Genomic DNA, 72,089 nt, shown 5'->3' with positions numbered 1-72,089 from the left:
CTTTGATTTTTGAAATTTGTTTGGTTTAAAGCATGCATCAGTTTTCATATTTTCAATTTGCATTTTCAAATTATCATTTTCTGATTTTAAATTATCTAACATTAATTTTAAGTCAACAATTTCTTTTTCTAATTTTATTAAGTCTTTTGTAAGAATTTTGATAAAATGAAAAGACTGTTTAGGGGTTAGAGTACGTACCTTACTTACCTCTATTTCTGATGCTCCCCCTTCATCGTAGCTTTCTTCTGATGATTCTCCCTCTTCATCTTTGCTCATCTCTGAGCTGGGTTCTTCTTAAATTTGATGGTTGGCCAGGCTTCGACTATTCAGAGGATGATGATTCATCCCATGTAACCTTCAGACTCTTGCGTTTAGAGGACGTCGGTCTTTGAGACTTCTCTTGTCTCTTTTCTTTAATTTTGAACAGTCATCCTTGATGTGCCCTTTCTCGTTGCAGTTGTAGCATCGAACCATCCTTCTATTGCGTTGATAATTTCTCGACTGCGATCTAAATTTATTAGTCTTAATAAACTTATATAACTTTCTTACCAATAGTGTCGCTTCAGTTTCGTCGATTGACACTTCAGAGTTAGGATTGTCCATCTCGGCTTGTAAGACAGCATTAAGATTTGACTTCTCTATTTGTTTAGGTTATGCAATTCGAGATTTGTGAAGTTCGAAGGTAGAGAATAAATTTTCTAACGTACTTACCTCGAAGTTCTTAGAGATGTAGTATGCATCTACTAAGGGCACCCATTCTGGAGTTCTTGGGAAGACGTTGAGCACATACCGGATCGAGTCTCGGTTTGTTACCGATTCTCCGAGGTTGTTCAGTTAAGTTATTAGTTCCTTGATTCTTACTTGGAGTTGCGCTACCTTCTCGCCATTGTTCATCCGGAGATTTGTAAGCTGAGTCCGGAGAATGTCACGCCTTACTAACTTCTCTTCTGAGGTGCTTTCGTGGAGCTCCAGGAATTTTTCCCAGAGGTCTTTGGCGGAGTCGTAGCTTCTGATCCGACTTACCTCCTGGGGTGACAGAACGTTGAGCAGATGGAACTCGGCCTTTCCGTTGGCCACAAAATCAGCTTGTTCCTTTTTCGTCCAGTTGTATTCTTCCTTGTCTTTAGGGATTCCAAAACCATATTTCATAACTAAAAGAATATCAAATTCTATTTTGAAGAATACCTCCATTCGGCATTTCCATGTGGCGAAGTCTCTGTCGACTTTCGGGGGATGAATACTTGCACCAGCCATCGTCTTGATCTTCATGCTTCAATCGGCGATCAATCATTCTGACGCGATCTGACTCTGATACCACTTGTTGGTGCAGCGGGGCCGGCAAGAGGGGAGGGGTGAATTGCCTGCAATAAGAAAATGCCCTCCTCGATCTTTCAACTCTAAAATAGCAATAATAAAATAATAACAAATAAAATAAAAGAAATAGAAAGTAAGAGACTCAGTAATTTGACTTGGTTACAACCTAGATGGTTGTTAATCCAAGGCGGTTGAACAACGCACTAAGAATCTCCTTCTCTGAAGGTGGAGAAGCCTTTTACACACTTAGAGAGCTCAAGAGTTGCTAGGAAATTGAATACAGAGTTGAATGATTAATTCTTAGCTCCAGGGGCCTTTATATAGCTACTGAAAATCCTATCTCGAGTCTTGAGGGTGCCTCCAAAGGGGTTGAGGGCGCCTCCAAGGGGACGAATGGATAAAACTTTATCCACTCTTCAACGGACAAGTTGGCCAGGTCGAGGGCACCCTCAAAGGCATTGAGGGCGCCTCCAAGGCTGTTGAGGGTGCCCTCAATGCCATTGAGGGCGCCTTCAGCGTGCTGAAGTCGGAGGTGCCTCCAACGACTGTTGAGGGCGCCTCTAGCTGTTTTTCCAGCACTTCTTCCTCTCCTTTTCAGCTTTCGAAGTTTCATTTGATTGGGTGATTGCGGCCAACCGAAATAGGGCTCATCCGAACCCAATTTCTGGCCTTCTCCTCGAGCAGGCTTCCGTCCGGACTTTTCGTCCCTCGAATGTCGCACACTATCTTCTCGTCCACCGGTGTACTCTTCCGCAGCTCTTTTGTCCTTCGGACGCATCGAGCCCGTCGGCTCCCTTCCCGTGTCATCCTTCTCACTAGTTGCATCTTTCGCTCGACTTCCTGCGCTCCTAAGCTCCTGCACACTTAGACACAGGGATCAAAACCAAACAGGACCTAACCTAACTTGGTTGATCACATCAAAACAAAGACGGATATCAACATTTACTTGGTTACAATCTAGGTGGTTGTTAATCCAAGGCAGTTACAAATCTCACTATGAATCTCCTTCTCTGAAGGCGGAGAAGCCTTTTACATACAATGAAAGCTTAGAAAAGACTAGGAAAGTGATTACAGAAGTTGTTGTTTCATTTCCTAGCTCTAGGGGCCTTTTTATAGCTCCTGAAAATCCTATCTATAGCTTGAGGGTGCCTCCAAAGGGCTTGGAGGGCGCCTCCAGCGAGGTGTAGTGGAAAAAGATTTATCCACTGCCAACGGCTAACTTTCTGGTCAAAGGCGCCTTCCATACTCATGGAGGGTGCCTTCCATTCTCGTGGGAGGCGCCTTTCGCCTGAAGGTGGCAGTGGCACGCGTGCGCGCCTTGGAGGTGCCTTTAACTCCTATTGAGGGTGCCTTCAACAGTCTTCCTCATCTTTTGTTGTTGTTTTGCTACTCTGATCGCCTGGGTGATTGCGGCCAACTGAAATAGGGCTCACCTGAACTCAATTTGCGGTCTTCTCCTCGAGTAGGCTTCCGCTTCGGCTTCTCATCTCTCGAACGTCGTGTACATTCTTCTCGTCCATCGGTGTACTCTTCCGTAGCACCTCATCCCTCGAATGCACTGAGCCCGTCAGCTTCCTTCCTGTGTCATTCTTTTCGCTAGTCGCGTCTTCCGCTCGACTTCCTGAGCTCCTAAGATCCTGCACACTTAGACACAGGAATCAAAATAAAACAAGACCTAACTTAACTTGGTTGATCACACCAAAATAACCATGGGGTCCAACATGTACCTCCTGATCAGTTATTTAAATTTGTAAAAATGTTGTTGAAATTGCCTATAAATTAGAAATTAGAAATATAAAATATAAAATGGGAAATGATGAATTAAAACTAATCTTAGCAGCATCATGTCGATTAGAAGATTTTGAAAAAATAAAAATTGAAAATAAAAGGCTGAAAATATAATAGAAAATTTGAAAATTTTTACATACTCACATATTCAACTAGCTCGATATTATTCATGACTTAATTGATATTAAAATATCATAAGAATCAAATCAGAAAACTATTATCAAAACATATTCCAAAAATTTTTCTTATTAATCAGGTAGGAAGGAATCTATTTTGGATTCCAAAATCATGCTTGGATTGAATTTTTATGCATGTTTTACATTTGAATTGATTTAATTTGCTTAGAATTGGCTAAATAATTTTTCCCCTATAATTTCTATTTGAACTAATTTTAATTTTTCTGAGAAAGAAGAATTCAATACTCATATGTAGGAAAATTTTCAAAATTTTATGACTATTAAATTATTTTTTTATGAATTGTTTAACAAAAATCATTTTTTTTTATTTAAAATTATTTCAATGAGTTATTATTTCAAACTTTATTTTTCTGTGAAAATTATCATATTCTTTGTTCAAGATTTTTTTTCAAAATTTTTTACCATTGTTTTATTTTTCTATATATTTTTTAAAAATCATATTTTTTTAATTTAGAATTATTTTGCCGAATTAATTGTTTCAAAAAAAAAAATTTTTGTGATATCCCGTCATGCTATCAGTCCAAGAAATTTTTTAAAGAATTTTCTGACCTTTATTAAATTTTATATAAATTATTTATCTAAATAAGAATTTTTAATATTAAAAATTCTTAAAAATTTATTTTTTTTAAAAAATATTTGTTTTGCAAAGTTACATGCTCTATTACATTTTTAGAAAATATATCAAGATTTTTTTGAGATTAATAACTATTTTTAAGTTTTTTAGAAATATATGGTTTTATGTAGAAAATAGTTTATTTCTACTTAAAATAATATAAATTAAAAAATTAAAAATTCCAGATTATCGAAACTTAACTTCCCGATCTTTATTTTGTCAATTTTTTTTTAACCCTTAAACTCTATGTTACATTGATTTCAAAGTTATATTCTTGCTATAACCCCATTTTTAATGTGATCAAAGTGGGAAACTAGATGTTAAGTCTAGGGGGAGGGTACTTTTTTTTAAAATTTTTACACAATTTTTCTTATATGCAAAATATGTACTTGCCATGTTTATTACTATATGTTTTTTGGTTTACCCTAACTTAACTTGGTGTTGCTTACATCAAAAAAGGAGAGATTGTAAGTATCTCGTGGTAGTTTTGATGTGATCAAACCAAGTCAAGTTAGGTCCTGTTATGTTTTGATGCCCTGTGTTTAAGTGTACAGGAACTTAGGAATACAGAAAGTTGAGTGAAAGACATAGTTAGCAAAAAGGTCGGCATGGGAGAGAGTCGATGGGCTTGGTACGTCCGAGGGACGAGGTGCTGCTGAAGAGTACGTTGACGGACGAGAAGGAGGCATGTGGCATTTCTGAGGGACGAGTGCCGGAGCGGAAAGTTACTCGAGAATGCTGGAAATTGGGTTTGGGTGAGCCCTATTTCGAATGACCGAAATCACCCGGAGCAGAGTTAGAGCGGAAGACTCGGAGGAAAAGACCTAGTCTGGGCGCTCAGACCAGAAAACTTATCGAAATGGGCACTGTCACGATCCTGTGAGACAAGGATAAAATTTTATCTACGTCCAAACGGTTAGAACCCTTCCAGGCGTCCCGATCAGGGCTATAAATACAACTATGATCCCAGAAGCTAAACAACACTGAAAAATACAGAGAAGAACACTTATAAATATTCTACCTTGAGTTTAACTTTGTAATTATGAGCTTTGACTGCTGCAAGAGGTTTTCTACCTGAAGGAGATTTTAGTGGGCTTTCAACATCTTAGATTAGTAATCTTATGATTGCAAACCAAGTAAAATATCTATGCCTCTTTTTCTTTAATTGGTTTCTTAATTCCTTCTATGCAAGTATTTATTTTAATAAAGTTGTAAAAGTTTAAAAAAAGTATTTCTATTTTTTATTTCAGGCTATTCACCCCGTCTATTCGGCCGCAAGGGACCAACATAAGTTTGGACCATTTCTTTATGATAAGGTTGCAATTCTTTTAAAAGTAAAAGGAAACATTCATTAGTTCCATTGAAAATCAAGAGTTTAAGTTAGACGTTGACGATGATAATTTAGTGTGGCCAAAGTAACACCTAAGGATATATTTAGTTAGGGGTAATATAATCAAGTTTGTAATGCAATTGAGCTTGGAATATAATTGGATTACATGTTGTTGACTTTGTAATTCAAATTATAAAACTTTATTACCTTTTGTAATTCAGATTACATTATATTATAGTTTTAAAATTGTACCAAACAAAATAATCAATCTTATAATGTAATCTTAATTACATTACAAAACTGATTATCTCTCACCAAACAGCCTTAGTAGCTTGGAGGTCCATTGGAGATTGAAGAAAGTTGCATGCAAAATCAAGGATGGTAGGACTAGAAGCACTGAGGTGGAGAAATTCATGAAGCATGACTTGATGCGATCGAGTTGGTTAGCTTGGTGACTCAAAGTCGGCTAAAGATTAAAGAAGGTTTGTATGAAACATTGAGGCATGTTAATAAGCTAGAAAGAAGGCAAACTATGTGTTAGTGTGCAATCATACCCTAAGTATTCTTGTTCAATCAACATGTTCTAAAGTGTTTGGAAAAGGGTTTTAAGTTTTTACCTATATCACTAATGTGTGTGTGAAGTTTGGAGGGACTTGGTAACATGCAATGAGGTCGAGTATTGATGTTGACTTAGCATAACCAAGTTGGTTCAACTCAAGGCTCAAGAGACCTGCTAGATATATGACTATAAATAAACTTAACGTTCGTGAATAAATTTTATGTTTGACTTGGTAAGAGTTTATTTATGTTCATTTAATACACACAAGATCAATTAAATAAATAAGCTTGAACACATATGTGTATAATTTGTTAATGCTTATGAATAACATTAGTGAACAATGTTCATTAATAACATTAGTGAACAATGTTCATATACAATATTCGTAAATAACATTCGTGAACAATGTTCAACCATGTTCATTAATAAAATTCTTATCGACATATTAAATTAACAAAGAAACTTTCAAAATAAATAAAGAAACTTTTAAATGAACAAATAAATTTGAATTATCCAGTTCAATAACTAATTAAACAATTAAACAAACTTGAATTGAGAGTTTGATAATATCTAAATGAACCTAGCTCAAGCTCAGAGTTCATTTTAAATTTAGCTTGACTTAGCTCAATTATCTTATCAAATAAGCTTAAACACTATAAAGTTTGACTTAACTTAGTTTGTTTATAGCTCTAGTTGAATAAATAAGGATGGTATGGGACATGTAATGGAGGATGAGATTGAAGCTGATTTGACAACTTTGATAGGAGTTGCAAGAGGTGAACTTCTATGATGACTAAAAAATAGTGCACTATGAGAGACAATGTAACTTGTAATATCTAGGTTCATGATTGAGTTAGTCAATAAGTTTCTCGTTGTTGTCTAAGCATGAGCTAGGTCTCATAGAATTGGGAAGGCTTATAAGGTGTAAGTTGAGTAAAATCGAAGATCAAATTGACTAAGATTTATCTCAGTCGATCGATTAGAAAGCTTAGTTGATTGTCTGATTGATCAAAATTCAATCCTCGAGAAAGGGATGGGCCTACATTTGAGTTAAGTTGATTGAAAGGTAGGTTGAATCGCTTATTTGACCATTGGATAATATCAGCTTGTTGTATGGGCTAGCTATAATACATAACTCATCCACAATAAATATTCACTTTTTTATACTCCTTTTAAGGCATCTAGTCTTCATATCTGGTAATATCGTCCGTGTGCTTATTGCAGTCATTAGGATGTAACATAGATGATGGACACATAATATTTCTGACGTAATGATTAAGTGTCGATTCTCAGGAACTGATGACTTGAGATTTATCCTATCATGTATCTGACGTCTATGTACATATATGTACCTCCCTCCATATCCATAAAATCAATACTAAAAGAACCATTAATATAACGGATCTATATTTCTGTGTGCTTATTGCATATTTATATAAGCATACTTGAAAAAGAAATGTAACATTTCAATAAAGTTAATCCATTTGGTAGCACAAAATCATTGGATCGCACAAAGTATGTCTAATTCGTGGATAGATAAATGAGATATAATAATTCAAAGTTGTAAAGCTTCCAAATGAAAGATAGAGAATCAGTTACTCAAGTCTCTCCTTAATTTTGGCTACGTTCCCTAAGTGCACCAAGTTATTCCTCAATGTCGACTGTCTACTCCCTCAAGTACATTGCACCTTTTCAATCTAGCTCACCTACCCTTGAGTCTGATCCATTTGGACATGATTGAACCTACACATTTGATGCATCAACATCAAATACACACTTAGATTATGTTGTAGTTTTTTCATGCATCAATCGTTATTCGGGTTAATAATCATCTGTGATTTATTTTTTCTATATTAACTCTGGGATAATTAACAGGGGCGCTAGGATGAGCCAACTTAGGTTATGTTGTAGTACCAAACTATTAAATTAGTGTGGTTGTAAAGAATCTCCCCTTTTGATTTTGATGTTTAGTAATCCAGTCTAAATTAGGGGAAATAATAAGCGTACAAAATTTATTAAGGAAAATGATAACTTAAAAAAAGGTAGATCCGTTACCTTAGCGGCTCTCTTAGTGTCGGTCCTACGGATATGGAGGGAGGTTCATACAAGTACACAGGCCATAGGCGCATGGCGGGGTAAACCCCAGGTCGTCAGTTCCTGAGAATCGACCCCTAACCATTACATCAGAAATACCATGCGTTCATCATCTACGTTACGCCCTGAGAGCAGGAAAATGATAACTTAAAGCTCCCCCTCAACCTTACCTACCTCTCGAATCTTGCAAAACCTTGCGCCCTCACCCCTTTATTTTACAATTCTAGGAGATTTATTAATTTCAACCTTGATATTTCTCCCTTTTATCATACATAAACATACGAATATGATCATAATAATATTAATGAACATTAATGAACCTGAAAACGTAATGTACTTAATAAGTTTAATAATATTAATGAACATTAATGAATCTGAAAACGTAATGTACTTAATAAGTTAATAAGTTTAGTTAATTGTTCAAGCTTATTTATTTAATTAATTTTGTATATATCAAGCGAAAATTAACAAGTTCTTACGAAGCAAAACACTAAGAGAGGGTTTGATTTATGTTTTCCATGTTATTTTTTATTTTTATTTTTTGAGAAAATGAAAAATACATTTGATTTACATTTTTCATATTCGTTTTTTTTAGAAAAAGACAACATTTTTAAAAAATGAAAAAGACGGAAAAGTCATTTTCTTAAAAAATATGATTTTTTAAAAATGAAAATAAAGTTAAATATGTGTGAATGGAGAAGAGGTAGAAGAGGATAGAAGCTCCATTATGAATACGACTTTAGTTCCACATTGAGAGTTTCATGGCATGCTGGTTGATTTATATTGATTCACATGCATTGAGGATGTGAACAAATGCATGGGGAGAAGCTTTCTCTCACACATAGGTGCACAAGGGGAGGGGATGCAAATCCAGGGCCCGGATTGTACTGAACTATGTTGACTCGTGTGCGGGCATGACTTGTGCGTGCCGAATGTTGGACCAGTCGGAGCAAAATTTGCCTAAGTGGAATAACCAATATTTTGTCACGTAAACCTTTTGCTGTGGTGTAACGGATGCATTAAATTCGAGATTAGTGCAGAATCAAAACGGTCGAGTGATAATGAGTGAAACGGTGGGCGTTTCACTGCTCGGTGAGTAATGGTCATTAATTGACCATTAACGCTATTGTAGATCTGAGCTCCTTTATAAGGAGACTGCGATCACAAAAAGAGGACACACAACAACACAAACAGAAGCTCTCCACCTTCATTCCCTTCCTCCTTTATCATGCAACTCCTGCTTGGCAGAGTGCCCGTAATAGCAATCGGGTGCTACTAAGCTCGTCGTTACCACCAGTGTTAGGTGGGGTTCACGGTCAACCATTGTATCTTGGGAAATAGACGACCCAAATAAGCCTCAAAGCATAGATAGAGGTGGGCGAATTTATTTCAAGGAAACTACGTCAATCGCAGGCCTCGGTCAACTCACCCAGTCTCTTCATCCGCCCGGTCGGTCTGTCTGCTTCACTGGCTCGGCCTGTTTGCTTCGCCCGACCGGCCTCTCACTCGGCCTATCTGCTTCACTCGCTCGGCCTGTCTGTTTCGCCCGATCGGCCTCTTGCTCGGTCTATCTTCTTTACTCGCTTGGCCTGTATGCTTCGCCCGACCGACCGCTTGCTCGGTCTGTTTGCTTCACTCGCTTGGCCTATTTGCTTCACCCGACCGACCTCTCGCTCAGTATGTCTACTTCACTCGCTCAGCTTGTCTTCTTTGCTCGACCGACCTCTCACTCGGCATGTCTGCTTCACTCGCTTGGCCTATCTGCTCGCCTGACCAACCTCTTGCTCAGCTTGTCTGCTTCACTTGCCCAGACTGTCTGCTCGCCCGACCGGCATCTCGCTCGGCCTGTCTTCTCGCTTGACCGACCTCTCGCCCAATCTGCTCTTTGTCTGGCCGAACTTGCTTGGCCTTACTGCTCAGTCGGCCAATCCATTGATTGCCCGCCCCACCATTAAGTCTGTTCGGACTTTGTTGCTCAGACTCGAAGTTCGGTCTATACTCAGCAATTAGCAGAAACCAACCTCTGCTAGCAACTTGAGATTATCCACTCATGTCATCTCGACTGTAAGTTGAATTTAATTTAGTGTAGTTTAAATTCAGCTAATAACACATAAATCTCTGGCAACAGATTGTTTGTTCCAACAATCTTGAAACAGATTCGGTTCTGTTGAGATGACCACAGAATAGAATGTTGAGGCGCAACAAACTCAACACCTAAAGGCTCCCTCCATCCTGATTGGAACTATCCCAATCAATCATGGGGAAAAGTCAGAGAAGTTCAGTGGACTGAACTTCAAGAGGTGGCAGCAAAAGATGCTCTTCTACTTGACCACACTCAACCTATCTTGGTTCTTGACCGAGGACCCTCCCAAGCATGCTGAGGATGCTAATGCGCAAACCATCAGTGCAGTCGAGGCATGGACTCATTCTGAGTTCCTTTGTCAAAACTACATTCTCAACTACCTTGCCGACTCACTATACGTTGTGTATAGCATGAAGAGAATGGTTAAGGAGCTATGGGAGTCCCTGGACAACAAGTACAATATAGAGGATGCAGGGGCCAAGAAGTTCATAGTGGGATAATTCTTGGACTACAAGATGGTTGACTCCAAGACGGTGATTAGCCAAGTCCAGGAGCTTCATGTGATCTTGCACGAGATCCACTCAGAAGGGATGATTTTGAGTGAAACCTTCCAGGTGGTTGGTATTATTGAGAAGCTGCTCCCCGGCTGGAAGGACTTCAATAACTACCTGAAGCACAAGCGAAAGGAAATGAATGTGGAGGAACTCATTGTTCGACTTCACATTAAAGAAGACAACAAGAGTTCAGAGAGAAAGCTGTTCTCTCAGCTTACTGTGAAAGCCAACGTGGTCGAGCATGACCAAAGCTCAAATGGAAGAACCCCAAGTCTTCCAAGATGGGACCTAGAGGAGGCATTAATAAGAAGAAGTTCTCTAAGAAGTGCTTCAACTATGATAAAGTAGGTCACAAATCTTCGGAGTACAGGAAGCTGAAGAAGAAGCAGGAGGCCAACCTGAACGAGGGACCAGAAATGGATGACCTCTGCGTAGTGGTCTCAGAACTGAACCAGGTCGGTTCAAAACCGCAGCAATGGAGGATCGATACTAGATTCACCACACATGTGTGCTGCAACAAGGAACTACTCCACAACTTTGAAGAAGTCACTAGAGATAAACTGTTCATAGGGAATTCAATAACCTCGGACATCATGGGCTAAGGAAAGGTGGTGTTGAAGATGACCTCGGGCAAGGACCTTACTCTGAACAATGTGCTTGCTGTATGTTCCGGAGATTTGGAAGAATCTAGTGTCTGGATCACTGTTAAGCAAGCATGACTTTCACATTATTTTTGAGTTGCACAGAGTTGTATTGTCCAAGAATGGAATGTTTGTAGGAAGGGGCTATGTATATTATGGGCTATTCAAGCTCTGGATCAGACACGAAACAACAGCTCCTTATACTCCTCAGCAAAATGGAGTTGCTGAGTGAAAGAATATAACTCTAAAGGAGATGATGAATGCTCTTCTATTGAGCTCTGGATTACTAGAGTCCATGTGGGGGGAAACTGTGTTAAGAATAAGACAACCGTCCTACTAATATTTAAGAATGTGGGGGTGTCTTGCCAAAGTGTTGGTGCCTTATCTGAAAAGGATTAAGATAAGATCAAAGGCTGTTGATTGCATATTTATTGGATATGCACATAACAGTACTACGTATCGATTCTGTTTGTATGAGTCACACATACCGGAGATACACAAGAACCCGATAGTAGAATCGAGAAATACCTCGTTCTTCAAGCATGTGTTTTCGTATAAATCCCGTGAGGATGCTATCTCCTCAAAATGGGCAAATGAAACGCAAGGAGAAGAGGATGATGATGAACCAGTCGAAGTTGAGCTTAGACGTAGTAAAAGAGCTCGGGTAGAAAAATTCTACGGATCAGATTTTATCACTTTTATGTTAGAAAGTGAGCCCCGAAACTACTCAGAAGCAATAAGCTCTTTTGATGGATCTCATTGGAGAGATGCAATTGCATCTGAGATAGACTATCTTACAAAATCACACTTGGGAACTTGTGGATCTTCCTCCTGGAAGTAAACCACTAGGTTGCAAGTGGATCTTCAAGAAGAAAATAAAGCGAGATGGTATAATTGATAAGTATAAGGCCAACTTGGTAATCAAAGGATATCGACAACTAGAAGGCCTCGATTAATTTGATACGTATTCTCCGGTGTCGAGAATAACTTCCATTATAATATTATTGGTAATTGTTGCTCTATGGAATCTCGAAATACATCAGATGGATGTAAAAACTGCCTTTCTAAACGGAGATTTAGAAGAGGAAATGTACATGAAGCAATCTGAGGGGTTTTCTGTGCTAGGATAGAAAAACAAGGTATGTAGATTGGTGAAGTCATTATATGGATTGAAACAAGTACCAAAGAAATGACATGAGAAATATGATAATGCCATGAAGGAATATGGATTCAAGATTAATGAATGTGATAAATGTGCCTACATAAAAATCATAGAGAATGACTATGTCATCTTATGCCTATATGTAGATGACATACTTATCATTAGGAGTAATGATAAGATAATCAAATCCACTAAAGATATGTTGAACTCAAGATTTGACATGAAAGACATGGACCTTGTTGGAGTGTATACTTAAAAGTTTAGCTTTTGTACACATTTATTTTGAAATAAAGAATCACATTGGTCAAATGTTTACATTTATTTGTTAAATGTAATTGTTCAATTAATTTATATAGTAGATAACATGGAATGTGGAGTCACACTTAGAAGATCATGTTGTCGGTTCTCTATAAATTATAAACAGTTGCTCACGACTAAGATGGAAAGGAACAAACCATCAGAATAGACATAGTGTAATTAAGTATTAGTTTATCTTGACTAATAAATTACACTGATATACTTTAAGTGTATTGAGTAGGATCATTTAGGTAAGTTCTTTTTGTACTGACTTAGTAAAAGAACTAGACCTTAGTTATTATGGAAGTGTGTGCTCTTAATCCTAATATAATAACAAGCATGTATATTTAATATTTATTTCTTTGACTTATCAAAGGGTGAGGTTTAGCTCGATAAATCAATATGTCCGATAAGTTGGGAAATGATATTACTTATAGTATGTGTTGTTGATTATAGAAGGAATCTGTGTCCTAGTTATCTAGGTTGAGAATGTCCCCAAGAGGAGCTCATAAGGATTGCCATGTTAAACCCTGCAGGTGGACCTAGTCCAACATGACAATGAAGTTAAGTGGTACTACTCTTGGAGCTAGATATTAATTAAATGAGTTGTCAGTAACTCATTTAATTAGTGGACATTCGTAATCTTAAACACAAGGAGACTAACACACTCATGATAAGAAGGAGCCCATAATGTAATTTGGGATTGGTGCGATAGTGCGGTAATAACTCTCTAGTGGAATGAATTATTATCGATGAACTTGAGTTGTGTGTTCGGGGCGAGCACTGGATACTCAAGCTCATCGGAAGGCCAAAACCAATTTCTCCTCTAGGTCCCTGTTGTAGCCTCAATAAAGCCTCAAGTCCATCCAAAGAAAAGTCTATCTTAATGTCCAAGAAGGGGCCAGTTCATTGCTTGGTGACCAAGCAATGGCCGGCCACATATTCTCTAGAAATGGCCGGCCCTTGCCTTGGGCAAGGGGGCCGACCGCAATATTTAAGTTAGGAAAGTTGTTTTTGAATTTTTAAATTTTCTCAGATATTTACAATTTGTAAAAAGAGAGATTTTAAAAATTTATAAAATTTTCCTAATTTAAATTAGGCCACAAGGTTTTAAAAGAGAGTTGTAAAATTTATAAAACTTTCTTTTAAAAAGAAATATTATTAGAGATGTTTTAAATTTTAAAACTTGGTTTTAAATTTTAAAACTTTCCTTTTAATATCCACATTAGAAAAAAAAAAGAGAGTTTGTAAAATTTTATTAGAAGTTTTCTTCTTTTAAAATTTTATAAAAAAAATTTCTTTCTTTCCCTTTTAATAAGTGGCCTGCCACCTTGCTTGGTGCCCAAGCAAGGGGCCGATCAAATAATTAAACATCAACAAATAGTTGTTTAATTAATAAATCAATCTAGGATTGATTAATTAAAAGGAAAGAAAAAGAAAAAAAAGGGAAATAGGAATAAGTCTAATTTTTTATAAAACTCTTTCCATAATTTTCCGTTGGGAAACTAATACAAAAAGGGGGGAAGGGGAGGCCTTGAAAAACATAACAATTGATATTGTGTTGTTGGAGATCATCAAGTGGCCGACCCCTCTCCCTCTCTTCCCTTTGCTCTCTTTTGCTCCTTTGTGGTGGTGGTGGCCGAATTCTAGAGAAGGAGGAGAAGCTTTCCGGGTGGTGTTCATCTTGGAGGATCGTCGCCCACACGACGTCCAAGAGGAGGCGAGGGATACGACAGAAGATCTCGAGGTTTTTAGCATACAAGGAAGAGGTATAACTAGTATTTAATTTCCACATCATACTAGTTAATTTTTCTTTGTATAAATACCAAATACAAGAGGTATTCGATTCTTGTTTTTCGAATTTAATTTCGATGTTGTGTTCTTTTTCTTTTTTTCCTTGTGATTTGATTGTTCCTTTTGGTTAACCTAGATTTATATAAGGAAATTAAATATTAACTTTCCTTAAAAGGCTTTGTCTAGTCGGTGGTGGTTGCTCCCATATCCAAGAAGGCCAAGTGCCTCGCCATGCAGTACTGGAAGCTAATTTTGGAAACTAATATTTAATTGAATTTATAACCTAGGTGATTTGGATCAAACGTGTTAAGTTTTGCAGGAGATCCAAATCTAAACCTAAAAGAACATATAAGTTAAACTTGGAATCAAACGTGTTAAGTTCCGCAGGAGATACAAGTTTAACTTAAAAGAACACATGGTAGCTATGGAAGGTTCAGATCACGTGCAAAATTTTTGTACAGTGGAGCCATTGGGTTTTCCGAGTAGCGGCCAACAAGTGGTATCAGAGCGAGGTTTTGCCTCTGTGTATTTGGTATTAGTTTAATTATGCACATGTCATACATAATTTAGGAAGGTTAATAGTAGGATGTGCTAACTTTGTGGATGCAGGATCAAACTATTATGACTTATAGTTATTATGTGTGTGATCGGACCCTTGGACATGTCAAGGGCATTTATTATGTGTGCATGATTGTATTATAAAATACAGCAGGAGCTGTATTTAGTTTTATTAGGATTTTATATTTTGATCTAGTTACATGTACATTCTGTTTATGGAATATAGGATCGATGGATGTAAATTTTTATTTTATGTTCGATCTAGTTCACATGTACATTCCTTCGAGGAATATAGGATCGAAAAATGTAAAATTCTGTTTATGTCGCGGATCAAATCTTGCAAGGCGTGGAACCTTTTTGAGGACCAGAGATGCATCGGAACAAGGGGCAAGATGGATGCGACAACTAGACCCGGTGGCAGTGGTGAAAGATGGCAGCAGCTAGGGTTGGCGACACACGGAGGACAACAATAGATAAAAGTCATAATAGTTGAAAATTAGTTTTTCTATTTATTGCTTTTTATGCTGTGACTGTGTGTGCTTGTTAGTATGCATGTTTAGTAGGCTAGCATAGTCAAAATTTCTCACTTTAAATAACTAAGTGGGAGAGGGATTTATTTTTAAATAAATTCCACGGTCTCCATTACTGGTTTATAAGTGATGCAACAAGCTTGCGAGTTGGCTTTGCGTGCCTTCCTCCATATCGGATGAGCTTGTTTGCGGATCACTAGATTAAACTTCCATTCTTAGGATGACTATAGGAAGTTAATTAAGAGCGTGTGATCTTCCCTATCGGAAGGGGCACAATCTTATTAATGGACTTAGTGTCAAGTAATGGTACACACTTAGGCACGTTTAATAGTATCCTCCCCATCGGAGTCACTGCTATTATTCGTGTGACCAAAGTAAACCAACTATTAATTTTATTTGTCAAAAAGTTAGGTTGACAAGATAATAAAATTAATGGGTAAAACCCTCCTTTTACAAATGTTGAATTTGTATACGTCCACACTATCGTGACATACAAAATTCACGGTGTTTTGAGGTGTTGGTTAATTTAAAATAGTATTGTTTGAGGAATCAATATTATTCTAAATTTAGAGTTCTGACCAAAAGTTATTTGTGATTCTTAGGATGACTTTCAACCCACTGGCCATCATACTAAAAGAGAACAGACTTACTGGTCCTAACTACATAGATTGAAAAGGAACCTGGACATTGTTCTTACTGCTGAGAGCTATAAGTTTGTACTGTCAGAGGAATGCCCAGAAATACCTAGCAATGATTCTACCCCAGAGGAGATTCATTATCATAGTAAATGGGTAAAAGCTGATGAGATGACGCGATGTTACATCTTGGCTTCGATGTCAAATGTATTGCAACATCAACATCAGGACTTACCAACAACCTATGATATAATGAACAATCTCAAGGAACTCTTCAGACATCAGAATCGGGCTGCTAGGCAAGAGGCAATGAGAAAACTGATGACAACCACCATGACTGAGAGGACTCCCGTGAGGGATCATATTCTCAAGATGATGGCTTACTTAAACGGAATATAAGTTCTTGGAGGGGAAATTGATGGGGAAACCCAGGTCGATATCATCCTCCAAACGCTGCCCAGAAGTTTTGAGCATTTTTGCCTGAACTATAATATGAATAAAAGGATGTATTCATTGGCGGAACTTCTGACAGAACTTCAGGCAGCCAAGGGGTTGTTTCGTCAACATTCTCAAATTCACTATGCTAAAAATGGTTCTACTTCTAAGCCGAAAGGCAAGAAGAAGAAGAAACAAAATGGCTCAGCAAAGAAGGTGAATAAACCTCAAGGTGCAGGACAAAAAGCTGGAATAAAGAATCCGAAGGGCAAGTGCTTTATTTGCAAGCAGACTGGACATTGGAAGGCGGACTGTCCTCGTAGGAAACAGAACAATAAAGGTATATCTCATACTCTAGTTGTTGAAACATGTTTAGCGGTGTTATCTACCAGCACCTGGTGTGTAGATACGGGAGCCACTGATCATGTCTACAATTTCTTGCAGGGGTTCCAGGAAACCTGACGACTATCTGAAGGAGAGATTACCATCTACATGGGTAATGCTACTAAGGTGGCGGCTGTTGCAGTGGGAGATGTCTACTTATCTTTTAACAGGAATAGAAATTTGGTTTTAAGAAATTGTCTTTATGTACCCAATTTTAGAAAGAATTTAATTTCAGTTTCTAAACTGTTTTTGGATGGATATTCAGTTTCCTTTAGTAACGATGTAGTTATTAAGAGAAATAAAGTGATTGTCTGTTCTGGTGCATTAGTTGGCAATTTGTATACTTTAAATCCAATTTCTCCCACAAAGCATAATATGAAAATTAATAATACATCTTCTAACTCAAATAAGAGAAAAGAACCTTCGGAAATGAACCAAGCATATCTTTAGCATCTAAGGCTTGGTCATATTAACTTAAGTAGGATTCAGAGGCTTATAGCCGATGGACTCTTGGGTTCATTAGAGTTGGAAAATTTTCCAACTTGAGAATCTTGCTTGAAAGGTAAAATGACAAGAGGCCTTTTAAGGCCAAGGGGTATAGAGCCAAAGAAGTGTTAGAATTGGTTCATTCTGATTTGTGTGGTCCTATGTCTGTCAAGGCAAGAGGTGGTTTTGAATATTTTGTCTCTTTTATAGACGATTATTCAAGATATGGATACATTTACCTAATGCGCCGCAAGTCTGAGTGCTTTGATAAGTTCAAAGAGTACAAGGCTGATGTGGAGAAATGTCTAGGTAAAAGTATCAAGACACTACGGTCTGATCGTGGTGGCGAATACCTCTTAGGAGAGTTTAGGAATTACTTATCAGAGGTCGGGATTCAATCCCAATTATCCGCACCTGGTACACCCCAACAGAATGGTGTGGCAGAATGAAGGAATAGGACTCTTATGGAGATGGTTAGATCAATGATGAGTTATTCAGAATTACCAAATTCATTTTGGGGATACGCTCTGGAAACGGCAGTGTACATTCTGAACTTAATACCTTCTAAATTAGTTTCTTCTACTCCCACAGAATTGTGGAATGGGCGAAAGCCCAGTCTAAGACATTTTCGAATTTGGGGTAGTCCAGCACATGTGCTGAAACCAGATGCTGATAAGTTAGAATCTTGTACAGAAGTTCGCGTGTTTGTGGGGTATCCCAGAGGAACAAAAGGTGGTTTATTTTATAGTCCTAAAGACCAGAAGGTCATTGTTAGCACCAATGCCCAGTTTTTAGAAGAAGACTATATAATGGATCACAAGCCCAGTAGTAAAATTGTTCTAGAAGAACTTAGAGAGGACACATCTACTTCAGTACCAACAGTACAAGATGAAGTACCACAAGAGACTGCAACACGTGTTACACATGATACACAACCACAGACAGTACTCGTCGTAGTGGGAGGGTTGTAAGGCAGCCTGATAGATTCATGTTTTTGGGAGAGTCTTCGGACTTGATCCCGGGTAAACATGAACCTGATCCCTGAATATATGACGAAGCACTCCAAGATATAGATGCAGCATCTTGGCAAAAGGCAATGAATTCTGAAATAGAGTCTATGTACTCTAATAAGGTCTGGGAGCTTGTAGAACCACCCGATGGTGTAAAAGCCGTTGGATGCAAGTGGATCTACAAAAGAAAAAGAGGGACAGACGGGAAGGTAGAAACCTTCAAAGCTAGGCTTGTTGCGAAAGGGTACACTCAGAAAGAGGGAATCGATTATGAGAAGACCTTTTCACCGGTAGCCATGCTAAAGTCTATCCGGATACTCTTATCCATTGCTGCTCATATGGATTATGAGATTTGGCAAATGGATGTCAAAACAGCTTTCCTTAATGGAAGTCTTGAAGAGAACATCCATATGAAGCAACCAGAATGGTTCATTGAAAAAGGCAAAGAGCATCTAGTGTGCAAGCTCAATCGGTCCATTTATGGACTAAAGCAAGCTTCAAGGTCTTGGAACATCCGGTTTAATGAAGTAATCCAGTCATATGGATTTATTCAGTGTCCGGATGAGTCTTGCGTATACAAGAAGTGTAACGGAAACGTGGTGGTATTTCTTGTACTATATGTAGATGATATTTTGTTAATTGGCAACAATGTCAAGGTGTTATCGGACGTAAGGGTATGGTTGTCCAAATAATTTGATGTGAAGGACTTAGGAGAATGTGCACACATCCTTGGGATCAAAGTTATAAGAGATGACAAGAAAAGAATGTTGTGTCTGTCCCAAGCTTTATATATAGATACAATTCTTGCTCGTTTTAGCATGCAGGATTCCAAGAAAGGTTTCTTACCTTTTAGGCATGGAGTAGCTCTATCTAAAGAGATGTCTCTGAAGACATCAAAGGAGATAGAGGACATGAAAGCAGTTCCTTATGCTTCGGTTGTAGGAAGCCTAATGTATGCAATGCTATGTACGAGATCTGATATCTGTTTTGCTATGGGCATGGTTAGCAGATATCAGAGTAACCCTGGACAAGGACATTGGACTGCGGTAAAGCATATATTAAAGTACCTGAGAAGGACTAGAGATTATATGCTAGTTTACCAAGCAGATGATTTGCTCCCTGTGGGTTACACGGATTCAGATTTCCAATCAGATAGGGACAGCAGTAAGTCTACATCAGGCTATGTGTTTGCTTTAGGAGGTGGAGCCATTGCATGGAGGAGTGTTAAGCAGAAATGCGTTTCGGACTCAACCATGGAAGCTGAGTATGTAGCAGCCTCTGAGGCGGCTAAAGAAGCAGTATGGCTCAGGAACTTTCTAATGGACTTAGATGTGATTCCTGATTTTCCCAAAATCATCACAATTTATTGTGATAATAGCGGTGCAGTTGCAAACTCGAAGGAACCACGAGCCCATAAGGCAAGTAAACATATAGATCGCAAGTACCACCTGATACTAGACATCGTCAAGCGAGGAGAAGTTGTCGTCACCAAGATAGCTTTAGCAGATAACCTGGCAGATCCTTTCACTAAGGTCCTTCCGGTGAAAGCTTTTGATCGGCATGTGGAGGGGATGAGAATCAGATGTATGGCAACAGATATGGCAGCTTAGACTTTTAGTATAAGTGGGAGATTGTTGGAGTGTATACTTAAAAATTTAGCTTTTGTACACATTTATTTTGAAATAAAGAATCACATTGGTCAAATGTTTACATTTATTTGTTAAATGTAATTGTTCAATTAATTTATATAGTAGATAACATGGAGTGTGGAGTCACACTTAGAAGATCATGTTGTTGGTTCTCTATAAATTATAAACAGTTGCTCATGACTAAGATGGAAAGGAACAAACCATCAGAATAGACGTAGTGTAATTAAGTATTAGTTTATCTTGACTAATAAATTACACTGATACACTTTAAGTGTATTGAGTAGGATCATTTAGGTAAGTTCTTTTTGTACTGACTTAGTAAAAGAACTAGACCTTAGTTATTATGGAAGTGTGTGCTCTTAATCCTAATATAATAACAAACATGTATATTTAATATTTATTTCTTTGACTTATCAAAGGGTGATGTTTAGCTCGATAAATCAATATGCCCGATAAGTTGGAAAATGATATTACTTATAGTATGTGTTGTTGATTATAGAAGGAATCTGTGTCCTAGTTATCTAGGTTGAGAATGTCCCCAAGAGGAGCTCATAAGGATTGTCATGTTAAACCCTGCAGGTGGACCTAGTCCAACATGACAATGAAGTTAAGTGGTACTACTCTTGGAGCTAGATATTAATTAAATGAGTTGTCAGTAACTCACTTAATTAGTCGACATTCGTAATCTTAAACACAGGGAGACTAACACACTCATGATAAGAAGGAGCCCATAATGTAATTTGGGATTGGTGCGGTAGTGCGGTAATAACTCTCTAGTGGAATGAGTTATTATCGATGAACTTGGGTTGTGTGTTCGGGGCGAGCACGGGATACTCAAGCTCATCGGAAGGCCAAAACCAATTTCTCCTCTAGGTCCCTATTGTAGCCTCAATAAAGCCTCAAGTCCATCCAAAGAAAAGTCTATCTTGGTGTCCAAGAAGGGGCCGGTTCATTGCTTGGTGACCAAGCAATGGCCGGCCACATATTCTCTAGAAATGGCCGGCCCTTGCCTTGGGCAAGGGGGTCGGCCGCAATATTTAAATTAGGAAGGTTGTTTTTGAATTTTTAAATTTCCTCAGATATTTACAATTTGTAAAAAGAGAGATTTTAAAAATTTATAAATTTTCCTAATTTAAATTAGGCCACAAGGTTTTAAAAGAGAGTTGTAAAATTTATAAAACTTTCTTTTAAAAAGAAATATTATTAGAGATGTTTTAAATTTTAAAACTTGGTTTTGAATTTTAAACCTTTCCTTTTAATATCCACATTAGGAAAAAAAGAGAGTTTGTAAAATTTTATTAGAAGTTTTCTTCTTTTAAAATTTTATAAATTTTTTTTCTTTTTTTCCTTTTTAATAAGTGGCCGGCCACCTTGCTTGGTGCCCAAGCAAGGGGCCGGTCAAATAATTAAACATCAACAAATAGTTGTTTAATTAATAAATCAATCTAGGATTGATTAATTAAAAGGAAAGAAAAAGAAAAAAAAAGGGAAATTGGAATGAGTCTAATTTTTTATAAAACTCTTTCCATAATTTTTCGTTGGGAAACTAATATAAAAAGGGGGGAAGGGGAGGCCTTGAAAAACATAACAATTGATATTGTGTTGTTGGAGATCATCAAGTGGCCGGCCCCTCTCCCTCTCTTCCCTTTGCTCTCTTTTGCTCCTTTGTGGTGGTGGTGGCTGAATTCTAGAGAAGGAGGAGAAGCTTTCCGGGTGGTGTTCGTCTTGGAGGATCGTCGCCCACACGACGTCCAAGAGGAGGCCGAGGGATACGACAGAAGATCTCGAGGTTTTTAGCATACAAGGAAGAGGTATAACTAGTATTTAATTTCCGCATCATACTAGTTAATTTTTCTTTGTATAAATACCAAATGCAAGAGGCATTCGATTCTTGTTTTTCGAATTTAATTTCGATGTTGTGTTCTTTTTCTTTTTTCCTTGTGATTTGATTGTTCCTTTTGGTTAACCTAGAGTTATATAAGGAAATTAAATATTAAATTTCCTTAAAAGGCTTTGTCTAGTCGGTGGTGGTTGCTCCCCTATCCAAGAAGGCCAAGTGCCTCGCCATGCAGTACTGGAAGCTAATTTTGGAAACTAATATTTAATTGAATTTATAACCTAGGTGATTTGGATCAAACGTGTTAAGTTCCGCAGGAGATCCAAATCTAAACCTAAAAGAACATATAAGTTAAACTTGGAATCAAACGTGTTAAGTTCCGCAAGAGATACAAGTTTAACTTAAAAGAACACATGGTAGCTAGGGAAGGTTCAGATCACGTACAAAATTTTTGTACAGTGGAGCCATTGGGTTTTCTGAGTAGCGACCAACAGACCTAGCTAATGTGATTCTAGGAATCAAAATTCTTAGAACAATAGAATGACTTGTTCTTAGTCAGTCTCATTACGTGGACAAGATTCTTGAGAAATTCACCAAGGGCGATATTGCGTTGGCATGAACGTCGATAGATACGAGTCAACATCTATTAAAAAATTGAGGTGAAAGTATCTCTCATATAGAGTACTCTCGATTGATTAGAAGTCTGATGTACTTGATGAGTTGTACACGACCAGATTTAGCCTACGCAGTAAGTAAACTGAGTATATACACTTGTAATCCCTGTGTTGAGAATTGGAAAGGAATAACAAGAGTATTGAGGTACTTGAGATATATTCGTGAATATGAACTACACTATACAAGATATCCTGCTGTGATCGAAAGATAAAACGATGCAAGTTGGATATTTGATATAAAAAACTCCAAGTCTACGAGTGGATATGTATTCACTCTTGGCGGTGCACCCATTTCTTGGAAATCTTCTAAGCAAACCGTAATAACCAAATCCACGATGGAATCTGAGTTTATAGCTCTTGACAAATGTGATGAAGATACTGTATAGTTACGTTAATTCTTAGAAGATATTCCATGATGGCCAAACCTGTGCCGGTAATTTACATATATTGCGATAGTCAATCAACAATTGGTCAGGCACAAAGCCATTTGTATAATGGTAAGTCTAGACATATACGTCGTAGACATAATACCATTAGACAACTACTCTCAATGGGAGTTATCACTGTTGACTATGTGAAGTCAAAGGATAACCTAGCGGATTCGCTAACCAAAAGGTTAAATCGAGAGTTAGTTGCAAACTCATCACGATGAATGAGCTTGATGTCGTTGTCAATGATCAGTACAGAGGACACCCAACTTATGCTGACTGGAGATCCCAAGAACTAGGTTCAAAGGGACAACTAATCTACACTGACTAGACACACTGTGGGGGATAACCCAATGAGATAGTGACTAGATCAGGGTAAGCTGATGAACTTTTAATGATCAAGAAGAGTAGATGACAACTCTTGAGGGATCACCTATATGAGAAAGAAGTGATAGATCTATTTAAGCGATAGAGGGGGGGGGGTGAATATCGCGCGTTTAAAAACTATTCTTTTGATCTTTTGAAACCAAAGTTGTGCAGCGGAAATAAGAAAAGAGACAAGGTTTTTTACTTCGTTCGGAGCCTAGCTCGATTCCTACTAGAAGACCTACGGTCCTTGACCGCACCAATGGGAAAAACACTATAATCCTTCTTTCCGAACTCCTTGGAAAGAAGTGAATCATACAAGTACAGATATATATAAGATAGTAACAATCATACAAGTACAGATATATATAAGATAGTAACACTTCTACTATCTTATAGAATTAAAGTACAGTTCAAAAAGTAAAGCTATAACGACAAAAGTAGTAAATCGTAGCTCGGTCGGCAATCGTATGAAGTTGCTTGCAAAGTTGATGATGACTTGTCGCGTGAGCAGCTTGCAGAAGTACACAGGAGTCAATCAGAAAAGTTCTTATTGCCTCTTACTTCGAGCCTTAATTTATAGGAGTATGAAGGTTCGGTCGATCGATCCTTCTTTTCGGTTGACCGAACCAGCTTTGATCCCCTCCAGCTGGAATCTGATGCTGGCTCGAATCTCTGGCATTAATTTGTCTTTAAATATTCGATCGACCGATCATGCCTTTCAGTCGAACGAACAACTTCCTTCCCTGTTCGTCGTGATTCTGCCGAGATCATCCTTTAATGCTGAATAAATGTGATTGGATCGGTCGACCGATCCCCAGGTTCGGTCGACCGATCAGCTTATTTCCTTTGCTGCTGATCGATGCTGATGATCTGTCCTGTGCTGAGTCACTAAGGTTCGGTCGACTGATCAGTCTTTGATTGGACTCTGATCTGATCTATTCTGAGATGTTAGCTGCTTTGTATTGATCTTGTTCGGTCGACCGATCCAGTCGGTCCTACAACAGAAAGTTAAGCAAAAACTATTTCCTGTAAAATAGATATTAGAACAGTAGTAATATAATGCAAGATTAATAATATGAAAGACAGTATAACTGTCTTGATCTCAACTTGGAAACCTTCCCGGTTTCTTCAGTTGGATCAGCGACTTAAGATTGTTCCTTCGGGAACCCGACCTCACTGTTGCTCCTCCAATTGTTTACCTCAATCTACCTGCCAAACTTAGATCCTCCAGATCTAGTTTGGACTTTTCACTTAGCTTTGATCGGCTCGCCAGGACTTTTCCCTTGATCTTAGGTCCTCCAGACCTCTCGATCATACTGCCAAGCTTCAGGTCCTCTCGACCTCCTTGGACTTGCACCTGGGTTCCACGATCTGCTAAGATTTCTCCTGCCTAGCCTCCAACTAGGTCTTTCCCGGTTGAGTAAACATCCTGCACACTCAGTCAACTTGTTAGATCACAACAAGACTTAACTTGAACCTTTGACAACATCAAAACTCATGTTTGATTCTGGTGCAGCTTGCACCAACAAGAAGTGGGGCTGATTCGAAGAGAATTAGAGGCACAATTCTTAGAGTTTCTCACAGAACCAGGTGTGTTTATGGCCAAGAATGAACACACTCATGAGAATTGAGTTATATCAGGGAGAGTCTTGGGTGAGATTTATCACTGCTTACATAGACAGCAATATAGTTCAAGGACATCGTGCCTACTATCAACCAGGAAGCAAACAGATCTTCACAAGGGAAGGTTCGAAGGGTAAAACTTACTTATCCTATACTTGACTCAATTGATGAATGCTATCACATACACTATCTCCATTCATGTAGGGGATTGTTGAATATGTGTGAATGGAGAAGAGGTGGAAGACGATAGAAGCTCCATTGTGAATGAGACTTTATTCTCACATTGGGAGTTTCATGACATGTTGGTTGGTTTATATTAATTCACATGCTTTGAGGATGTGAATAAATGCATGGGGAGAAGCTTTCTCTCACACATGAGTGCACGCGGGGGCAGGGGGGGTTGCAAATTTAGGGCCCGAATTGCATTGAACCATGTTGACTCGTGTGTGGGCATGACCTGCACGCGCCGAATGTCGGACCAGTCGGGGAAAAATTTATCCAAGTGGAACAACTAGTATTTTGCTATGTAAATCTTTTGCTGCTATATAATGGATGCATTAAATTCGAAATTAATATAAAATCAAAACAGTTGAGTGATAATGAGTGAAACGGTGGGCATTTATCTGAGCTCCTTTATAAGGAGGCTACGATCACAGACAGATGACACATAATAACACAAACAGAAGCTCAACACCTTCATTCCCCTCCTCTGTCGTGCAACTCTTGCTCGGCAGAGTTCCCGTGATAGTAATCGGGCGCCACTCAGTTCGTCCTGACCACCAGTGTTGGGTGGGGATCACAGTCAACCGTTGTATCCTGGGAAACAGACGACCCATGTAAACCTCGAAACACAACTGGAGGTGGGTGAATATGTTTCAAAGAAACTACGTCAATTGTAAGCCTCGGTCAGCTTGCCCAATCTCTTAGTCCGCCCGATCGGCCTCTCGCATGGCCTGTCAGCTTCACTCGCTCAGCTTGTATGCTTCGCTCGACCAGCCTCTCCCTTGGCTTATCTGCTTAACTCACTCGGCCTATCTGCTTCGCCCGACCAACCTCTCATTCGGCATGTCTACTTCGCCCGATCGGTCTCTCGCTCAGCCTATCTGTTTCACTCGCTCGGCCTGTCTGCTTCACTCACTCGACCTGTCTGCTCGCCCGATCGGCCTCTCACTCGGCCTATCTTCTCACCTGACCGACCTCTCACCTAGTCTGCTCTCTGTCTAGCCGAACTTGCTCGGCCTTACTGCCCAGTCAGCCAATCCATTGATTGCCCACCCAACCATTAAGTCCATTCAGAATTTACTGCTCGAACTCAAAGTTTGGTCCCGAATTACATTGAACCATGTTGACTCGTGTGTGGGCACGACCTGCACGCGCTGAATGCCGGACCAGTCAGGGAAAATTTATCCAAGTGGAACAACTTATATTTTTCCATGTAAATCTTTTGCTTCTATGTAACAGATGCATTAAATTCGAAATTAATAAAGAATCAAAACAGTTGAGTGATAATGAGTTAAACGGTGGGCGTTTATCTGAGCTCCTTTATAAGGAGGCTACGATCACAGACAGACGACACACAATAACACAAACAGAAGCTCAACAACTTCATTCCCCTCCTCTGTCGTGCAACTCTTACTCGGCAGAGTGCCCGTGATAGCAATCGGGCGCCACTCAGTTCGTCCTGACCACCAGTGTTGGGTGGGGATCACAGTCAACCGTTGTATCCTGGGAAACAGACGACCCATGTAAACCTCGAAACACAACTGGAGGTGGGCGAATCTGTTTCAAGGAAACTGTGTCAATTACAGGCCTCGGTCAGCTTGCCCAGTCTCTTAGTCCGCCCGATCGACCTCTCGCATGGCCTGTTAGCTTCACTCGCTCGGCCTGTATGCTTCGCCCGACCAGCCTCTCCCTTGGCTTGTCTGCTTCACTCAATCGGCCTATCTGCTTCGCCCGGCCAGCCTCTCATTCGGCATGTCTGCTTCACCCGATCGGTCTTTCGCTCGGCCTATCTGTTTCACTCGCTCGGCCTGTCTGCTTCACTCGCTCGACCTGTCTGCTCGCCCGATCGGCCTCTCTCTCGGCCTATCTTCTCGCCTGACCGACCTCTCGCCCAGTCTGCTCTCTGTCTAGCCGAACTTACTCGGCCTTACTGCCCAGTCGACCAATCCATTGATTGCCCACCCGACCATTAAGTCCGTTTGGACTTTGCTGCTCGGACTCGAAGTTTGGTCCACACTCATGAATTAGCAGAAACCAGTCCCTACTGGCAATTTGAGATTATCCGCTCAGGTTATCTCGATTGTAAGTTGAATTTAATTCAGTTAGTTTAAATTCAGCTAATAACCCATAAATCTCCTACAACAGATTATTTGTTCCAACAATGTTGAAACAGATTCGGTTCTATTGAGATGGTCACAGAACAGAATGTTGTGGTGCAATAGACTCAACACCTGAAGGCTCCCTCCGCCTTGATTGGAACTGTGCCAATTAATCATGGGGAAAAGCCAAAGAAGTTCAGTAGACTAAACTTCAAGAGGTGGCAACAGAAGATGCTCTTCTACTTGACCACACTCAACTTGGCTTAGTTCTCGACCGAGGACCCTCCCAAGCATGCTGAGGAAGCTGATGCACAAACTATCAGTGCAACCAAGGCATGAACTCATTCTGAGTTCTTTTGCCGAAACTACATCTTCAACTGCCTTGTCGATTCATTGTACACTGTGTATAGCATGAAGAGAATGGCTAAGGAGCTGTGGGAGTCCTTGGATAAGAAGTACAAGATGGAGGATGCATGGGCCAAGAAGTTCATAGTGGGTCGATTCCTGGACTACAAGATGGTTGACACCAAGACGGTGATTAGCCAAGTTCAAGAGCTTCAGGTGATCTTACACGAGATCCACTCCGAAGGGATGATTTTGAGTGAAACCTTCTAGGTGGCTACTATTATTGAGAAACTGCCCCCCGGCTGGAAGGACTTCAAGAACTACTTGAAGCACAAGCGGAAGGAGATGAATGTGGAGGAACTCATTGTTCGACTTCGCATTGAAGAAGACAACAAGAGTTTAGAGAGAAAGTTATTCTCTCATGCTACTTTAAAAGCCAACATGGTAGAGCATGGTCAAAACTCAAAACAGAAGAACCCCAAGTCTTCTAAGTATTAGAGTGTATACTAAAAGCCTAGCTTTTTGTAAATATTTATTTTGAAATAAAGAATCACATTGGTCAAATGTCTACATTTATATGCTAAGTGTAGTTGTTCAATTAATTTATATTGTAGATAACATGGTGTGTGGTGTCACACACAGAAGATCATGTTATCAGTTCCTTATAAGTTATAAATAGTAGCTCACGACTAAGATGGATAGGAATAAACCATTGGAATAGTCGTAGTGTAATTTGATATTAGTTTATCTTGACTATAAAATTATACTAGTACACTCTGAGTCTATTGAGCAGGACCATTTGAGGTAGTTTCCTTTTATACTAACTATATAAAAGAACAATACCTCTGTTATTATGGAAGTGTGTACTCTTAATCATATAAAATAACAAGCACATATACTTAATACTTATTTCTTTAATTTATCAAAGGGTGCGATTTAACTCGTTAAATCAATAGGCACGATAAGTTGGGAAATGATATTATTTATATGGTGTGTTGTTGATTATAGAATGAAACTGTGCCCTAGTAATTTAGGTTGATGATGCCCCCTTGAGGAGCTCATTGTTAGAGTGTATACTGAAAGCCTAAGCTTTTGTAAACATTTATTTTGAATAAAGAATCACATTTGGTCAAAATATCTACATTTTTTTGTAGTTGTTCAATTAATTTATATTGTAGATAACATAGTATGTGGTGTCACATACAGAAGATGATGTTATCAGTACCTTATAAATTATAAACAGCAGCTCACGACCAAAATGGAAAGGAACAAACCATTGGAAAGTCGTAGTGTAATTAGGAATTAGTTTATCTTAACTATATAATTACACTAGTACACTTAGAGTGTATTGAGTAGGACCATTTGAGGTTGTTTCTTTTATACTGATTTTATAAAGAAACAAATATCTCAGTTATTATGGAAGTGTGTGCTCTTAATCTTAATATAATAACAAGCACATATATTTGATATTTATTTCTTTAATTTATCAATGGGTGAGATTTAGTTCGATAAATCAATAAGCCCAATAAGTTGGGAAATGATATCACTTATAGTGTGTATTGTTGATTATAGAAGGAAACTGTGTCCTAGTAATCTAGGTTGATAATGTCCCCAAGATGAGCTCATAAGGATTGTCATGTTAAACCCTGCAGGTGGACTTAGTCCGACATGACGATAAGGTTGAGTGGTACTATTCTTGGATTAAGATATTAATTAAATGAGTTGTCAGTAATTCACTTAATTAGTGGACATTCGACATCTTAAACACAAGGAGACTAACACACTCATAATAAGAAGGAGCCCAAAAATGTAATTTGGGATTGGTGCGGTAGTTCAATAATAGTTCTCTAATGGAATGAATTATTATTGATAAAATTAAGTTGTGTGTTCGGGGCGAACACGGGATGCTTAATTTTATCGGGAGACCAAAACCAATTCCTCCTCTCGGTCCCTATCGTAGCCTCTTATTTATAGAGTACTATACCCACCTTCGTACCCATGATGTAGGGGCCGACCAAGCTATCTTATGGTTCAAGCTAGGGCCGACCAAGCCTTGGTTCATGGGTGGCCGACCCTAGCTTGAACCCAAGCTTAGGTGGCCGGCCCCCATTAAATTAAAAGGAATTTTAATTTTAAATATTTCTTATGTGAAAGATATAATTTGTTGGAGAGATTAAAAATTAAAATATCTCTTTTAAAAGGATATACAAAAGATTAAAGAAAGAGATTAGATCTTTTTCCTTATTTGTAGATTGGAAAGATATTTTATTTTTATTCTTTATAAATTATTCACATGTAGAAAAATTAAAATTATAGAAATTTCTTTTTATCAACCATGAAGGGATTTTAAAGGGAAATTTTATTTTTTAAAATTTCCGAAGACAAATAAGGAATTTTAATTGTTGATTGAAATTGCCTTGTTTACTCCTATTGTGGTGGCCGGCCATGATGAAATTGATTAGGAAATTTTATTTAATTTTTCTTAATTAATTGTTGTCAAGGAAAGTTAAGGAAATTTTATTGTAATTAAATTTCCTTATTTACCAAAGCTAAGGAATATAAAAGAGGGGGTTGGGGTGCCTTCATGAGACACAACTTCTATTATTCTCTCCCTCTTTTTCCTTGGTGTTGTGGCTGACCATCCTCTCTCCCTCTCTTCCTCTTTGTGGTGGCTGAAACTCTTCCATTGCTTGGAGCTTTTGTGGTGGTCGGATACTACTTGGAGAAGAAGAAGAAGAAGGAGAGAAAGCTTGCATCCCTTGGAGCTTAGTTGGTGGAAAAAGTTCTTCATCCTTGGATTTTGGTGCTTGGCCGAAACTTGAAGGAAGAAGAAGAAGGTGCTAGGTGGTCATCATCTTGGAAGATCGTTGCCCACACAACGTCCGAGGTTAGAAGAGGAATACGGTAGAAGATCAAGAGGTTTTTCTAAAAAGGTATAACTAGTATTTTTTCTTTCCGCATCATACTAGTTATTTTTGAAAATAATACCAAATACAAGAGGCATGCGATTCTAGTATTTTGAATTTATTTTTGATGTTGTGTTTTTTTGTTTTTCTTTATCCTTGTGATTTGATTGTTCTTTTCGGTTGACCTAAAGTTATTTAAGGAAATTAAATATTAGTTTTCCTTAAAAGGCTTTGTCTAGTCGGTGGTGGTTGTTCCCATATCCAAGAAGGCCATGTGCCTCGCCACGTCAGTACTGGAAGCCAATTTTGGAAACTAATATTTAATGAAATTAATAACCTAGGTGATTTGGATCGAACGTGTTAAGTTTCGCAAGAGATCCAAGTCTAAACCTAAAAGAACAAATAGATTAAACTTTGGATCAAACGTGTTAAGTTCCGCAGGCGATCCAAGTTTAATTTAAAAGAACACATGGTAGCTAGGAAAAGGTTCAGACCTTTGTACAAAATTTTTGTACAGTAGAACCATTAGGTTTTTCGAGTAGCAACCAACACTCATAAGGATTGTCATATAAACCCTGCAGGTAGACTTAGTCTGACATGACGATAAGGTTGAGTGGTACTATTCTTGGAGTTAGATATTAATTAAGTGAGTTGTCAGTAACTCATTTAATTAGTGGGCATTCAATATCTTAAACACAGGGAGACTAACACACTCATGATAAGAAGGAGCCCATATAGTAATATGGGATTGGTGCGGTAGTGCAATAATAACTCTTTAGTGGAATGAGATATTATTGATAAACTCGAGTTGGGTGTTCGAGACAAACATGGGAAGCTCAAGTTCATCGGGAGACCAAAACCAATTCCGCCTCTTGGTCCCTGTCGTAGCCTCTTATTTATAAAGTCTTATATCCACCTAAACCCAACTTTTTACCCACCTTAAGATGGCCGGCCAAGCCTAGCTTGGAGCCCAAGCTAGGGCCGGCCAAACCAAGGTTACATGGGATCAAGTGGTGGTCGGCCCTAGCTTGGAACCCAAGCTTAGGTGGTCGGCCACAATAAAAATAAAAGGGAGTTTATTTTAAAATCTTTCCTTATATGGAAGTCATGATTTTAAAAGAGAGTTTTAAATTAAATCTTTCCTTTTATAGTTTCTACAAAGGATTAAAAGAAAGGTTTGATATCTTTCCTTATTTGTAGTTAAAAGGAAGATTTTAATTTTTGAGAAAACTTTCCTTTTTGTAATCATCCACATGTTTTAAAAAAGAGATTTTAATCTATAAAAGTTTCCTTTTATAACCAACCATGAAGAGAATTTTAAAAGAGAAATTTTTATTTTTAAAATTTTCGGAAACAAAGTAGGAAGTTATAATTTTGTGTTTAAAACTTTCCTTATTTGGAGGACTTGTAGGGGTCGGGTCAGCCACAAGATGGGTTAAGAGAAAATTTTAATTAAATTTTCCATATTAACCATTGTCAAGGAAAATAAGGAAGTTTTAATTATGTTTAAAACTTTCCTTATTTGCCAAGACCAAGGAATATAAAAGAGAGGGTAGAGGTGCCCCACCTAACAACACATCTATTATTTCCTCTCCTCTCTTCCTTGGTGTGGCCGACCCTCTTCCATTGCTCTTCCTCTTCTCTTCTTCTTTGGTGGCCGACGACATCTAGTCTCTAGGAGATTTTTGGTGGCCATATTTTGCTTGGAGAAGAAGGAGAGATAGGAGGCATTGTTTCTTAGCGACCCTTGGAGCTTGGTTGGTGGCCAAAGTTCTTCATCTCTAGGAGATTGTTGGTGGCCAAAACTTGCAAGGAGAAGGAGGCTTGGGTGGATTCTCATCTCGGTAGATCATCACCCACATGACGTCCGAAATAAGAAGAGGAATACGACAGAAGATCATGAGGTCTATAATCTACAAAAGGTATAATTAGTTTTGTTTCCACATCATAACTAGTTCATCTTTTGTATGGTTTTTGAAATACCAAATACAAGAGGCTAATGATTCTAGGTTTCAGATTTATGATTCGATCTTATGTTTCTTTTGTTTTTCGATCTTGTGATTCAATTGTTCTTAGTGGTTAAACCTAGGGTTACTATAAGGAGATTAAATATTGAATTTCATTGAAAGACTTTGTCTAGAAAGTGGTGGATGATCCCATACCCAAGAAGGCCTAGTGTCTCGCCATGTTTAACCTGGAAGACGATCTCTAAACTAAATATTTAATCAAATTTGTAACATGGGTGAATTTGGATTAATAATGTTAAGCATCGTTTACGATCCAAGTCTAAACCTCTAAGAACAGATAAGTTGAATTTGGAATCAATAATGTTAAGTTCTGTTTGCGATTCCAAATTTAATTTCTAAAGAACACAATAGGTTGTTAGGAATGTTTCGGGACTTGTACAAAATTTTTGTACAGGGGAACCAGTACGATATTCCGAGTAGCAACCAACAATTGGTATCAGAGCTAGGGTTTGCCTCTGTGTGTTTGGTTTTTAGTTTAAATTATGCGCATGTCATACATATTTTAGGTAGGATAATAGTAGGATGTGCAAATAGATTTAACTCTGTAGTTGCAGGCATCCTAGATCCAACTATTATGGCCCTAATGTGATTGTGTGTGATTGGACCCTCGGACATGTCGAGGGCATTTTTGTGTGTGCATGATTGTATGTATTAAATACAGCAGGAGCTGTATTAGTTTTAGGATTTTACATTATTGTTCGATCTAGACGCTATGTACATTCCTTTGTGGAATATAGGATCGATATATGTAAAATTCTATTTTTGTCGTGGATCGTATCCTTGCAAGGCGTGGTAGTATTTGTGGACCATAGGTGCAGCGGAAAAAGAAGCAAGATAGATACGGTGATTAGACCCGATTACAGTGGCTAAAGATAGCAGCAGCTAGGGTTGGCAGCACACGGAGGATAGTGATGGAAGAGGCCATAATAGTTGGAAAATTGGTTTTCCATATTTATTGCTTTTATTTGCTGTGATGTGTGTATGTGCATGACAAAATTCTCATCTTAAATAACTAAGTGGGAGAGGGATTAGTAAATAAATTCCACGGTCTCCATTACTAGTTTGAAAGTGATGCAAATAAACTTGCGTGTTGACTATGAGTGCCTTTCTCCACAATGGATGAGTTTGTTTGCAGATCGTTAGATCAAACTTCCTTTATGGATGGTTATAGGAAATTATTTAGGAGCATGTGATCTTCTCCAACTGAAGGGGCACAATCCTATTTAATGGACTAAGTATCAAGTAATGGTATACACTTAGGCGCATTTAATAGTATCCTCCCCAACAGAGTCACTGCTATTATTTGTGTGACCAAAGAAAAACCAACTATTAATTTTATTTGTCATAAAGTTAGGATGACAAGATAATAAAATTAATGGGTAAAACCTCCTCTTACAAATGTTTGAATTTGTATACGTCCACACTAACGTGGCATGCAAAATTCACGGTGTTTTGAGGTGTTGGTAAATTTAAATAATATTGTTTGAGGAATCAATATTATTCTAAATTTAGAGTCTTAACCAAAACTTATTTTGTGATTCTTAGGATGACTTTCAACCCACTGGCTATTATTCTGAAAGAGAACAAACTTACTGGTCCCAACTACATAGATTGGAAAAGAAACCTGGACATTGTCCTAACTGTTGAAGGCTATATGTTTGTACTGTTAGAGGTCTGCCCTAATGTGCCTAATAGTGATTCTAGTGAAGAGAAGATTGAGTATCAAAAGAAATGGGTAAAGGCAGATGAGATGGCGCGATGTTACATTTTGGCTTCAATGTCAAATGTGCTACAACATCAGCATCAGGACATGTCAACTGCCTATGACATGATGAGCAATCTCAAGGATCTCTTCAGACACCAAAATCGGCCTACTAGGCAAGAGGCAATGAGAAAATTAATGACAGCTACCATGTCAGAGGGGACACCCGTAAGGGATCATATCCTAAAGATGATGGCTTACTTGAACGAGATACAAATCCTTGGAGCTGAAATCGATGGGGAAACCCAAGTCGATATTATTTTCCAAATGCTACCCAAAAGTTTTGAGCAGTTCCGCCTAAACTACAATATGAATAAAAGGATTTATTCATTGGCAGAACTACTGACAGAACTTCAGACAGCAGAAGGGCTATTTCGTCATAATTCTCAAATTCACTTTGCTGAAAATATTTCTACTTCTAAGTCGAAAGGCAAGAAGAAGAAGAAACAGGTTGGCTCAACAAAGAAGGTGAATAGATCTCTAGGTACTAGACCTAAAACTGGAGTGAAGAAGCCAAATGACAAGTGCTTCATCTGCAAGCAGTCTGGACATTAGAAGGCGGACTGTCCTCGTAAGAGAGAGAACAATAAAGGTATATCATATTCTCTAGTAGTTGAAACATGTTTAGTGGTATTATCTACCAGCACCTGGTGTGTAGATACAAGAGCCACTGATCATGTCTGTAATACATTGCAGGGGTTCCAGGAAACACGATGACTATATGAGGGAGAGATAACCGTCTACATGAGCAATGCTACGAAAATGGCGGTTGTTGCAGTGGGAGACGTCTACTTATCATTCGATAGGAATAGAACTTTGGTTTTGAGAAATTGTCTTTATGTACCAACTTTTAGAAAGAATTTAATTTCAGTTTCTAAACTGTTTATGGATGGATATAGTGTTTCTTTTGATGACAAAGTGGTTGTCAAGAAAAATAGGGTAATTATCTATTCTTGTACATTAGTTGGAAATTTGTATACTCTAAATCCAAGAACTCCCATAAAGTAACAAATGAAAATTAATAACACATCTTCTAATTCTAATAAGAGAAAGGAACATTCGAAAATGAATCAAACATATCTTTGGCATCTAAGGCTTGATCATATTAACTTGAGTAGGATTCAAAGGCTAATAGTCGATGGACTCTTGGGTTCATTAGTGTTGGAAAACTTTCCAACTTGTGAATCTTGCTTGGAAGGTAAAATGACCAAGAGACCTTTTAATGTCAAGGGGTATAAAGCCAAAGATGTGTTGGAACTGGTTCATTCTGATTTGTGTGGTCCAATGTCTATCCAGACAAGAGGTGGTTTTGAATATTTGATCTCTTTTATAGATGACTATTCGAGATATGGGTACATTTACTTGATGCACCGCAAGTCTGAATGCTTTGATAGGTTCAAAGAGTACAAGGCTGATGTGGAGAAATGTCATGGTAAAAGTATCAAGACACTACAGTCTGATCGTGGTGGCGAATACCTCTTTGGAGAGTTTAGGAATTACTTATCAGAGGCCAGGATTCAATCCCAATTGTCTACACCTGGTACACCCCAACAGAATGGTGTGGCAGAACGAAGAAATAAGACTCTTATGGAAATGTTTAGATCGATGATGAGTTATTTAGAATTACCAAATACGTTTTAGGGATATGCTCTGGAAACAGCAGTGTACATTCTGAATATGGTACCTTCTAAATCAGTATCCTTTGCTCCCATAGAATTGTGGAATGGACATAAACCTAGTCTGAAACACATTCGGATATGGGGTAGTCTAACACATGTGCTGAAGGGAGACACTGACAAGTTGGAATCACATACAGAAGTTTGTCTATTTGTGGGATATCCTAAAGGAACAAAAGGTGGTTTTTTTAATAATCCTAAAAATCAGAAGATCATTGTTAGCACCAATGCTCGATTTTTAGAGAAAGATTATGTAATGAACCATAAGCCCATGAGTGAAATTGTTCTATAAGAAATGAGAGAGGGCATGCCTACTTTAGTACCAACAGTGCAAGATGAAATATCATAAGAAACTGTAACATGTATCACAAATGATACACAACAATAGACAGTACCTCATCGTAGTGGGAGGGTTGTTAGGCAACCTGAAACATTCATATTTTTGGGAGAGTTGTCGGACTTGATCCTAGGTAAACATGAACCTGATCCCTGAACATATGACGAAGCACTCCAAGATAAAGATGTAACATCTTGGCAAAGAGCAATGAATTCAGAAATAGAATCTATGTATTCTAACAAAGTCTGGGAGCTAGTAGAACCATCAAATAGTGTAAAATCTATTAGATGTAAATGAATCTACAAAAGGAAAAGAGGGACAGACGGGAAGGTGGAAACCTTCAAAGTAAGGCTTATTGCGAAAGGGTATACTCAGAAAGAAGGAATCGATTATGAGGAAACCTTTTCGCCAGTAGCTATGCTTAAGTCTATCCGGATACTCTTATCTATTGCTGCTCATATGGATTATGAGGTGTGGAAAATGGATGTCAAGACAGCTTTCCTTAATGGAAGTCTTGAAGAAAATATCCATATGAAGCAACCAGAGGGGTTTATTGCAAAGGGCAAAGAGCATCTAGTATGTAAGCTCAATTAGTCTATTTATGGACCGAAGCAAGCTTCAAGGTCTTGGAACATCCGGTTTAATGAAGTAATCTAGTCGTATGGATTTATTCAGTGTCCGGATGAGTCTTGCGTATACAAGAAGTGTGATGGAAACGTGGTGGTATTTCTTGTAGTATACGTAGATGACATTTTGTTAGTTGGAAACAATATCAAAGTATTATCGGAAGTAAGGGTATGATTATCCAAGCAATTCGATATGAAGGACTTGGGAGAATGTGCACATATTTTCAGGATCAAAGTAATAAGGAATCGCAAGAAAAGAATGTTGTGCTTATCCCAAGCTTCATATATTGATACAATCCTAGCTCGTTTTAGCATGCAAGACTCCAAGAAAGGTTTTCTACCCTTCAGGCATGGAGTATCTTTATCTAAAGAAATATCTCCGAAGACATCAAAAGAGATAGAAGAGATGAAGGCAGTTCTTTATGCTTCAGCTGTAGGAAGCATAATGTATGCTATGTTGTGCACGAGACCGGATATCTGTTTTGCCGTGGGCATGGTTAGCAGATATCAAAGTAATCTAGGGCAGGGACATTGGTCTGCCGTAAAGCATATATTAAAGTACCTGAGAAGGACTAGAGATTATATGCTGGTATACCAAGCAGATGATCTGCTCCCTGTGGGTTACACGGATTCTGACTTCCAATCATATAGGGACAATAGTAAGTCTACATCAGGCTATGTGTTTACTTTAGGAGGTGGAGCTATAGCATGGAGGAGTGTTAAGCAGAAATGCGTTTCAGACTCAACCATGGAAACTGAGTATGTGGCAGCCTCTGAGGCAGCCAAAGAAGATGTATGGCTTAGGAACTTCCTAATGGACTTAGATGTGATTCCTGGTTTGCCCAAAATCATCACAATTTATTGTGATAATAGCGGTACAGTAGCAAACTCGAAGGAACCATGAACCCATAAGGCGAGTAAACACATAGAGCGCAAGTACCACCTGATACGAGACATCGTATAGCGAGGAGAAGTTGTTGTCGCCAAGATTGCATCAACAGATAACTTGGCAGATCCTTTCACTAAGGTCCTTCCGGCGAAAGCTTTTGATTGGCATGTTGAAGGAATGAGAATTAGATGTATGGCAGTGTTTATGACAGCATAGTCTTTTAGTATAAGTGGGAGATTGTTAGAGTGTATACTAAAAGTCTAGCTTTTTATAAGCATTTATTTTGAAATAAAGAATCACATTGGTCAAATGTCTACATTTATATGCTAAGTATAGTTGTTCAATTAATTTATAATGTAGATAACATAGTGTGTGGTTTCACACACAGAAGATCATGTTATGAGTTCCTTATAAGTTATAAATAGTAGCTCACAACTAAGATGGATAGGAACAAACCATTGAAATAGTCATAGTGTAATTTGGTATTAGTTTATCTTGACTATAAAATTACACTAGTACACTCTGAGTCTATTGAGCAGGACCATTTGAGGTAGCTTCTTTTTATACTAACTATATAAAAGAATAATACCTCTGTTATTATGGAAGTGTGTACTCTTAATCATGATTTAATAACAAGCACATATACTTAATACTTATTTCTTTAATTTATCAAAGGGTGCGATTTAGCTCGTTAAATCAATAGGCCCGATAAGTTGGGAAATGATATTATTTATATGGTGAGTTGTTGATTATAGAATGAAACTGTGTCCTAGTAATCTAGGTTGATGATGCCCCCTTGAGGAGCTCATAAGGATTGTCATATAAATCCTGTAGGTGAACTTAGTCCGACATGACAATAAGGTTGAGTGGTACTACTCTTGGAGCTAGATATTAATTAATTGAGTTGTCAGTAACTCATTTAATTAGTGAGCATTCAATATCTTAAACACAGAGAGACTAACACACTCATGATAAGAATGGACCCATATAGTAATATGGGATTGGTGCGGTAGTGCAATAATAACTTTTTAGTGGAATGAGATATTATTGATGAACTCGAGTTGGGTGTTCGGGGCGAACACGGGAAGCTCAAGTTCAATGGGAGACCAAAACAAATTCCTCCTCTCGGGCCTTGTCGTAGCCTCTTATTTATAAAGTCTTATATCCACCTAAACCCAACTTCTTATCCACCTTAAGGTGGCCGGCCAAGCCTAGCTTGAAGCCCAAGCTAGGGTCAGCCAAACCAAGGTTAGATGGGATCAAGTGGTGGCCGGCCCTAGCTTGGAACCCAAGCTTAGGTGGCCGGCCACAATAAAAATAAAAGGGGTTATTTTAAAATCTTTCCTTATGTGTAAGCCATGATTTTAAAAAGAGAGTTTTAAATTAAATCTTTCCTTTTTTAGTTTCTACAAAGGATTAAGAGAAAGGTTAGATATCTTTCCTTATTTGTAGTTAAAAGGAAGATTTTAATTTTTGAGAAAACTTTCCTTTTTGTAATCATCCACATGTTTTAAAAAAGATATTTTAATTTATAAAAGTTTCTTTTTATAACCAACCATGAAGGGAATTTTAAAAGAGAAGTTTTTATTTTAAAAATTTTCGGAAACAAATTAGAAAATTTTAATTTTGTGTTTAAAACTTTCCTTATTTGGAGGACTTGTAGGGGCCGGCCACAAGATGGGTTAAGAGGAAATTTTAATTAAATTTTCCTTATTAGCCATTGTCAAGGAAAATAAGGAAGTTTTAATTATGTTTAAAATTTTCCTTATTTGCCAAGACCAAGGAATATAAAAGAGAGGGTAGAGGTGCCTCACCTAACAGCACATCTATTATTTCCTCTCCTCTCTTCCTTGCTGTGGCCGACCCTCTTCCATTGCTCTTCCTCTTCTCTTCTTCTTTGGTGGCCGGTGACATCTAGTCTCTAGGAGATTTTTGGTGGCCGGATTTTGCTTGGAGAAGAAGGAGAGATAGGAGGCATTGTTTCTTAGTGTCCCTTGGAGCTTGGTTGGTGGCCGAAGTTCTTCATCTCTAGGAGATTGTTGGTGGCCGAAATTTTCAAGGAGTAGAAGGAGGCTTGGGTGTATTCTAATCTCGGTAGATCGTCGCCCACATGACATCCAAGATAAGAAGAGGAATACGACAGAATATCGTGAAGTCTATAAGCTACAAAAGGTATAACTAGTTTTGTTTCCATATCATAACTAGTTCATCTTTTGTATGGATTTTGAAATACCAAACACAAGAGGCTAATGATTCTAGGTTTCTGATTTATGATTCGATTTTGTGTTTCTTTTGTTTTTCGATCTTGTGATTCGATTGTTCTTAGTGGTTAAACCTAGGTTTACTATAAGGAGATTAAATATTGAATTTCATTGAATGGCTTTGTCTAGGAAGTGGTGGATGATCTCATACCCAAGAAGGCCTAGTGCCTCGCCATGTTTAACCTGGAAGCCGATCTCTGAAATAAATATTTAATCAAATTTGTAACAAGGGTGGATTTGGATTAATAATGTTAAGCATCGTTTGCGATTCAAGTCTAAACCTCTAAGAACAGATAAGTTGAATTTGGAATCAATAATGTTAAGTTCTGTTTGCGATTCCAAATTTAATTTCTAAATAATACAATAGGTTGTTAGGAATGGTTCGGGACTTGTAAAAAAAATTTATACAGGGGAGCCAGTACGATATTTCGAGTAGCAACCAACACTAAGATGAGACCCAGAAGAGGCATCTGCAAGAAGAAGTTCTCTGGGAAGTGTTTCAACTATGACAAAGTAGGTCACAAATCTTCGAAGTGCAGGAAGCTGAAGAAGAAGCAGGAGGCCAACCTGAACGAGGGACTAGAAATAGACGACCTCTATGTAGTGGTCTCAGAACTACACCTGGTCGGTTCAAACTCGCGGCAATGGTGGATCGATATTAGAGCCACTATACATGTGTGCTGCAATAAGGAGCTACTTCACAACTTTGAAGAAGTCATTGGAGATATACTGTTCATTGAGAATTCAACAACCTCGAACATCATGGGCCATGGAAAGGTGGTGTTGAAGATGACCTCGGCCAAGGACCTTACTCTGAACAATGTGTTATATGTTCCAGAGATTCGAAAGAATCTATTGTCCAGATCACTGTTAAGCAAGAATGACTTTTGTATTATTTTTGAGTTGCACAGAGTTGTATTGTCCAAGAATGGAATGTTTGTAGGAATAGGCTATGTATCTGATGGGATATTCAAGCTCAATGTAATGACCATTAGGCCCAAGATAAATAAAATTGAAAGCTCTTCCACTTATATGCTTTAGTCTTCGTGTTTGTGGCATGGTAGACTAGGACATGTTAACTATGATGTGTTGCATAGATTAATAAATATGCAAAGCATACCTACATTCCACCTTGACCCAAACACAAGTGTTAGATTTGTGTTGAAGCAAAAATGACAAGGTCATCCTTTCAACATATTGAAAGAAGTAACAAACCACCTGACCTAATCCTCACTGACGTGTGCGACCTAAAAGGTAAGCCAACACGTGGTGGTAATAAATACTTCATTACTTTTGTAGATGATAACACAAAATACTGTTATATGTATCTTCTCAAAAGTAAGGATGAAGCTATAGAGAAATTTGCTCTATATAAGAATGAGGTTGAAAACCAGCTTAATAGAAAGATTAAGGTGGTTCGAAGTGACCGAGACGGTGAATATGTATCACCGTTTGCTGAGTTATGTGTTGAACATGGGATCAGACACGAAACAACAGCTCCTTATACTCTTAAGCAAAATGGAGTTGCTGAGCGAAAGAATCTAACTCTAAAGGAGATGAAGAATGCTCTTCTATTGAGCTCTAGATTACCAGAGTCCATGTGGTGGGAAGCTGTGTTAACAGCTAATTACCTTTTAAATAATGTGCCCCGGAAGAAAATAGATAAGAGCCTTTATGAGTTGTAGAATGGAAGACAACCGTCCTACTAATATTTATGAATGCGGGGATGATTTGCCAAAGTGTTGGTGCATTATCCGAAAAGGATTAATATAGGACCAAAGATTGTTGATTGCATATTTATTAGATATGCACATAACAGTACTGTGTATCGATTCTGTGTGTATGAGTCACACATACCGGAGATACACAAGAACTCGATAATAGAATCGAGAAATGCCTCGTTCTTCAAGCATTTGTTTTCGTATAAGATCCGTGAGGATGCTAGCTCCTCAAAACGGGCAAATAAAACACAAGGCGAAGAAGATAATGATGAACCAGTTGAGGTTGAGCTTAGACGTAGTAAAAGAGATTGGGTAGAAAAATCCTACGGATCAGATTTTATAACTTTTATGTTGGAAAGTGAGCCCCGAACACTACAAGAAAAACCCTCATAGACATCGGTGGAACAACATCGGTTTTAAGCAAAAACCGATGTCTTTGAGTATTTTATACCGGTTTTTCTAAAAACCGGTGTCTATAAGCACAGATTTTCGCTCATAGACATCGGTTTTTTAAGCTGATGTATATGAGCGCCTTTTTTTTGTTAATAGACACCGATTTTAACAGCGGTTTTTAAAACCCGGTGTCTATGATAAAATAAAATAATTTAATTTTCCCACCAATACTTAAGCCAAATTTGTAACACTTCAATATTTCCTCCAAACCTAAACCTATATCGCGCCGTCCACCATCTCTCTCAGCCTCATCTCCCTCTTCCCCTTCCTAGATCGACGCACAATGCCCTTGCTTCTTCAGCCAACCACACCGCATCTCCTCCATCTCCTCCTTTGGGTAAGAAGAGGCTGCCTGTGTGGATTGGAGTCATTGCCGAGTCGCTAGAAGTGGCCCTCCTCCACTCTTACTCGATCCCATATCTGGTAGCCTCGATTCCTCATCTCCTTCTTTGATTTGATCCCTCCTTGTCGATCCTCATGTGGCCAGGACTGATCGAAGCTCCTTGCTCGTTGATTTTGTTGCTCATGGTAGGATTCGGTGCTGCCTCCGGGTGTGTTATCGACTAATCGGTCGACATGGTAAGGCGGAAGACGCAGATGAGGAGGATAGAGAAACTGGCCAGCCGGCAGATGACCTTTTCTGAGCACCGGAGAGGCCTTCTGAAGAAGGCCTTTGAGCTCTCCATGCTAGATTAAAAAGGGGTGTTGTGTCCTGGGAACCCTAAAGATGCTCCCGCTATGGGTTTAGGAAATGCATGATAAATATACCCAATTATTTACCCGGTCTTCCAACTTCCAATCCCGAAGCCATGGCTTCCTCCTCCAAAGCCCTAGGCGAGCTCCTCCGCTCGCCGAAGCGTCTCCGCCCGATCTCCCTCTCCCCGGAATCCATGACCCTCAAATCCCCCCTCTCCACCCTCCACGCCCCTCCTCTCGCCGCCGGTGAACACCCCTCCGCACTCACGTCGGAGCAGGCGAAGAGGGCGAAGAGGGTCTACGCCGGCCGATCCCTTTCCCGATGGAAGCGGAACCTCAGTATCTGTTCCGAAAGGATCGCGACAAGGAAAGGTACTCATTCCGATCCCTATGTGAAGCTGGGAGAGCTCTTGGTCGAGGAGACATGGCTGGAGGCTCTCCCCGGCCAGCTTCAGAAACCCTACGCGCAGAACCTGTGCAGGTTTGTGGAGATCGAGATGCGCGGCAGTGTCCCTATCTACCCTCCGCCCCACCTAAGAGCTTATGCTGCTTGTTCGGTTTGGCGGTGTTCAGGATGATTGCTTATGCTGCTTGTTTAGAAGGGTCTGATCCAGTTCGGCTCTTTGACAAGAGAGTGAACACGAAAAGAGGTATAACTTGCACAGTAGTTTACATCGTTGAAATCGGACAAAGATTGATTTATTTGTTGGGGTTGCTTATCGCTGGCTATTAATTGCTTTATAGATTGATTATGTATATATATTTTTTTGGTTTTGCACACTCAGAGCCTGGTTATGTTTTCGACAAGGTCGTCCTGCTGCAATACAATCACATGAGCTTTGGCGGGGCTCCTGTTGAGGTAGAGACAGAAGAAGAGGCAGAAGAGTTGATGCTACAAAATGATAAGGATTCTGCAAACGGTAATCAGCTCAATAGGTTTTAGAATATATAAACATTTTTGGTTGGCGTCTGTTTAAGCTAATAAAACCATTTGGTTGTTGCATACTTGCATTGATGCTTGAATTGTAGGTCGTGGTCATCATTTTCATAGTTATTTCACTAGGTTGATCATTGTGAAAACACTATGGCTTGTGATCTACGCCTTCGGTAAGTTGAAGATAAAATGTAAATGTGAGTTTGTTACTAGAGATGAGAGATTTTTTGTGTCTCCAATTCCACCTGATGACTATGACATTCACATGGTGCTGATATGTGGATGATAGAAATTCTTCTCAATAGTGGGTTACTGTAAGAAAATTATCAGTTATTTTCATTTGTTGACATCATGCTGCCAGGAAATTGTTCATGTTCCCTAGCCAAAACTTGAATGTAATTTATATACTCAAACTTCGGGACTACTGATCTGCCTTGTGAAGCTTTTGGTTCTACCTTATATATGGTACCAAGGTTAATCTCTTCTAATCAATATTGCTAGAAAAAAATAGCCATTTCTTCTCTTTCCTGAAATGCACTATTTTTTACTTTTAAGAATAGAACTGACATGGAAAAGTGTGTTTCTGCATCTATTATAACATGGGTTGAGATAGAAGCATACTGAAACTTCTGTAAGGGTGCAAGCATGTGTAATCACTACACACAGAGTTGGGAGAAATAATGATTATGTTTTTCCACATCATTTATTGTCCATCTTTTTGACTGTTTATTGTGCAGTTATGTAAGTTAATGCCTGTTAAGGTCTTAGGTGAAAGTTATCAAAGTTCATGCTATCTTTTCCAGCTCTTCATTTGACTTCCTTTGATGAAGTCAAGGCAGTCATTATTGGACAGGTAGACTCCTTAACCTGAATCATTTTGTTATGCCTCATTGTATGTCCTGTTCTTTGAGTTTCTTGTTTCTTACGCATGCTACAACTTTGACATTTTGTGCCTCCTGATTCCCATTTATTAACTAGATGAATATCAAGTTTATTCATATTGTCATAGTGTATTGATCTAGTAGCAGTGGCTTGTAGAATGATGTTGGTCATTTTATCTGAGGCCTCCATTATTTGGTTCCATGTAGAAAATCGAAAAGAACATGATTTAAATTTTGGTTTCTATGTCTTGCTTTGGTTTGATGAGTTTGATAGTTTAATTATATTTGGTTCTTGTTTTTTTTTTGAAAAAAAATTTTAACCAAAAATGCCAAAATATAATTTGTAATATATTTTCAAGTAAATCCTCAAAGCCTTTTTCCAACCATAATAATCTTGTCAAATTTTATGATGCATGTGAGGATGCACTTAACATCTACGTAGTCATGGAGTATGTCTTAATTAACTCTAGTTAACTTAACAATGAGTAACAACGTTTCTACATATGATATTTGTTCCATGTCACAAGATAGAGTTGATATATCCAAAACTTTTTGCATGTTGTATCCTACTAATATGCCTCTTTGCTTTCCACTTTGTATCCTGCACTAAGGAAAAATGATAATACTTTTCCATACAAATTTTAAAATGAACACTTCTAAGATGATGGGCAGCAATTTTTTTTAAAAAAAATTATGTAGTACTTCTGTTAATTTGGAACTCAACAATATGTTTTTCTCTTTTCCAGATTATGTGAAGGTGGAGAATTATTAGAAAGAATTTTATCCAGGTAAAAAAGTGATTTTATTGGCCATAATTTATATCTATTTGATTATTTGAATTTGAAAATTAATAACTTTTGATTGTTTTTTTTCCCTTGTGTTCTCAAGAGGTGGAAGGTACTCAGAGGAGGATGCAAAAGCTATAGTTATTCAAATACTGAGTGTAATCGCCTTTTTTCATCTTCAAGGTGTTGTGCATCGTGATTTAAAGCCAGAGGTTTGTATCATAGAGAACTTTGATTCAATTTATGCAGACATGATATTACTTTAGATCTCTTATTTTACAGGAGCAACTTAGGGTATTCTACTGTTCATTTCTTTTTCAACATATATTTTTCAGCGCTGTTAATATTTCTTCCTTGTATTTAACAACAGAATTTTCTTTTCACCACTAGAGATGAAAATGCTCAGATGAAGTTGATTGATTTTGGCCTTTCCGATTTTGTTAAACCAGGTGAGCATTGTTTAGTGGCATGGTCTAGTTGATTGCTTTTTTGGTGATGTTAAACATGAAAACGTTATCCTATTTTGTTATGGATTCCTTTTGTTGTTTTCTCTGGTACCATTTGTTGTGAGTTTCCTTTGCCACTGAAGTATTTGAATTTGGGATCGTTTCCAAGGTTTTTCTGAAGTAAAATTATTGCTTAGGATCTCAGCGTCCTATCATAATCGATGTTTTTGAGTTTTGTGACCTTGTGCCCTATGATTACAGTAATTGACTAGTTTGCATCAAGAAAATTCCCTGCTCTTGATAAGAAAGAAGACCATTAAATAGCTTCCTGATTGTGAATACTTCATTACTTGTAAATTAACCAGATATACACTTTTCAGTTGATCTGTTACAGTAAAAGCCATTAATAGAAACTACTTAACCAGATATACACTTTTAGATCCCCATCTTCATGCACATGGCTAATTGTAACCCGCGAGGTCTTCTGACTTTGTGTTTTTCAGTTCAGGGTCTACTAGTTTACTTATCTCTTCTGGGTTTTGAAGATACTTTGTGGCCTGTATAACATAGAAGAACAATGAGCCGTGGATATATAGCATGAATCTACTAATATGAACCCAAAGGGCAAACAATGTTATGTCTTTTCCAACTAATGAATCTCCAAAGGGAAGATAATGTTGAAAGAAACTTGTGATTTGCAGCGAGGCTATGGTTTCCTCAGTTGGGATGTGATAAGGTAGCTAAATAGAGGTAATACAACCTTTAACTTACCCTGACTATTGTATGAACTGATTAGAGGGCTCGTTGAGAATTAAGCTTCTAAACTACATGGAACAAATGATTATCGGAAGTTTGTAGGAAATAAGAACAAATTTGGGTTTATGCCCTCAGTATCTGTTACAAGAAGCTGATGCTGTTTTTGAGTATCAAATATTTTCAAATATGCATCTTACCCAATTTATCAGACACCCTCTTTCCTTGCAATATGGAGGTCTTCCACTGATTATTTCCAGTAAAACTACTCCAAAAGCAAAGATGTTAGCTTGAATTTCCATTTCTTGTTGCTCTCGAGGAACATTATATTCTGGAAGAGAGACTCTGCTGAAGTAACCAGCACTTTTCTTAGATTCTGAGAAAATAATTTTCCAGCTCTCAAAATCAACCAACTGCAAAAGAAATGTAAGAGGGTTTTATAATCTTAATCCATTCCGCTAATACAAAGATGTGAAAAAACAGAAACCAAGTTAGCAGCAAAAATCACTGAAGGAATTATCTGGGAAAGATGAAAGCCGTAAAAAAAGCTCAGACTTGAGTCATGATTTGCTGCAATTCCACTTAATTAACACTTTCACTGCATATCAACCCACCTTGTGTTTGCCTGCTTCATTGATTGCGTGGTGATGGTGAATTTTATAGCTTTTGCTCCTTATTGTATTATGTCTATTAGCCATGTGTATACAAAGGGCACAGTTGCATTCTTGCTTATGAGATTTGGAAGATGGCATCAGAGGTAGTACAATAAATAGTATATCTCTTCATTTGCTTGTTAACTATGAACATTTTCTTTGTTCTTCTATGTTTCCTTCACTGTTATATTCGTTATCTTCCACAGCAGCCTTTAAAAACTCAGTATTTTATTTTATTTGATACATGCACACATTTGTTTTAGTTATTTGACATATGGTGGATTTATGTGTTTTTACAGTTTACAAATCTCAAGTACTCCAGAGTTGAAATTGATGAAGTGCGGTTCGAGTGGGTTGAATGCATGCTAGATTACATTTGAGACAGTTGTACCTTGATGTGTTAACAGAATGTTATACTTTGATTTTGATATCTATTAGCTAGCTTTTGATGTAAAAAGAATGTTTGGGTATTTTATGGATATTGTTGTAAGAAGATTATTTATATAATTTGTAAATATTTGTGTATTTTATGGATATTATTGAATGAAGAATATTTGTACAATTTGTGAATATTTGTGTATTTTTTTTTGTTATTGTCGGTTTTAAATTCAAATCTGTGCTGTTAAAAAAATATACATATTACATCGGTTTTCCACCGATGTAAAACCGATGTTATAAAGTAAAATTACATCGGTCATTTACCGCTGCCAAAACTGGTGTTATTAACATACAATATTACATCGGTTTTACACTGTTGATGAAACGGTGTCGTTAAGTGATACTACACCGGTTAATAACCGATTCGAAGATCGGTGTCGTTAAGTGATACTACACCGGTTTTAACCCGATGTCTAAAATGGCAGACTTTTAACATCGGCTTCATAGACATCGGTCGAAAATCAAATAGACACCGGTGGAAAACCGATGTCTATGAAGGTTTTTGTTGTAGTGGAAGCTACTCAGAAGCAGTAAGCTCTTCTTGTTGGTTGCTACTCAGAATATCGTACCGGTTCCCCTGTATAAAATTTTGTACAAGTCCTGAACCATTCCTAACAACCTATTGTGTTCTTTAGAAATTAAAATTGGAATCACAAACAGAACTTAACATTATTGATTCCAAATTTAACTTATCTGTTCTTAGAGGTTTAGACTTGGATCGCAAACGATGCTTAACATTATTGATCCAAATCCACCCATGTTACAAATTCAATTAAATATTTATTTCAGAGATTGGCTTCCAGGTTAAACATGGCGAGGCACTAAGCCTTCTTGGGTATGGGATCATCCACCACTTCCTAGACAAGCCTTTCAATGAAATTCAATATTTAATCTCCTTATAGTAACCCTAGGTTTAACCAATAAGAACAATTGAATCACAAGTTCGAAAAACAAAAGAAACACAAAATTGAAAACATAAATTCGATAACCTAGATTCATTAGCCTCTTGTGTTTGGTATTTCATGATCTAAACAAAAGGATGAACTAGTTATGATGCGGAAACTAATAACTAGTTATACCTTTTGTAGCTTATAGACCTCACGATCTTCTGCCGTATTCCTCTTCTTATCTCGGACGTTGTGTGGGCGACGATCTACCGAGATGAGAATCCACCCAAGCTTCATTCTTCTCCAAGCAAGTTTCGGCCAATCAACAAACTCCTTGAGATGAAGAACTTCAGCCACCAACCAAGCTCCAAGGGATGCTAAGAAACAAAACCTCCTATCTTTCCTTCTTCCTCTATTATGATCTAGCCACCACCAAGCTCCTTGAGATGAAGATGCCCCCGACCACACAAGGAAGAAGAATAGGAGAAGAGGAGGAAGAGAGGGCTGGCTGTTGGATCGAAAGCGCTAGAGGGGGGGGGGGGGGGAATAGCACTCGTGGCTTTCACTCGTTTCGGATTCGTAGAACTCGTTCAGAATAAAGTAGCGGAAGGATTAAAAGAAATAAGCACAAACACAAAAGACACTAGGAGTTACTTGGTTCGGAGCCTAGGGTGACTCCTACTCCAAGGCCCGCGATCGTTGATCGCTTACTGTGGGCAACAACTATATCGCGCAAAATGTTTACAAATATGTATTACAATAAGTGCAATAATAAAAATTTATACCGATGACAATAATCAGAATCTCGGAGCTTCGGGTCGTCGGGGACTTGCAACAGCACTTCAGGGCGTTTCTTATGCAACAGGATGTAGAAAGGTCGCTTGGAATTGAATACGTTGAGTGCTGCCTCGAGAGCTTCTTTTATACACTACTGGAGGCGCCTCCAAGACTGTCCAAGGTGCCTCCAGGCCTCCCGAGTCGCCCGTGTGGATCAGCACAGAATTGATCGCAACTTATCTGGTTGAAGGCGCCTCCAAGCCACTCCAAGGCGTCTCCAACCTCAGGTCCAAGGCGCCTCCATCTTCATCCAAGGTGCCTCCAGCACTGCTTCGCAGCCAGCTCCAGCTTTGCACCCGAGGCGCCTCCAAGCTCCATGGAGGCACCTCGGACACTGTTCATCCGAGGTATAACATGCTCCTTTGCTCCTGCAAAAAGTGTTAGTCTCAAACACATGCCCTGTAAAATAAAGTTAGCACATAATAGTCAAGGTAAATAAGATATTGACAGTCTCCCGACTGTTCAGGTCTGACTTCGAATTTCCTACCGGAAACCCTAGGTCGACCCGACGCCTACTATTCCCTCTACGGGGAACGCGTCCTCACCTACTCTACTCAGGAGATTTACCTTTTTCCAGTTCGGTCCTCCAGACCGACTGGACTTTTACTCAGCGTCCTAAGCTTCCGGTCTTCATGCTGGATGTCCGGTCCTCGACCCATCCAGACTTCTACCCGGTTCGCGACACCAGGATTTTAACATAGGGTTACCGCCCCCTAAGATTTTTGCCCGAAGCTCCGACCCGCCAAGACTTCTTGCATAAGATTACCACCCCCTATGACCTAGGGTTACCACCCCCTAGGGTTTTCCACTTGCCTAACCGCAGCTAGGACTTTCTTGAAACACTCAATCATACACATTAGATAACAATTAAGCTTAACTTTGAATCCCTTTGCCATTATCAAAACTAAGGTTCGATCGTCGGATGCTTCCCGCACCAACACTGGCCACCACCAAGGAAGAGAAGAAAGGAATACCAGATGATATGTTATGAGGTGAGACACTTCTACCTTCTTTTTTATATTCCTTGGTCTTGGTAAATAAGGAAAGTTTTATAAATAAAACTTCCTTATATTCCTTGGCAATGTTTAAGAAGGAAAATTTAATTAAAAATTTCCTTATAAACCCTTAATAGCCAGCCACCACCATCTCCTCCAAATAAGGAAAGTTTTAAACACAAAATTAAAACTTCCTAATTTGTTTCTGGAAATTTTTAAAATAAAAATTTCTATTTTAAAAATTCCCTTCATGGTTGGTTATAAAAGGAAACTTTTATAAATTAAAATCTCTCTTCTAAAACATGTGAATGATTACAAAAAGGAAAGTTTTATCAAAAATTAAAATCTTCTTTTAAACTAGAAATAAGGAAAGATATCAAACCCTTTCCTTAATTATTTGAAGAAAGCTATAAAGGAAAGATTTAATTTTAAACTCTCTTTTAAATCATGGCTTCCACATAAGGAAAGATTTTAAAAAATAAAATCCTTTTAATTTTATTGTGGCCGGTCACTAACTTGGCCTCCAAGTTAGGGCCGGCCACACTTCAACCCATCCAATGCTTTGTTTTGGCCGGCCCTTGCATGGGCTCCAAGCTTGGCTTGGCCGACCACCTTAGGATGGGTAAGAAGGTGGGTATAGGTGGGTATAAGACTTTATAAATAAGAGGCTATGACAGGAACCAAGAGGAGGAATTGGTTTGGTCTCCCGATGAACTTGAGCTTCCCGTGTTCACCCCGAAAATCCAACTTGAGTTCATCAATAATAACTCATACCACTAAAGAGTTATTATTGAACTACCGTACCAATCTCATATTACTATATGGGCTCCTTCTTATCATGAGTGTATTAGTCTCCCTGTTTTTAAGATATCGAATGTCCACCAATTAAATGAGTTACTGACAACTCACTTAATTAATATCTAGCTCCAAGAGTAGTACCACTCAACCTTATTATCATGTCGAACTAAGTGCACCTGCAGGGTTTACATGACAATCCTTATGAGCTCCTCTTGGAGATATTATCAACCTAGATTCCTAGGACACAGTTTCTGTAAAATATCGAAAAATAGAGAATAATAATAAGGGAATTTTCTGAAATTTTTGGAAATTTTTCGGGAATTTTTTGGAGCTCGTACGGACGAGTTAACGGGGATAAAAACGGGGTCCAGAAAAGCCTGTTTAGGCTACCCTATTTTAAAGAGGAAAAGTTTTATTTCTCCTTTTCTTTTATTCCTTTTTCTTTTCCTCTTATTCCCGTGCCCTAACCCATGCGACGCCGTCCACTTTCGCACGCGACAGTTCTACCTCTCCTCTGCCATTGTCTCGTCGCCGCAGAGATCTCAGTCTACCGTCGGCCTCTCCTTCTCTTCCTCTCCCGAGCGCCGGCCGCCAGCAAGTATCACGTGCCCTAGCTTTCCTCCGGCCTCCCCTGTGCTCTAGCGCCGACACTGATCCAGCACCCCCGCCGGTTGAGCCACTTTTCCGATCCATTCTTCATCGCGCCGCCACCGTCGAACCTCCTGATTCCCCTCTGCCTAGCGTTGGCAGCCGTTCTCTTCATCTCTGCCCAAGTGTCGTCGGCCATAGAACCCCAGCGCTGCCACCGCAGAGGAGTTGGCATGGCAGCCACCTAGGACCGGCCATCACCCTCTTCCCTTCCTCTCTGCCCTAGTCGTCTCCACACGATCGTCTGATTTCCTTTGTCTCTGCGTGCCACTGCCGGTCCATCGCCAGTGTTACCGTGCCATGGCAGTGATCCTCATGGTAAAGTAGGGACAAGAAGTTTATGGATTCAAGGATCTTGTTTGATTTAGGTTTGTTGGTTGATCTATGATTTCCATCGATTGATTTCCAGTAAGGTTTTGTTTTGATCAGTGAGGTGTGTTTGGGCTGTCAGGCAGAGACTAGAAGGTGGTTGCTTGATTAGTGACCTCCTGTTTGATTCGATTGATATCAGTGAGAAAAGATTTTAGCAAGATTCTATGTTGTGGGTTGCTCTTTGATCCAGCAGCACCTTGGATTCGACTGGACCTCCTTCAGGCAGTACATGTTTGGGTTGAGCTTGAGGTATGTGTTATGTATCAATTAGGGATAAATTTGGATTATTAGATGGTTGGTATGGTTGGTTAATTGTATTAGAACAAGTGGTAGATCATGTTTTACATTTAAGGTTTTAATTAGTTGTTTATGTGTAGTGGATTTAGGTTTCGATTTCTAAGCTAATGGATTGATTGAGATTAGGGTAATTAATCCTGCTTAAGCATTTGATCTAATTTAGGTAGGTCAATCGTGAGGCCATTAAGGTTTTACCCTAAATTAGTCTTAGGGATTTTATTTAGCTATTTTTATGAATTTAGCTAAATAAAATATTTATATGTTGTTTGACGCAAGACTCTGATTCAAGATGAGCATCTCGACGTCGGATTTGGACTGGATTGGACCCTTCTATTTGAGGCGGGTACCTCTTGACTTATCTTTTTATGATATTGTCAATTGGATATGCATAGTATTTTATAGCTACAAGCAATGATCATGTTTGCCTTTGGTATGTCACGGTTTGATACCCATAGCATGATCTGTTTGGTCGCTTGTTATGTATCCATGTTTATACTTCATGATTCTTACCATGAGTACTTTAGTTCCTAGAGTAAGTGACATACCATGTTTTACTGAGTTTAGGACTAGACTCTGGATTTTTATTATCTGACATGTGTGTCTATATTTTTATATCATACCTGATATGTGTACCTAGACCTTTTGCTTTGATCCATGTACGTTGTTGGTATATGTTTTATAGAGGTGGATATGTTCAGAACCTAGGTTGTTATACCATAGAGGGCCTGTATACCCTAGATCTGTGGATTTGACTTACTTGTACTAGGGTACACATTTATATATATATATGTGGATTTGGTTCAGGATATTGTCATGCTTAGTTTCATGCACCATTCGCATGATTGCATGCTGCGTGATAGGCTGCTCCATTATTGTAGAGCATATCGCCAGTTTCATCACTGTTCGGTGCTCCGTTGGTCCGCTCATGGGTAGCATGACGCAGCGTGGTAGCACGTCAGTTTTGCTCTGTTCGGTGCTCCGTTGGTCCGCTCATGGGTAGTGTGACGCAGCGTGGTAGCACATCAGGGATCCCTCTCCGTCATGGTGTACCGGGAGATGAGAGCATTGCGCTCCCCCATTTATGGTTTGGGGTAGGAGTATGTATGTACTCTGATAGCATCCCGTCCACTCGGTCACTCATCAGGAGCATTGACGTCAGAGTGCACGGTTGTCACAGCCCTACCACTCAGTCTCACAATTGTGTGTGAGATGACTGACTGGCGTCAGGGGTGACCATGTCATTGGCACCATATGCATTTATTACATTTATTTGCTTATGTTTGCTGCACTTATATGCTGCATTTTGGTGGATGCATTTGTTTGGCATGCATACAGGAGGCATATTGTGTATCTGGTTGGATGACCCTTTTGTTTCTGGATAGGAGTCCCCGGTGAGTACAGCTTCCTCAGTTACCTTTCAGTCTTGCATTTTTCCTATATATATTTAGGAATTTGTATTCCATGTTTATTGCTGTTAGATATATCTTACTAGGCATGTCTATTGGTATTCGCTGAGTTGTTGAACTCACCTCCGTGGACACTATCTTTTTCAGGTACCAGGTTGTTTATGGAGTCGCTTGGAGTATCCTGACTGCCAGTCCCCACGTCACATTAGAAGACTAGTCTTCGCATTTTATTTATCTTTATCGTGGTATATGGTATGTGTGTATTTGGCTTTGTGTTCCGATTTTGTTTCCGGAGTATTGTGTTGTGGTGTGGTGTAAGCCTAGCCGGCTAGCGTGTCATGTATTTGGTTTTCTATCGTTTTTCTGCTGTGATTTGGATTTTTGTTCCAGCCGAGTGGGCTGATGATATAAACTGCGTGGATGACTTTGTGTTATATTTTTATTACTGTTATTGTTCCAGCCGTGTTGGCCAAGGTATATGTGGCCCTGAGGGCTTTGTATAAATGTTTCAGATTGTCACCTGTACAGGGGAGGTGCTTCCGAAATTTCTTTGGTCAGGGACTTCCTCGGGGCGTGACAGTTTCCTTCTATAATCAACAATACACACTATAAATAATATCATTTCCCAACTTATCGGGCCTCTTGATTTAACGAGCTAACTCTCACCCATTGATAAGTCAAAGAAATAAATACTGAGTACACGTAATTGTTATTATATCGGGATTAAGAGCACACACTTCCATAATAACAAGGTCTTGTTCTTTTATGTAGTCAGTATAAAAAGAAACTACCTTAAATGATCCTGCTCAATACACTCAGAGTGTACTAGTGTAATTATATTATCAAGATAAATTAATATCAAATTACACTACGACTATACCAATGGTTTGTTCCTATCCATCTTTGTCGTGAGCTTCTATTTATAATTTATAAGAAACTGATAACATGATCTTTTGTGTGTGACACCACACACCATGCTATCTACAATATAAATTAATTGAACAACTACACTTAGTATATAAATGTTGACATTTGACCAATGTGATTATTTTATTTCAAAATAAATGTTTACAAAAAGCAAGACTTTTAGTATGCACACTAACAATCTCCCACTTATACTAAAAGATTATGCTGTCATAAACGCTGTCATACATCTGATTCCCATTCCTTCAACATGTCGATCAAAAAATTTCGTCGAAAGGGTCTTAGTGAAAGGATCTGCCAGGTTATCTGCTGATGTAATCTTGGCGACAACAACTTCTCCTCGCTTCACGATGTCTCGTATCAGGTGGTACTTGCGCTCTATGTGTTTACTCGCCTTATGGGCTCATAGTTCCTTCGAGTTTGCTATTGCACCGCTATTATCACAATAAATTGTGATGATTTTTGGCAAACCATGAATCACATCTAAGTCCATCAAGAAGTTCCTGATCCATACAGCTTCTTTGACTGCTTTAGAGGCTGCTACATACTCAGCTTCTATGGTTGAGTTTGAAATTCATTTTTGCTTAATACTCCTCCATGCAATGGCTCCCCCTCCTAAACTAAACACATAGCCTGATGTAGACTTACTATTGTCCCTATCTGATTGGAAATCAGAATCCGTGTAACGCACAGGGTGTAGATCATCTGCTTGGTATACCAGCATATAATCTCTAGTCCTTCTCAGGTACTTCAATATATGCTTTACTGCAGTCAAATGTCCTTGTCCAGGGTTACTTTGATATCTACTAACCATGCCCACGACAAAACAGATATCCGGTCTCGTGCATAACATAACATACATTAGGCTTCCGACAGCTGAAGCATAAGGAATTGCCTTCATGTCCTCTATCTCTTTTGATGTCTTCAGAGACATCTCTTTAGATAAAGCTACTCCATATCTAAAAGGTAGAAAACCTTTCTTGGAGTCTTGCATGCTAAAACGAGCTAGGATTGTATCAATATATGAAGCTTCGGATAAGCACAACATTCTTTTCTTGCGATCCCTTATTACTTTGATCCCGAGAATATGTGCGCATTCTCCCAAGTCCTTCATATCAAATTGCTTGGACAACCATACCCTTAATTCTGACAACACTTTGATATTGTTTCCAACTAACAAAATGTCATCTACATATAGTACAAGAAATACCACCACATTTCCATCACACTTCTTGTATACACAAGACTCATCCGGACACTGAATAAATCCATATGACTGGATTACTTCATTAAACTGGATGTTCCAAGACCTTGAAGTTTGCTTTAGTCTATAAATAGGCCGATTTAGCTTGCACACTAGATGCTCTTTGCCTTTTTCAATGAACCCCTCTGGTTGCTTTATATGGATGTTTTCTTCAAGACTTCCGTTAAGGAAAGCTGTCTTGACATTCATTTGCCAAACCTCATAATCCATATGAGCAGCAATAGATAAGAGTATCCAGATAGACTTAAGCATAACTACTGGCGAAAAGGTTTCCTCAAATCGATTCCCTCTTTTTGAGTATACCCCTTCGTAACAAGTCTTGCTTTGAAGGTTTCCACCTTCCCGTCTGTCCCTCTTTTCCTTTTGTAGATCCATTTATATCCAATAGCTTTTACACTATTTGATGGTTCTACAAGCTCCCAGACTTTGTTAGAATACATAGATTCTATTTCAGAATTCATCGCTCTTTGCCAAGATACTACATCTTTATCTTGGAGTGCTTCGTCATATGTCCGGGGATCGGGTTCATGTTTACCAGGGATCAAGTCCGAAGACTCTCCCAAAAATATGAATCTTTCAAGTTGCCTCACAACCCTCCCACTACGATGAGGCATTGTCTGTGGTTGTATATCATTTGTGATACATGTTACAGTTTCTTGTGATATTTCATCTTGTATTGTTGGTACTAGACTAGATGTGTCCTCTCTAATTTCTTCTAGAACAATTTCACTCATGGGTTTGTGGTTCATTACATAATCTTCTTCTAAATATCGAGCATTGGTGCTAACAATGATCTTTTGACTTTTAGGATTATTAAATAAACCACCTTTCGTTCTCTTAGGATATCCCACAAATAGACAAACTTCTGTATGTGATTCCAACTTGTCAGTATCTCCCTTCAGCACATATGCTAGACTACCCCATATCCGAATATGACTCAGACTAGTCTTACACCCATTCCACAATTTCATGGGAGTAGAGGGTACTGATTTAGAAGGTACCATATTTAGAATGTACCCTGCTGTTTCCAGAGCATATCCCCAAAATGAATTGGTAATTCTGAGTAACTCATCATCGATCTAACCATTTCCATAAGAGTCTTATTCCTTCGTTCTGCCACACCATTCTGTTGGGGTGTACCAAGTGCAGACAATTGGGATTGAATCCCAGCCTCTGATAAGTAATTCCTAAACTCTCCAAAGAGGTATTCGCCACCATGGTCAGACCGTAGTATCTTGATACTTTTACCATGACGTTTCTCCACATCAGCCTTGTACTCTTTGAAGCTATCAAAGCATTCAGACTTGTGGCGCATCAAGTAAATGTACCCATATCTCGAATAGTCGTCTATAAAAGAGACAAAATATTCGAAACAACCTCTTGCCTGGATAGACATAGGTCCACACAAATCAAAATGAACTAGTTCTAACACATCTTTGGCTCTATACCCCTTTGCCTTAAAAGGTCTCTTGGTCATTTTACCTTCCAAGCAGGATTCGTAAGTTGGAAAGTTTTCCAACACTAATGAACCTAAGAATCCATCGGCTATTAGCCTTTGAATCCTACTTAAATTAATATGACCAAGCCTTAGATGCCAAAAATATGTTTGGTTCATTTCCGAAGGTTCCTTTCTCTTATTAGAGTTAGAAGATGTGTTATTAATTTTTATTTGTTGCTTTGTGAGAGAAATTAGATTTATAGTATACAAATTGCCTACTACCCAGAACAGATAATAATGCTATTTTTCTTGATAACTACTTTGTCATCAAAAGAAACAGAATATCTATCCATAAATAATTTAGAAACTGGAATTAAATTCTTTCTAAAAGTTGGTACATAAAGACAATTTCTTAAAACCAAAGTTCTATTCCTATCGAATGATAAGCAAATGTCTCCCACTGCAACAGCCACCACTTTTGTAGCATTCCCCATGTAGACGGTTATCTCTCCCTCATATAGTTGTCGGGTTTCCTGGAACCCCTGCAATGTATTGCAGACATGATTAGTGGCTCCTGTATCTATACACCAGGTGCTGGTAGATAACACCGCTAAACATGTTTCAACTACTAGAGAATAAGATATATCTTTATTGTTCTCTCTCCTACGAGGACAGTCTGCCTACAAATGTCCAGACTGCTTGCAAATGAAGCACTTGCCTTTCGACTTCTTCATTCTTGCTTTTAGTCCAGTACCTAGAGATCATACAGTCTTGCCTGTCAGCCCGATTTTAGTGTCCGAAGAGTTCCTTGAGATTGTACATCATGTTATGGCCAGTAGGCATGGTCTGTTGCTGATGTTGCAGCACATTTGATATAAAACCCAAATGTAACTCCGCGCCATCTCATCTGCCTTGACCCATTTCTTATGATAATCAATCTCCTCTTCACTAAAATCGTTATTAGGCATATTGGGGCAGGCCTCTAACAGTACAAACTTATAGCCTTCAGCAATTAGGACAATGTCCAGGTTTCTTTTCCAATCTATGTAGTTAGAACCAGTAAGTTTGTTCTCTTTCAGAATAATAGCCAATGGGTTGAAAGTCATCCTAAGAATCACAAAATAAGTTTTGGTCAAGACTCTAAATTTAGAATAATATTGATTCCTCAAACAATATTATTTAAATTTACCAACACCTCAAAACACTGTGAATTTTGTATGCCACGTTAGTGTGGACGTATACAAATTTAAACATTTGTAAGAGGAGATTTTACCCATTAATTTTATTATCTTGTCATCCTGACTTTATGACAAATAAAATTAATAGTTGATTTTCCTTTGGTCACACAAATAATAGCAGTGACTCTATTGGGAGGATACTATTAAATGCGCCTAAGTGTATACTATTACTTGATACTTAGTCCATTAAATAGGATTGTTCCCCTTCAGTTGGAGAAGATCACACGCTCCTAAGTAATTTCCTATAACCATCCATAAAGGAAGTTTGATCTAGTGATCCGCAAACAAACTCATCCGTTGTGGAGGGAGGCACTCAGAGCCAACACGCAAGTTTGTTGCATCACTTACAAACCAATAATGGAGACCGTGGAATTTATTTACTAATCCCTCTCCCACTTAGTTATTTAAGGTGAGGAATTTTTTCATGCAAGCACACATCACATGCACACACACATCACAGTAAATAAAAGCAATAAATATGAAAATTAATTATCCAACTATTATCGCTTCTTCCATTACTGTCCTCCGTGTACTGTCAACCCTAGCTAGGGTTCATGTCGTCGGGTCCATCGAGCTTCCTTTTCTACTGCACTTCTGGTGCTCCAATAGTACCACGCCTTGCAAGGATACGATCCGTGACAAAAATAGAATTTTACATATATCGATCCTATATTCCACAAGGGAATGTAATGTAGTCTAGATCAAACAAAAATGTAAAATCCTAGGGCTAATACAGCTCCTGCTGTATTTAATAAATACAATCATGCACACACATAAAATGCTCTTGACATGTCCAAGGGTCCAATCACACACAATCACATTAAGTCATAATAGTTGGAGTCTGCAACCACAGAGTTAGCATATCCTACTATTATCCTGCCTAAAATATGTATGACATATACATAATTTAAACTGAAAATCAAACACACAAAGGCAAACCCTAGCTCTGATACCAATTGTTGGTTGCTACTCGGAATATCGTATCGGTTCCCCTGTATAAAATTTTGTACAAGTCCTGAACCATTCCTAACAACCTATTGTGTTCTTTAGAAATTAAATTTGGAATCGCAAAGAGAAATTAACATTATTGATTCCAAATTCAACTTATCTGTTCTTAGAGGTTTAGACTTGGATCACAAACGATGCTTAACATTATTGATCCAAATCCACCCATATTACAAATTCGATTAAATATTTATTTCAGAGATAGACTTTCAGGTTAAACATGGCGAGGCACTAGGCCTTCTTGGGTATGGGATCATCCACCACTTCCTAGACAAAGCCTTTCAACGAAATTCAATATTTAATTTCCTTATAGTAACCCTAGGTTTAACCAATAAAAACAATCGAATCACTAGTTCGAAAAATAAAAGAAACATAAATTCGATAACCTAGATTCATTAGCCTCTTGTGTTTGGTATTTCGTGATCTAAACAAAAGGATGAACTAGTTATGATGCGGAAACTAATAATTAGTTATACCTTTTGTAACTTATAGACCTCACGATCTTCTGCCGTATTCCTCTTTTTATCTCGGACGTCGTGTGGGTGATGATCTACCGAGATGAGAATCCACCCAAGCTTCCTTCTTCTCCAAGCAAGTTTCGGCCAATCAACAAACTCCTTGATATGAAGAACTTCGTCCACCAACCAAGCTCCAAGGGATGCTAAGAAACAAAACCTCCTATCTCTCCTTCTTCCTCTAACAAGATCCGGCCACCACCAAGCTCCTTGAGATGAAGATGCCCCCGGCCACACAAGGAAGAAGAATAGGAGAAGAGGAGGAAGAGAGGGTCGACCACTACCAAGGAAGAGAAGAGAGGAATACTAGATGATATGTTATGAGGTGAGGCACCTCTACCCTCTCTTTTATAATCCTTGGTCTTGGCAAATAAGGAAAGTTTTATAAATAAAACTTTCTTATATTCCTTGCCAATGTTTAAGAAGGAAAATTTAATTAAAAATTTCCTTATAAACCCTTAATGGTCGACCACCACCATCTCCTCCAAATAAGGAAAGTTTTAAACACAAAATTAAAACTTCCTAATTTGTTTTCAGAAATTTTTAAAATAAAAATTTCTCTTTTAAAAATTCCCTTCATGGTTGGTTATAAAAGTAAATTTTTATAAATTAAAATCTCTCTTTTAAAACATGTGGATGATTACGAAAAGGAAAGTTTTATCAAAAATTAAAATCTTCCTTTAAACTACAAATAAGGAAAGATATCAAACATTTTCCTTAATCCTTTGTAGAAAGCTATAAAATGAAAGATTTAATTTTAAACTCTCTTTTAAATCATGGCTTCCACATAAGGAAAGATTTTAAAAATAAAATCCTTTTAATTTTATTGTGGTCGGCCACTAACTTGGGCTCCAAGTTAGGGCCGGCCACACTTCAACCCATCCAATGCTTTGTTTTGGTCGACCCTTGCTTGGGCTCCAAGCTTGGCTTGGCCAACCACCTTAGGATGGGTAAGAAGGTGGGTATAGGTGGGTATAAGACTTTATAAATAAGAGGCTATGACAGGAACCGAGAGGAGGAATTGGTTTTGGTCTCCCGATGAACTTGAGCTTCCCGTGTTCGCCCCGAACACCCAACTCGAGTTCATCAATAATAACTCATACCACTAAAGAGTTATTATTGAACTACCGCACCAATCTCATATTACTATATGAGCTCCTTCTTATCATGAGTGTGTTAGTTTTCCTGTGTTTAAGATATCGAATGCCCACTAATTAAATGAGTTACTGACAACTCACTTAATTAATATCTATCTCCAAGAGTAGTACCACTCAACCTTATTGTCATGTTGGACTAAGTGCACCTGCAGGGTTTACATGACAATCCTTATGAACTCCTCTTGGGGACATTATCAACCCAGATTCGTAGGACACAGTTTTCTTCTATAATCAACAACACACACTATAAATAATATCATTTCCCAACTTATCGGGCCTCTTGATTTAACGAGCTAAATCTCACTCATTAATAAGTCAAAGAAATAAATACTAAGTACATGTGCTTATTATTATATCGGAATTAAGAGCACACACTTCCATAATAACAAAGGTCTTATTCTTTTATGTAGTCAGTATAAAAAGAAACTACCTTAAATGGTCCTGCTCAACACACTCAAAGTGCACTAGTGTAATTTTATTGTCAAGATAAACTAATACCAAATTACACTACAAGTATACCAATGGTTTGTTCCTATCCATCTTTGTCGTGAGCTTCTATTTATAATTTATAAGAAACTGATAACATGATCTTCTGTGTGTGACACCACACACCATGTTATCTACAATATAAATTAATTGAACAACTACACTTAGTATATAAATGTTTACATTTGACCAATGTGATTCTTTTATTTCAAAATAAATATTTACAAAAGGCTAGACTTTTAGTATACACTCTAACACTTCTGATGGACCTCTCTGGAGAGAGGCAATTGCATCTGACATAGACTCTATCTTGCAAAATCACACTTGGGAACTTGTGGACCTTTCTCTTGGAAGTAAACCACTAGATTGCAAGTGGATCTTCAAGAATAAAATAAAGCCAGATTGGTAATCAAAGGATACTAACAACTTGAAGGTCTTGATTACTTTGATACATATTCTCCGGTGTTGAGAATAACTTCCATTAAAGTATTGTTGGCAATTGTTACTCTATGGAATCTCGAAATACATCAGATGGATGTAAAAACTATCTTTTTAAATGGAGATTTAGAAGAGGAAATTTACATGGAGCAACCTAAGGGGTTTTCTGTGCCAGGATAGAAAATAAGATATGTAGATTGGTGAAGTCATTATATGGCTTGAAACAAGTACCAAAGCAGTGGCATGAGAAATTTGATAATGCTATGAAGGAATGTGGATTCAAGATTAATGAATGTGATAAATGTGTCTACATGAAAATCACAGAGAATGACTATGTCATCTTATGCCTATATATAGATGACATACTTATAATTGGGAGTAATGATAAGATAATCAAATCCACTAAAGATATGTTGAACTCAAGATTTGACATGAAAGATATGGTTCTGGCTGATGTGATTCTAGGAATCAAAATTCTTAGAACAACAAAAGGACTTGTTCTTTGTCAGTCCCATTATATGGACAAGATTCTTGAGAAATTCATCAAGGGTGATACTGCGTTAGCATGAAAGCCGATAGATACGAGTCAACATCTATTGAAAAATCGAGGTGAAAGTATCTCTCAGATAGAGTACTCTCGAGTAATTGGAAGTCTGATGTACTTGATAAGTTGTACATGAACAGACTTGGTCTACACAGTAAGTAAACTGAGTAGATACACTAGTAATCCCGGTGTTGTGCACTAGAAAGGGATAACAAGAGTGAGGTACTTGAGATATACTCGTGAATATGGACTGCACTGTTAGAGTGTATACTAAAAGCCTAGATTTTGGTATAAATATTTATCTAGAAATAAGAATCACATTGGTCAAATATCTACATTTATGATAAATATAGTTGTTCAATTAATTTATATTGTAGATAACATGGTGTGTGGTGTCACACACAGAGGATCATGTTATCAGCACCTTATAAATTATAAACAGTAGCTCACGACCAAGATGGAAAGGAACAAACCATTGGAATGTCGTAGTGTAATTAGGTATTAGTTTATCTTAACTATATAATTACACTAGTACACTTAGAGTGTATTGAGTAGGACCATTAGAGGTCGTTTCTTTTTATACTGACCTTATAAAGGAACAAAGACCTCAGTTATTATGGAAGTGTGTGCTCTTAATCCTAATATAATAACAAGCACATATATTTGATATTTATTTCTTTAATTTATCAATGGGTGAGATTTAGTTCGATAAATCAATAAGCCCGATAAGTTGGGAAATGATATCACTTATAGTGTGTGTTGTTGATTATAGAAGGAAACTGTGTCCTAGTAATCTAGGTTGATAATGTTCCCAAGAGGAGCTCATAAGGATTGTCATGTTAAACCCTGCAGGTGGACTTAGTCCGACATGACGATAAGGTTGAGTGGTACTACTCTTGGACTAAGATATTAATTATGTGAGTTGTCAGTAACTCATTTAATTAGTGGGCATTCGACATCTTAAACACAGGGAGACTAACACACTCATAATAAGAAGGAGCCCAAAATGTAATTTGGGATTGGTGCGATAGTTCAATAATAGTTCTTTAGTGGAATGAATTATTATTGATGAAATTAAGTTATGTGTTCGGGGCGAACACGGGATACTTAATTTCATCGGGAGATCGAAACCAATTCCTCCTCTCGGTCCCTATCGTAGCCTCGTGTATATAGAGATTTATACTCACCACATACCCACCTTCTTACCCACTCTTTGGTGGTCGGCCAAGCTAGCTTGGAACCCAAGCTAGGGTCGGCCAAGACCCAAAGGTTGAGCCAAGTTAATTGGCCGGCCATAGCTTGGGCCATAACTTGGAGCCCAAGCTTGATTGGCCAACCATATTAAAAGGGAATTTATTTTTAATTAAAATTATTTCTTATGTGGATATCATGGTTTTAAAAGAGAGTTTAAAATTTAAATCTTTTCTTTTATAGCTTTCTACAAAAGATTAAGAAAAGATTTGAAATCTTTCCTTATTTGTAGATTGAAAGGAAATTTTAATTTTGAAAAATCTTTCCTTTTTTAACCATGTTCATAATTTAAAAGAGAGTTTTAAAAATTAAATATTCTCTTTTATTAGTTTCTACAAAAGATTAAGAAAAGATTTGATATCTTTTCTTATTTGTATATTGAAAGGAGATTTTAATTTTTAGAGATAACTTTCCTTTTTAGAAATCATCCATATGTTTAAAAAAATAATTTTAATTTATAAAATTTCCTTTTTATAATCCACCATGAAGGGAAAAATTATTGGAGAAATTTTTTTTATAAATTTCCGGAAACAAATTAGGAAGTTTTAATTTTTATTTTAATTAAAACTCTCCTTGTTTTAGGGAAATAAGTGGTCGGCCATATAATAATGAAAAGGAAAATTATTTTTAATTAAATTTTTTCTTTTCATGGAAAAAGAATTAAGGAAGTTTTTTATTTAAATTTCCTTATTTGCCATGACCAAGGATTATAAAAGAAGGGGTAGAGGTGCCTTCATTGCTAACGACTCTATTATTTTTCTCCTCTCTTTTTCTCCTTGGGTGTGGTCGGCCCCTCCTCTTTCTCTCTTCTCCATCTTGTGGCCGAACCTCATCTCATCCTTGGAGTCTTTGTAGTGGCCGGATCTTGCTTGGAGAAGAAGGAGAGAAAAGGAGGCGATATTTCTAGCATCCCTTGGAGCTTGGTGGTGGTCGAACCTCTTCATCTTTGGAGGAGCTCTTGGTGGCCGAAACCTAGAAGGAAGAAGAAGGTGCTTGGTGGTTCTCATCTCGGAAGATCGTTGCCCGCACAACATTCGAGGTTAGAAGAGGAATACGGTAGAAGATCAAGAGGTTATTTTTGCTTACAAAGAAAGGTATAACTAGTAATTGTTTTCCGCATCATACTAGTTTTCTTTGTATAAGTTATTTTTGGAAATACCAAACACAAGAGGCATATGATTCTAGATTTTTCAGATTTGTTTCGAAGTTGTGTTTCTTTTATTTTATTTTTCAAATTTGTAATTCGATTGTTCTTTTTGGTTAAACCTAAAGTTATTTAAGGAAATTAAATATTAGCTTTCCTTAAAAGGCTTTGTCTAGGCGGTGGTGGTTGCTCCCATATCCAAGAAGGTCATGTGTCTCGTCATGCAGTCCTAGAAGCCAATTTTGGAAATTAATATTTAATGAAATTAATAACATAGGTGGATTTGAATCAATAGTGTTAAGTTCCGCTTGTGATTCAAATCTAAACCATTAAGAACAGATAAGTTAAATTTAGAATCAATGATGTTAAGTTCTGTCTGCGATTCCTAATTTAACTTCTAAAGAACACAATAGGTTATTTAAGGAAAGGTTCGACACTTGTACAAAAAATTTTTGTACAGTGGAACCGGTACGATTTTCTTAGGACTAACCAACATGCACTATACAAGATATCTTGTTGTGAGCAAAGGATACAACATTGCCAGTTGAATATCTGATATAAAAAACTCCAAGTCTATGAGTTGATATGTATTCACTCTTGGCAGTGCAACAATTTCTTGGAGATCTTCTAAGCAAACCGTAATAACCAGATTCATGATGGAATCTGAGTTTGTAGCTCTTGACAAATGTGGTGAAGAGGCTGAATGACTACGATAATTCTTAGAAGATATTTCGCGATCGCCGAAACCTGTGCCAGCAATTTGCATATATTGCGATAGTCAATCAGCAATTGGTCAGGCACAAAGTCATCTGTATAATGGTAAGTTTAGACATTAGACATAATACCATTAGACAACTACTCTCAGCGGGAGTTATCACTGTTGACTATGTGAAGTCAAAGGATAACCTATCGGATTCGCTAACCAAAGGGTTAAATCGAGATTTAGTTGGAAGCTCATCACGAGGAATGAGCTTGATGCTGTTGTCAGCGATCAGTGCAGAGGACACCCAACTTATGCTGACTAGAGATCCCAAGAACTAGATTTAAAGGGACAACTAACCCAATGAAACAATGACTAGACTAGGGTAAGCTGATGGACTTTTAATGATCAAGAAGAGTAGATGACAACTCTTGATGGATCACCTATGTGAGAAAGAAGTCGGGAAAAATTTTGTCCAAGTGGAACAACCAATATTTTGCCACGTAAACCTTTTGCTGCTGAGTAACGGATGCATTAAATTCGAGATTAATGCAGAATCAAAATGATCGAGTGATAATGAGTGAAATGGTGGGTGTTTCACTGCTCGGTGAGTAATAGTCATTAATCGACCATTAACGTTGCCGTTAATCTGAGCTCCTTTACAAAGAGGCTGTGATCACAAGCAGTGAGCACACAACAACACAAACAGAAGCTCTCCACCTTCATTCTATCGTAAAACTCCTACTCGGCAGAGTGCCCATGATAGCAATCGGGTGCCACTCAGTTCGCTGTGACCACCAGTGTTGAATGGGGATTACGATCAACCTTTGTATCCTGGGAAACAGACGACTCAAGTAAGCCTCGAAGCACATCTGGAGGTGGGCGAATCTGTTTCAAGGAAATTGTATCAATTGCAGGCCTCGGTCAACTCGTCCAGTCTCTTCGTCCGCCCAGTTGGCCTCTCGCTCGGTCTGTCTGCTTCACTCACTCGGCCTATCTCTTCGCCCGACCGGCCTCTCCCTCGGTCTGTCTGCTTCACTCACTCGGCCTATCTCTTCGCCCGACTGGCCTCTCACTCAGCCTGTCTACTTCACTCGCTCGTCCTGTCTGCTTCGCCCAATCGGCCTCTCGCTCGACCTGTTTGCTTCACACGCTCGGCCTGTCTGCTTCGCCCGACCAGCTTCTCGCTCAGCCTATCTGCTTCACTCACTCGCCCTGTCTGCTCGCCCGACCGGCCTCTCGCTCGGCCTGTCTGCTTCGCCCAATCGGCCTCTCACTCGGCATGTTTGCTTCACACGCTCGGTCTGTCTGCTTCGCCCGACCAGCCTCTCGCTCAGCCTGTCTGCTCGCCCGACCGGCCTCTCGCTCAGCCTGTCTGCTTCACTCACTCGACCTGTCTGCTTCGCCCGACCAGCTTCTCGCTCAGCCTGTCTGCTTCACTCACTCGGCCTGTCTGCTCGCCCGACCGGCCTCTCGCTCGGCCTGTCTGCTTCGCCCAATCGGCCTCTCGCTCGGCATGTTTGCTTCACACGCTCGGCCTGTCTGCTTCGCCCGACCAGCCTCTCGCTCGGCCTGTCTGCTTCACTCACTCGGCCCGTCTGCTTGCCCGACCGGCCTCTCGCTCGGCCTGTCTGCTTCACTCACTCGACCTGTCTACTCGCTCGATCGGCCTTTCGCTCGGCGTATCTTCTCGTCCGATCGACCTCTCGCCTAGTCTACTCTCTGTCTGGCCGAACTTGCTCTGCCTTATTGCTCGGTCAATCAATCCACTGATTGCTCGCCCGACCATTAAGTCCGTTTAGACTTTGTTGCTTGGACTCGAAGTTCAGTCTGCACTCATCAATTACAGAAACCAACCCCTGCTGACAGCTTAAGATTATTCACTCATGTTATCTCGACTATAAGTTAAATTTAATTAAGTATAGTTTAAATTCAGCTAATAACCCATAAATCTCCGATAACATATTGTTTGTTCAAACAAATAAAAAATACAAACAAACTAAACACTCTCTAAATTTGTTGATAAACATTTAATTCAGTTACAACCCTAACCATGCCCCAACATACTTTTCATCTTGAAAATACTCTCTTACTCTAACATTATTTTGGCAGATATAAGATATCTACTCTAATGTGTAGCAACCATGACATAGTTGCAACTATAACGTGTTAAAGTAAATTGGTGTTTAAGGCCGAGTTCAGCATGGTGTCAGCATTTGAGGTCTAGTTCGGAATGGTGTCAGTGGCTGAGACTGAAACTAGGACGATGTCGACGACTGAGGCCGGACCAGGTGTAATACTGGGATTTGATACTAAGACGTGAAGGATGTCAGTGATTGAGGCTGAGGCGTGGGGGATGTCAGCGATTGAGACCGAGGGAGGATATTGGAATCTAAGGCTAAAACATAGACGATGTTAGGATCTGATGCTGAGACAAGAAGGATGTTGGGTTCTGGAGTTGAGACAGGAATGATGTTGATGACTGAAGCCAAGTTGTAGTAGTTGTCATGCCTCTAGACAAATTCTAATCCTTAGGATGAGTGCGTTGAATAGGTTCGATCAAGCCCTTTATCTAATCTGGGCTGAGTCTAATTCGCTTTTGGTCAAATTTAACCCATCTTGATTTTAATTGACAGTTCAAACCTTTAACCATACAAGACACGTAAGAGTTGTAGGATTTCACCCCATCAATAGTTATAACGGTTATTAGTGTTGAAATAATGATTTTTTAAGAATAAAAAGGATGTTGGGATGATATTTTGACAATTTAAAAATAGTTTCTTTTTGATTCGTTTTTCCCCATGAATGATCAAAATCATTTACGAGAGAGAGATAATAGAAATATAAGAAAAAAGAAAGGTGCCTTGAGATAAAATAATGGGTGCTACTATGAGTTTTGCTATAATTGTCATGAATTTGACAATTTTGAATTAGCAGTCGAAAATGTTCTCTAAACGCCAAACCTTCCCTTTCTTTTCTTCCCAACCAACGTTCCCAGTACATACTCTTGACCATTCTTGAGAAGGAAGCATTACTTGCAACCACATCAAATATTTAGCCCTTTTTTTTTCTTAATCAAGAAGAAACTTTGACATTGTCCAAAACAGAAAGCTCGGGCGGTTTGGTGAGAATAAAGATCGATATTGTCCGCACGGAAAAGAGAATTAAAAAAAAAACATAATCAAATCAAATTAATTGTTAATGCGCAATTTGAAATCTCATAAAATACTTCTAGACGTTGACTTGAATAGACGTACCAAAAAAAAAAAAAAAAAAAGAGAAGAAATCTCATTTTGTCGATTCATGAAGAAAAAAACAGGGGAAAAGAAGAGAGGTAGGGACTGGGGTAGATTTATCTGTCCCATTGCTCTGCAGGCCCATATGATGGTGACTGATAGGACGGACTTTCACGAGAGTTCAATTCTTTCAGTGGATATATTATACGCCTACCGTGTTTGAATCATTAGTGATAGCAAGCCGTCCATTATAATCCATATCTGCTTTTTAAATTTATTTTTTTATCGAACCGAATTGGTAAAATTTTAAATTATTAAATCACCTAAAATAATTTATAAATGATCAAATCACATGGTCACTTCTATTTTTATCCATACTACAGTCGCAGTCGAGTTGATTTTTTATTAATTGAATCAAAAATTTTAATTAATTTTAATTAATTCAGATTTAAAAAATCATTATTTTTAATATATATTGAGTTAAATTGATATTTGATAGTATTTTTATAATAAGAAGAATTAGATAAATATATGAAAACTGATTTCATATCATTACAAGATTTTAGGGATTTTGACCAAAACTGATTAATAGATCTAGACACATCGGAATGATATGAAATTAATTCTTATATGCTTATCTAGTTCTTCTTATTGTAAAAAAAACTATCAAATATTAATTTGACTAAATATATTGAGAGTAGTGATTTTTTTTAACACAAATATATTCAAAAAATTAATTCGTGTTCAAAAAATTACTCATCTTATATTGGATCAAATTGATATTTGCAAGCATAAATATATTCATAGGAATTAGATGAACTCATAGGACCTGCTTTCATATTATTCTGAGCTCTTTAGGTCCATCAATTGTTTTTGGTCGAAACTCTTTAGGCTTATTTAACCAAAATCGATTGACGGACTAGAGCACTTAGAATGACGTGAAACTAGATCCTATAAGTTCGTCTAGTTCTTATGATTATAGCCATATCTTCAAATATCAATTTGACCCAATATAGTGAGAGCATTGATTTTTCGAATACAAATGTGTTCGAAAAATTAATTCGTATTAAAAAAATCATTGCTCTTAATATATTAGGCTAAATGATATTTGATAACATTTTTACAATTAGAAGAATTAGAGAACACATAGGAATGATTCATATCATTTCAAGAACTCTAGATCCATCAGTCAATTTCAACCAAAATTGACTGAAATAGGTTGATAAACCTAGAGATCTCGGAATGACATGAAACTAATTCTTATGTGTTTATTTTGTTCTCCTGATAGTAAAAATACTCTCAAACATCAATTTCACTTAATACATTGAGAGCAGTGATTTTTTAAATACGAATTAAATTTTTCGGACACATTCGTATTCAAAAAAATTACTGTTCTCAATATATTTGGTCAAATTGATATTTGAGGATGTAAATAAAATCATAAGAACTAGACAAACTCAATATATTGGATAAAATTGATGTTTGAGGATATGAATAAAATCATAAAAACTAGACAAACTCAATATATTGGATCAAATTGATATTTGAGGGCATGAATAAAATCATACGAATTAGATAAACTCATATGATCTAGTTTCATGTCATTCAAAGCACTTTAGGTCTAATCGATTTTGGCCTAATGAATCTAAAGAACTCAGAATGATATAAAATCAAATCCTATAAGTTCATATAGTTCTTATGATTATATTCATATCCTCAAAAATCAATTTGAACCAGGATATTGAGAGGAGTGATTTTTTGAACACAAATTAATTTTTCGGACATATTTGTGTAAAAAAATTACTGCTCTTAATATATTTAGTCAAATTGATAGTTGAAAGAATTTTTACAATCAATAGAACTAGACAAACACATAGGAATTGATTTTATGTTATTCCGAGATATCTAAATCTATTATTTAATTTTAGTCAAAATCAATTGAAGACTCAGAGACATCGGAATGATACGAAACTAGTTCGTATATGTTCGTCTAATTCTCTTGATTGTACAAATACTATCAAACATCAATTTGATCTAATATATTGAGATAAGTTATTTTTTAAACACAAATCAGTCAAAATGAACCAAAAAAATCTATTTGACTCCTAAGAAATTAGTCGACACTAGCAAGGACAAAGATAAAAATGGGCATGTGATTTATCATTTATAAACTATCCTATTCAATTTGATAATTTTAAAATCATACCTATACGATCGAGTAAAAAAGCTAAATTTATTTTCGATAAGAAACTTTCTTAGGCAGAACCGATCAGCTCTCCACAGGAGAGCTGATGCAAGAGCAAAGGGCAAAGCATGGGGACCACCGCTACCACCACTGCATTCTCATGATCCCTCCTCATGACTAATGCGAGGTGTAATTTAGGTTGGACTAACAAAACTCAAGCTTGGCATATATGGGGGCAAAAAAATGGCATAACGTCAGAGACGAGAGGATCACGACAAAGTGAAGGGATAGAGGACTCCAATTGGAGGACAAAAAGCCATGGCATCCATCCAATCAGCACAGTGATTTTCATTTTCCAGTTTTGTTCTGT

General features: G+C 38.1%; 2 protein-coding genes and 1 long non-coding RNA gene across 4 annotated transcripts in view; 1 reads left to right on the top strand and 2 right to left on the bottom strand.

Moving 5' to 3' along the window:
• Positions 1 to 43,642: 43,642 nt before the first annotated feature.
• Positions 43,643 to 47,868, top strand: LOC121974939 (CDPK-related protein kinase-like). Of its 2 annotated transcripts, XM_042526233.1 has the most exons (7): positions 43,643 to 43,714; positions 43,850 to 43,984; positions 44,767 to 44,851; positions 45,626 to 45,667; positions 45,768 to 45,876; positions 46,035 to 46,113; positions 47,816 to 47,851. In XM_042526233.1, exons 3-7 carry the CDS (start codon positions 44,823 to 44,825, stop codon positions 47,842 to 47,844), a joined length of 288 nt encoding a protein of 95 aa, XP_042382167.1. In that variant the 5' UTR covers positions 43,643 to 43,714; positions 43,850 to 43,984; positions 44,767 to 44,822; the 3' UTR covers positions 47,845 to 47,851. The 2 variants fall into 2 exon arrangements, with proteins under 2 accessions (XP_042382167.1, XP_042382165.1); XM_042526231.1 differs by lacking the exons at positions 43,643 to 43,714; positions 43,850 to 43,984 and having other exon boundaries at positions 44,221 to 44,851; positions 47,816 to 47,868.
• LOC121974940 lies at positions 46,621 to 47,394 on the bottom strand. The gene is made up of 2 exons (XR_006110155.1): positions 47,064 to 47,394; positions 46,621 to 46,667 (listed from the first exon to the last, which is right to left on the bottom strand). It is a non-coding gene; the product is annotated as an uncharacterized LOC121974940 (long non-coding RNA).
• A 24,050-nt stretch (positions 47,869 to 71,918) lies between the features above and the next one.
• Positions 71,919 to 72,089, bottom strand: part of LOC121974938 (U-box domain-containing protein 4-like) — a 1,419-nt gene continuing 1,248 nt past the window's right edge. Inside the window, exon 2 of the mRNA XM_042526230.1 lies at positions 71,919 to 72,089. This exon is cut by the window's right edge and continues 125 nt beyond it. The gene's annotated coding sequence lies outside the window, so the exon portion shown is untranslated.

This window comes from Zingiber officinale, chromosome 4B, assembly GCF_018446385.1.
Source record: "Zingiber officinale cultivar Zhangliang chromosome 4B, Zo_v1.1, whole genome shotgun sequence".
Taxonomy (NCBI): domain Eukaryota; kingdom Viridiplantae; phylum Streptophyta; class Magnoliopsida; order Zingiberales; family Zingiberaceae; genus Zingiber; species Zingiber officinale.
Note: the sequence above shows the minus strand (reverse complement) of the source record. Positions and strands in the feature narration are given on the sequence as shown.

Excerpts from the sequence above, each read along its gene's own strand:
- LOC121974939 (XM_042526231.1), top strand. The coding sequence starts at position 44,823 with ATGAAGTCAAGGCAGTCATTATTGGACAG. Across the intron at positions 44,852-45,625 it reads AGGCAGTCATTATTGGACAG|ATTATGTGAAGGTGGAGAAT; the intron begins GTAGACTCCTTA and ends TCTCTTTTCCAG. Across the intron at positions 46,114-47,815 it reads TTCCGATTTTGTTAAACCAG|TTTACAAATCTCAAGTACTC; the intron begins GTGAGCATTGTT and ends GTGTTTTTACAG.